Source organism: Arachis ipaensis, chromosome B4, assembly GCF_059453495.1.
Source record: "Arachis ipaensis isolate K30076 ecotype BB chromosome B4, ASM5945349v1, whole genome shotgun sequence".
Taxonomy (NCBI): domain Eukaryota; kingdom Viridiplantae; phylum Streptophyta; class Magnoliopsida; order Fabales; family Fabaceae; genus Arachis; species Arachis ipaensis.
The window spans coordinates 43,287,323-43,359,411 of NC_142439.1; the positions used below are offsets into that span (position 1 = coordinate 43,287,323).

A 72,089-nucleotide genomic window follows, 5' to 3' on the forward strand; every position below is an offset into this window, starting at 1 on the left:
TTAGCTTCTCGCTCTTTAATTCATGCAATTTTACATTCCGCAATTCTCATCTAAATCTTGATTCCGCTCAACTAGAACATACTTCTAATCCGAATTTCTCACTCAACCAATCCTTGTGGGATTCGACCTCACTCTATTGTGAGTTTTTACTTGACGATAACCGGTGCACTTGCCGGAAGGAATTTTGCCGATCGTGCAATTTCCTAAATCGTAGCATATCAAGTTTATGCACATCAAGTTTATGGCGCCGTTGCCGGGGATTGGTTTTCGATTGACAATTCTCAAATTGGAAGTTAACTAGATTGAGCATTTTTTTTTTTTTTTGATAATTTAGTTCAAGTTACTTGTTGAATTTTAACTTCTGCACTCTGTTACTTGTTTTCTTTCTTTATGCCTTTAAATTCAAGCAACTAACTCACTGACTCACTAACTATTTGAATTAATTCCTCAACTGCTCTAACCATACTCTTCCATTAACCAAGAGTATTTCACTTGTTTGGTACCTGTGCTGTGTTCTTGTATGACAGGTAGGAGAGGAGAGACATCAACTCCTCCATATACCGAACCAGAGAGAACCCTTCATAGACTTAGAAGGGAAGCAAGAGGGAAGAGAGTACTGAGAGAAGAGGTATCTGAAGGAGAATCTGAGGACAATTTTGAGGAAGCTTTAGATCTCAACATGGATAGAGAAGTTCACAACCATGAGAGGGCTGATGGAAACAATGCCATTCCTGAGAGGAGGGTTCTTGGTTCATACATAAACCCAACCTCTGGGAATTGTGGTAGCAGCATTCAGAAACCACCCATTCAGGCCAACAATTTTGAACTCAAACCACAGCTAATATCACTTGTGGAGGATCATTGTTCATTTGGTGGGAGTGCTAATGAAGATCCAAACCAACATCTCACAAAATTCCTGAGAATTTGCGACACTGTGAAGTCCAATGGAGTCCAGGAAGATACCTATAAACTGCTCTTGTTCCCATTTTCACTTAGGGACAAGGCAGCTAAGTGGCTGGAATCATTCCCAAGGGGGAGCCTAACAACCTGGGATGAGGTGGAAAGCAAGTTTCTGGCACGTTTCTACCCCCCACAAAAGGTCAATGGCTTCGATCTGAGGTTCAGACCTTTAGACAACAAGATGGTGAAACTCTCTACGAGGCATGGGAGAGATTCAAGGATTTGACAAGGAAATGCCCACCAGACATGTTCCATGACTGGGTGCAATTGCATATTTTCTATGATGGACTTTCTTATGAATCAAGGAAGGCTGTAGACCATTCATCAGGAGGTTCATTGAACAGGAAAAAGACTGTGGAAGAAGCCATTGAAGTGATTGAGACAGTGGCTGAGAATGAGTACTACTATGCTTCAGAGAGACACAACACTAAGGGAGTCATGGAGCTGAACCATGTTGATACAATTTTAGCCCAAAATAAGGTGTTTGCCAAGCAACTAGCAGAGCTCACCAGGAAATTAGAAACAAAGCAAGTGGCTGCAATACACACACAAGATCAAGAGGAAGTAAGCATTGAAGGAGGTGATTGGGAAGAGGCCAACTATGTGGGAAATCAACAAAGGCAACCATATGATCCACATTCCAACACTTACAACCCAGGATGGAAAAACCACCCAAACTTTGGGTGGGGGAACCAACAAACCCAACCACAAAACCACAAACCTTACAACCAGCAAAACCAACATAACAAGTCCACATACCAAAACTCCAACCAAAGATCATACCAAGCCACACAAAACACTTACTCCCAACCATCATATCATGGCCAAAATAATCAACCTACCCAACCTAATCCGAACCAACAATTTCAAGATCAATTAAACAGGATAGAAGGAATGCTGGCAAACATGGGTCAGGACATAAGTGAGTTGAAAAGCTTTAGGGATGATGTGAGATCTACCTTAAGGAACCATGGTGAAAAACTCAAGAGGATGGAGTCTCAAGTAGGAGAGCTATCTCAACAGGCCCCCAAGTCAACTGCAGTGTTCCCTAGTGACACAGAAAAGAATCCTAAAGGGGAACAAAAGGGAGTGAGATGGGAAGAATGCAAGGCCATCACCATATTGAAGGAAGTCTCAGAAGAAGAAGGAATCAGACCCTCAGAACAGGAGCCAGAAATCTTGAAGGAAGGTGTGGAAGAAGCTAAGCAGGAAAGTGAAACTGAGCAAGCCAAGGAACTGCAAAAAGGCATGCTGGAAACATACCAACCAAAAGCACCATTTCCTCAGAGGTTAGGAGGAGGTGAAAAAGGGAAAACCTATTCAAGGTTTTTAGAGACATTTAAGTCTCTCCATATCAATATTCCCTTCCTTGAGATTCTCCAGCAGATGCCTACACATATCAAGTATTTAAAGGAATTGCTGAGCAAGAAAAGAGTTTTGAAGGGAGGACAAACTGTAATAATGAACAAAGAATGCAGTGCCCTCATCAAGAAGGACATAGTCTCTAAGAAAACAGACCCAGGAAGTTTTCATATCCCCTGCATCATAGGGGAAACAAAAATTGACAGAGGATTCTGTGATCTAGGAGCTAGCATAAATGTGATGCCTCTGACTCTTATGAAGAGGCTACAACTGAATGAGGTGAGATCCACTGATGTAATCATACAACTGGCTGACAAAACTCAGAAGCAAGCTGAAGGGGTAGTTGAGAATGTGCTGATGAAAGTGGGAAATTATTTCTTCCCCACAGACTTTGTCATTTTGGACATGGAGGAAAGCTACCTACACCCTATCATTCTGGGAAGGCCATTTCTAGCCACTGCTAGAGCGCTCATAGATGTAGAACAAGGAGAGCTAATTTTGAGAATACATGATGAACAGCTCATTTTCAATGTTTTCAAACCTGCATCAGAGCCTGAACCATAACCTGAAAAGCCTAAGGATGATAGTAGCCATCTGTGTTTGGAGGAAAGCAATCCAGCAGCTGAAACTCTGAAACAGTCCTTGGAAGGCAAACAAGAATTGCAAGAGTTAAAGCCACAAGAATCAATAGAAACAGATCAGAAGGATCCTCCTGGCATAAGGGTCAATGAAGAAATCCTCAAGAGAAAGGGAAGAATTGTAAAGAAATTGCCAAGAGGGTGGAGAAACAAGAAAATTCCCACTGAAGGTTTCTCTCCGGGAGATAAAGTGATATCAAGTCATTATCTGCCAATCCCACCTGGCCTCAAAACCATTCCTTCCCAGCTCCCTCAAGTGTTCACAATCAGGAAAGTTCTTTCTATGGAACATTTGGAAATCATGAAGGAATCAAATGGGGACGTTTTCATAGTGAGAGGAGAGGACATCAAGCACTACAATCCACCCTAACAAGGGGCAACCGTCAAGCTAATGACGTTAAAGAAGCGCTTGTTGGGAGGCAACCCAACCTGAGGTAATACTCCCTTGCTGTTTCTTTTATTTGTTTTAATAAAAAGGTGAAGTAGTTTCTGTGCATTGCAAAGAATTAAGTTTGGTGTTTCACACCAAACAATGAATTCGTGGATCAATAATTCAAAGGGGAATGTGTGACTCTAAGTTTGGTGTTCCACTACACAGATCAACTGAACACAACAACCTTTGAATTATATGAAAGGAACAACCATTCTAAGCAATCACAGGAATGCTTAAAATCCTTAGCAGCAACTTCATTCCAAGGAGAATTCAAGGACTCAAAGAGCAGAGGAGTAAGTAGGAGACTAAGTTTGGTGTTCACACACCAACTTAAGACTCAGACACTTGCCCATACATAGTTGAGCTAACCACTCAAGTGCTTGAGAAGCAAGCAACTTCATCACTCTGTGCAAGAAAGGAAACAAGGATCTGAGAAAGAACATGAAGCAACAATTAGGAGAAGAAGGAGAAATCAAATTGTTTCCTGGCAACAAAGAGAAAACAAGAAATTTCACAAGGTGGTGGTGTTCCTTGACCATTCTTTAAAAGGCAAACAAAAGCATGCTTGTTCTGGTTTAAACTGTAATTGTTGAATCTTTCTGGAATGTGAAGTTTTTAGTATGAGTGTCTGTTTACTGCTTTGAATAAAGTGAATGCCTAGATGTTTGGATATAACTTCACCTTCTTAAACAAATGCTTGCCATGCTTGTTCTGTTTCCAAAAATAAAAGAAAAGTTTGAACAAAAGTAACTTGGCTCAATTAGTGACAAATCAAGTAGAATTAAGTGGTGGTATGCATGCTTGATTGTTTAGTCAGATCACTGGAAATAGAGTGTAGAATTATCATTTTTTGTGTAGAAATTGAAAACTGTCTATGGATCTTAATGAATAAATGTCTTTGGCCATGAAAAAGAAAGAAAAAGAAGAAGAAAAAGCCACTGAAAAAGGGCAACCAAAAAGCAAAAAAATTGAGAAAATAAGCTAGGCACCAATGGTTTGAACTTCTGAGACAAATGCCTGTGGTGTTTATGTATTAAGGATATGCTTGGATGAATAGGTTCTGAGGAGTGTTTCAACACTTGGTAACTTGGGTTAACTAACCTGGGATTATCAACCAAAAGTCCATTATCAAGAGCAACCTAAATACAAAACATTTAGTCACACAAAGAGGTGCTGGGCACCAATGTCTCAAGAAGAAATGTGAACTAAAATGCCTGTAGTGGATATGTGTAGTGCACTGATAAGAAAAAGAAAATGCCAAAGGCTTGTGCAACACATGACACTAAGCAAACAAGGAGCAAAGGAGCTCTAAGAAAAAGAAAAGAAAAACAAAGAAGAGAAAAGTGCCAAGGACATAAGAATAACAAGAGGCCATAGCAGTGTTTGATGGATGCAATGAAAAAGTGATAATCTTACCTGATAAGAATGAAAAAGTGATGCTGCAACTTTCTGCATAAAACCCTTTTGATGAACTTCAAATGCTTGCTAATATAGCCAATGTAATTGCTTTCTATTTCATACTTTCTTCTCAAATAACTCAGGACTTGCTTAGGGACAAGCAAGTATTAAGTTTGGTGTTGTGATGCCAAGGCATCTTAGGCTAGTTTCACTAGCATTTTTTTGTTAGTTTTAGTTGTTTTATGCATTTTCTTGAGCTTAAAGTAACCAAGAATGGTTAAATGAATTACAAAGCAATGAACCATCCAAACAGTATGATTTTGATGCAAATTCCATGAGTTTTTAGTTATATTACTTGAATGCTATGAATGGAAGATTTCTCATGAAATTTTGCAAGACTTTGATGCAATTATTTGGATGATTTCAGGGAAGAAGAGGCTAGGCAAGGAAGCAACAAAATCAATAAAGGAAGCTTGAATATCACATGTGGAGTTTAAGTTCCAGTTTAAGCCTAAACTGGAGCTTAAACGCCAGAATCATGAAGGCTAAGAAATGCTGGAACTGGCGTTTAACCTCCAGTTTAACCTTAAACTGGAAGTTAAACGCCAGAATGAGAATTTCACCAAGGGAGCATTTCCACGTTTAAGCTCCAGTTTAACCTTAAACTGGAGCTTAAACGTGTTCGACACAATTTCTCACCAGGAAGCATTTCCACGTTTAACCTCCAGTTTAACCTTAAACTGGAGGTTAAACGCCAGAAGTAAGAAAGGCACCAGGAGCATTTCCACGTTTAAGCTCCAGTTTAACCTTAAACTGGAGCTTAAACGTGCTCGACTATTTCTCTCCTCCAGGGTTGCTTTCTCATTTCCACGTTTAAGCTTCAGTTTAACCTTAAACTGAAGCTTAAACGTGTTCGACCCAATTGCTCCTCCAGGGTTGCTTTCTTCATTTCCACGTTTAAGCTTCAGTTTAACCTTAAACTGAAGCTTAAACGTGTTCGACATTTCACACTCCTGGGTTGCTTTCTTCCATTTCCACATTTAAGTTTCAGTTTAACCTTAAACTGAAACTTAAACTTCAACTTAAACGCCACTTTTTGAAAGGGGTTTCTGGGCCAAATATATTGAAGTTTAAGTTAGCATTTGAGCACAAACATTAACTTAAACGTATTATGGTATGAAACCCAATTGAATATCATGTTTATGGGATTGGGCCTGAAGGATTGATGAGTCTGGAGCTTCAATTTGTTGAGTCTTGTGTCATTACTTGTTTATCACTAAGTTTGCTCAATGAATGTTACAGAATTGGATCACAGCCTCATCAGGATTATGGACCATAAACCCAAAGCAAAAGGAAATCAGGGAAAGGCCTCAAAGCCCAAGAAACACAATAGAAGCTCAATTTAGAAAGTGTATAAATAGGATAGAATTTAAGTTAGTTGGAACTTTTTTTTCACACGGAGAACTTTGGATCATTTTCTGGGAGTTTTGTAATTGAATTCAGAGCTATGACTCACTAAACCCCTTTCATTGGGTTAGGGAGCTCTATTGTAATTCAATGAATCAATAATAGTTTTATCTTCTTCTTCAATCTTTTCTCTTGAATTTTGTTAGAAAGCTTCTCGATCTAATTCCATTGGGTAGTTGTCTTGGGAAAGAAACTACCCATAATTGGAATCCTTCGGAACCTTGGGAAAGGAATGGAGGATTCATGCTAGAGAAGCTTTCTCACAGTGAATTGGATTGGGGTTTGGATGGATATTGTGACATGTAATCCTACCAAATTGTGGTTCATGAAACTGTGTGGTATAATCAGTGATCGAGCATCATCTCTTCTTATGAACATTTAAACCAAGGGATTGGGAATTTGTTTGTTTTTAGAGAGAATTGGTGAGCCAAGGGATTGGGATCCAATCATATAAGATTGCCAAGCAAAATTCAATGAATGCATTGGTTGAGGAAGGGATAAAAGTTGTTTTGATTCGGAGATCTCAATATCTCCTAACACCCAATGAACTCCCCATTTCTGATTTACCACTTTCTCTTTACATTCTGCAATTAAATTCATGCAATCACCCCCATCCCTTTTAATTTCAGCAATTTAGCTTCTCGCTCTTTAATTCATGCAATTTTACATTCCGCAATTCTCATCTAAATCTTGATTCCGCTCAACTAGAACATACTTCTAATCCGAATTGCTCACTCAACCAATCCTTGTGGGATTCGACCTCACTCTATTGTGAGTTTTTACTTGACGATAACCGGTGCACTTGCCGGAAGGAATTTTTCCGATCGTGCAATTTCCTAAATCGTAGCATATCAAGTTTATGCACATCAAAAAACACGAACCACACATGAGTATGAAGATGGTTTAAACAAGTTTTTGGATTTTGCTTTTGAATATCAATCTCTCGGGAGTCGTCAAATTAAATGCCCTTATCCGGTGTGTGATTTTGGCAAGTAGCAAACAAGAGAGAAGGTCTTAGAACATTTAATAGTGAGATTGATGAAGACGAAGACATGTCAGAATAGTTAATATGTTAAATTAATTTATGGCATGAAATTTATATTTAAGTTTTTCATTTAATTATAATTCACATTTTATTCTATGCTTATTAATTATTGATTTGATCTATTATGAAGATATGTCAAAGCAGAAGAGGTACAAGAATTTACTTGAAGCAGTTGCAAATTCATCACAAGATAAGTCGGCAACTACAAATTCTTCATAAGACAAGTCAGTAGCTGCGGCAAATTTATCACGAGACAAGTCGGCAGCTGCAAATTCATCACAAGACAAGTCAGTAGCTGCTACAAATTTGTTACGAGACAAGTCGGCAGTTGCAAATGCATCACAAGTTAGCAGCTGCAAATCCATCTGTTATAAGGTCATTTACTAACATCAATACATCTAAAACTTCATCATAGACTTCACATTCTTCTGAGCCATCATCAGTTGCTCCAACTACATCTGAGCTTCCATCCGAACCTAGATATAAATGTGGACATGAATCTAAGCATTATTGGACTATTGAAGCCATAGGTATGTTTAGATGTTTCATTAGTATTTTTAGTGTGTAGTATTTAGTAGGTTTTATTAATATATTACTTATTAATTTAAGTTCATAAATTAACATAAGCAGTACATTCTTTGCCTTGTCTATTTAGACGAGTACGAAATTATCACGAGTCTACATTTGTTAGTCAAGGATATGCATAATTTACCAAAAGGTTTGTGCATTATTGTACATTTTGTAAAGAACATGTAGCAATAGGAGAAGCTGCTGGATTCCTTATAGGAGTAGGAGTTTGTGAGCAATTGGCGACTGATTGTGTTGCATTTTCAAGTAGTTTTGAGAAGTGGTATGCAATTCTAGAGACTTTTTTTGAAATCAATGGAATAGTTTTTTTTTTTTTCAGTAAGATTACTCATCTTTCCACTTTATACATGATTGGCCAAACTTAAGTATGCCACATATATAACCTAGTTACTGTCAAATGATATTTCTCTTTCAAAATATATTAGTTACTTTTATTTGGATACTAACTAGGATCGAGTCCATTTAATTAAAATCTTATTGTGTATTGAAGGTTCGATTTTGCTTCAAAGAGATTGATGTCTTGGCCAAACGATTTTTGCTCTAATCACTTGGTAAAAAATTGAGAGAATACAAAATAAGGCTATGGAATGAGTTCTATGATCCGAGGTTGAGTAAAAATCAGATAATAAATAATGCACCAAAAGATATTGCTCCTGATCAATGGGCTTTATTTGTAGAATATCGTCTTAAGCTCGAAACTCAAGTAATTATAATTTTATTTTCTTTTAAATAATTTCCGAATAATCTTCTTAGTTTACTTAATTAATCAATGGCTTGTTATTTTATGTACACTATCTAATAACAAACTAATAAGTTGGTTAATGGGTTTGCTTTGAGTATTTATGTTGGATGGTTGTCAGAATAAATAAATTTCTGTTGGAATTTATTGATCAGGTAAGTGTTGCATATATAATTCCCAAAACAAGATATCTTTGTTTGTTCGGGTAGGTATGTAACACCCTATCACGCTAAGTTTTACCCTATAGCCATGAAGCAAAGGCGATAAAACATCACGACAGTTCTAAAACTCCATATAGTAATAGTATATAGTCAAGAAACAGTATAACTAGAATCCCAATGAAGAAATAAAAGCTCAAAGTCGCATAAAGCAAAAGTACAAAGTGCGAAGCGTTCATAGACGATAACTGATATGGCGCAAGCTCCTATGCGAGAGTTAGAGTTTTGTGATTTTATTTTACTCTTTTTCAGGCTTCTCATTTAATAATTCCTTCAATTACATATATATACAAATTATAAATTCATCTGAGAGTCGTACCACCTTATTATCATTGACTTATGGCTCGAGTATAAAAATTTGAATATTAGGGTGTTACAAAGTATATAGTATAACTGAAGTGAAAGGTTGATTTTCAGGATCTGTTGTGCATTACTTCATTTTTCTTTAGCCTGTTATGACTTATTCCTAATCTTGATGTACTTAATTCCTCCAAACCAAGGTGGTATTACTCTTAAAATTTCAATTTCTCTATTTGCCTTTTTGGTTCAGATCTTATCTATACATATATGATAATGTGAATATTCATTTCAATAGTAGAAAATCATACCAATTACCATCTTTCCTTCTACTTTTTAATCATTTATATTTTTTGCAGAATCTTTGTAAGAGGAATCAAGAAATTTGATATAAACAAACAATTTCTCATACTTTAGGTGCTAAGTCATAGCAAGAAGAAAGACTGAATTGGTAATTTTTCTAACATAATCAGTTTTTATTTTTATTTTTGAACTTGTTTTTTATCTTCATGAATATATATTTCAAATTTTAGACGAAATAGATTGGAAAAGATGTAATTCGAGTTAAAATGTGGGACATTACCCACAAGAAGAAAGATAGAAGCTATGTGTACGAAAAGACTAAAGAGATAGCGGTAAAGCTAAAGCGCAATAAATTATTTGTTTAAATTTATTTTGTGCTGTCCAAGTTAATGGTTTAACTAGTTCAACGGTTTCTAACAAGTTAACTCCGTTTAATTTCTTTTTCTTTCTTTTTTATATATGTAGGGAAAAATTGAAGCACATAACACTCAGCAATCAGTGGATTTAAATGGTAATTCTTCTCTTGTTGCTCTTGGAGTAGTTCTTTGGAAAGAGCATCCTGGTCGTATTTGAGGTTTAGGCATGGGGGTTGTCCCAACAGTGGCTTTCAAGAACAGTACTACGAGGATTAGTCATATGAGCTTAGATTCTTTAAATGATGCTGGCACATCATCCAATGATGGTTCAAATGTGCAAGAAGAGTTAGATACTGTCAAGACGTAATTGCAAGCACTAGTCTCCTACATTACTTCTATAAGACCTCAGATTTTTGGAAATTAAATAATAAATTATTTATAATTTATTTTATTTATTCAAGAATATATTTTTAGAGATTTTTTTATTAATTAAGTATTTTTTTATTATTGATTTAAAGCTTTAGTGATGGAAAAATAATGAGGATTTTATATGCTTTAAATTTGAATAATTAGATTTTGAACTTCATTTCATAATTTAAAGAAAATAAATTAGATTCTCTAATTATTGAACGAGAGTATTTATTTACAAATAAATTTTAAGTTGATAATTAAATAGTATTTTTATAAATATTATTATTAGATTAAAAATTTGTTTTCAATTACTCTATTACCCCTAATTTTACTAAAATTATCAAACTATCCTTATACCTAATTTTTACCAAAATCCTAATTTTCACTACACTCAAAACACACACTTTTTCCCTTTACCCAAACCCTAGCTGCTGCCACCTCTAACCCAATGCTATACCCAACAGAAACAAAGAAAGAAAGAAAAGGGAGGGAGTTGAGCACAGAGAGGGAAGGAAGGAAGAAGAGAAAATGAGGGAGAGGGAGATGGTGATGGCGGGACTAGATGATGCCGTCGCCGTCATCGTCGTTGAGTTGGAGGAAGGGGAAAAGAGAGAAGAGAGGGCCACGACGTGAACGGAGGAGGAAGGAGGAACTGTCCAGCGCCTCGCCGCTGTGGTGCCCGCACGCGTGGAAGAGCTGTCACCGTGCGTTTCTGCCATCGTTCTCGCAGGCATGGAGGACTGTCTCCACTAAACATGAAAGAGAGAGAGCTGATGAGTGGATATTTTATACGCTTTTTGGCATCATTTTCATATAGTTTTTAGTATATTTTATTTAATTTTTATTAAGTTTTTATAGGTTTTAGTGTTAAATTCACATTTTTGGAATCTACTATGAGTTTTGGTGTTTTTGGACAATTTCAAGTATTTTCTGTCTGAAATTGAGGAGCTAGAGCAAAAGTTTGATTCAGAGACAGAGAAAACACTGTAGATGCTGTCCAAATCTGATTTGCCTGCACTCGAAAGAGCTTTTCTGGAGCTACAGAAGTCCAAATGGACCTCTCTCAATGGCTATGGAAAGCTGACTTCCAGAGCTTTCCAGCAATATGTAATAGACCATACTTTACTTTGGATTAGAAGGCCCAAAACTGGCATCCAACACCAGCTTCCTGCCCCCTTCCAACCGTCCAGCACCCAAAAGAGCAGAGACGATTATTCAAATGCCCAAAGAGGACCCCCTAGCTGGCGTTCCATGCCCCAGAGACCACATAGCACGTGGATCTCATCAAAGCTCAGCCCAAACACTCACTAAGTGGGCTCCAAAAGTGGATTTTAGCACTAAAAAGACTATTTTACCCTTACTAGTCATTTGTTTAGTATTTAAGAGATTATGTTTATGTAATTCATACCTGTTTATGCTATTTTTGAATTTTACCTTGTGTTTTTATATCGGTATGAGTTTCTAAACCTCCTAGGTTGAGGGGAGGAGCCCTGCTGAGTCCTATGAATTAATAAAAGTATTACTCTTTCTCTTCGATCCGTGTTTGATTAATTCTAAGATGTATATTCGTTTTTCATCAATATGAATGCGTTGAACTGGCATAAGGTTATCACATTCTACATGGGTTCAGAGTGCGTCTTTCATCGGACAATGATGAACCACCAGCTTGAATATACGTCTCTCAGACGGCTAATCCACGACTTTGTTGGGGACTTCTCGAGACATAAGTTCAGCCAATTTTCGGGGAGATTAGGGTCTCTATGGTGGAGGCTAGAAGCCAAGGTACAGCATTCTCTGATCCGGAAGATCTGACATTGTCTGTGGCATTTTGAGTAGGATCATTAAGGAGAATGAACTGTACGAGCTTCACCCTCAATCAGAATGGATCCGCATTAAACCTGGGGTTTAGATCTGGAGGAGTATTGGCAACTACTCAAACCAGTGTCAATCACATACAGCCTGCCATTGAAGACCTGCAGGGTATTAGCAACTCTAATCCTCAACTCTATCTTTAAAGTATTAGCACCCTATTATAATAATCTCACAAATATTTTTCTATCAACCTTCTGATCTGCCTGACTAAGACCTGTAGGGTAACCATAGCTTGCTTCAAACCACAATCCACGTGGGATCGACCCTGACTCGCTCAGGTATTACTTGGACGATCCAGTGCACTTGATGGTACTACTGTACGAAGGTGTGGAGATTTGTACGCACCAAGAGCCATACGCGAGGAACAGAACGTGATGGTGTGGAGGAGGGCCCATACTGCCGTCGTCGCACTCTACTGTCACATTCGCAGTGTGGGGACCGTCGTCGTTGCTAGTGGGGTCAGGCCCGTCGCCGAACTGAGTTGAAGGAGAGGAAAACGCAATGGAAAGGGAGCCGTCTACGACCGCCATTGCTATACCCGCGCCACCAGGCCTCTGTCCCTGGAAAACGGCTTTATGGACACTGAGAAACACTGCTAGAGTCAGCTGTTGGAGCTACAGTTAGTCTGTTCTTGGTTTCTTCTTTGTATAGTAAGTCATTTTGCTCTGAAAACGCTTTTAATCACTGTTCTGTTATATGTTGTTGAGGTTTTTGCGATGTGAATGTCTTAGGGTTGAGCTACGGTTCTTGTGTGCTGTGTTTAGAGGCTGTGGCTGCAGAAGAGAAGGTCGGTATTGATGCCGCTGTTGCGAGATAAGGATAGAAACGGAGCCTATCACGTAGTTAAGTCGCGAACGAGGTAGGGGCGCTTTCTGTAAACTCATTTTTATTTCAAAGAATTGTTATAAATTGATATTGATGCAAAAATATTTTTTTGGTGATTTTGTAAGTCTTATGGGCTGATTGAGTTATTTTGAAAGAATACGATTGTTTACTTGATTGAATTCTTGATTGATTGAGTTGGCGTTGTAATAGTTAATGAAAGCTTGATTTGAATATCCAATTTGTATATTTATATTGAGAAATAAGTTGAATTCTAGATTTTGTTGATTTTCTTACATTGAGTGCTGTTGTTGCGATAATGGTTTATTGGAAGTGATTTGAATGATTGAGAGATGTTTGGTTTGGTTTGGTTGTGACCCTTGAATGGTGGCAAAGTCCGATTTTTAGAGATGCTGTCAAAATTTTTATAAAAATTGGAGATTTGGTTTAGAGTGTTATTTAGAAAAGTTTGGAATCAAAGATTATATTATTCGATTTTGATTTATTAAGAAAAGAAGTTGTTCCGAGGGTTACCTGAAACGTTGATTTGGGCCTGAACGTAAGGTCTAGATGCTTTTGTATGGCTGCGTCCGACTTGTTAATGCCGACGTGCTGCCTGTCCGAATTCCTCGTGAGAAGGTGGGGGTGGTACCTGCAAGAGACTCCGATGCCTAATTTAGCAAGGGTTTTAGGAAAGTTTTTAGTAGATTAGAACGTGTCTTATACCTGAGGGGTGCCAGTGTATTTATAGTAGAGTTGATAAGCACCTTTGTTGGAGTAGTTCCACCTTTGTTGGTGGACAGCCGTTTCCTTTATCTTAGGAGTTATTGGGGCCTATCTTTTTGGAGGAGATAGAGATACTTGGAGAGATTTGTGGAGGCAGTTACTTGCCTTGGGCAAGTAGAGCTGGGCTCTCTTGTCAGTGTCTGACCTCTTTAAAGAGGTCGGATGCATTTGTGGAGGCATCCTTCAATGGTGGGTGATGAATCCACATTTCATGGTATTTATTTGCTCTATTTGGGTGGATTTCATCAACTTTTCCTACACTTTCTTAATGAAATAGCATAGTTTCAAGATTTCTTCCTAAATTATGATTGAAAGTGAAAACATGCTCTTTTGTGCCTAAATTAGTCAATTTTATTCACTTTAATCCCATTTGGTGCTTTAATGTATTTGTTAAGTGATTTCAGGTTTTCAAGGCAAGTATGGGTTGAAGAAGTGAGAAAAAGAGCATGCAAAAGGGAAGAAACCATGAAGAAATGAAGTTGGAAGATTCGGCAATCCGTGCGTGCGCACAAGCAACGCGTGTGCGCGCACAAGTGCGAGCTCGGCGACACATACGCGTGACCCACGCGTACGCGTGACCCGAGTCACGTGAGCTCATTAATGCGAATCGCTGGGGGCGAATTCTGGTCCTTTGATAAACTCCATTTTTAGGGTTTATCTTGTGCTAAATTGAGTGGATTTTATCCACTAAACTCACACTTATTCATTGAATTCACATGTTTTACATTTTCATTCCTAATTTTGTGCTATGATTGAAAACATGCTTCTTTCGCCCTAAATTTGCTAACTTTAATCATCTCTTATTACCATTCGATGCCTTGATATGTGTGTTAAGTGATTTCAAGGTTTATAGGACAGGAATGGCTTAGAGGATGGAAAGGAAGCATGCAAAAGTGGAAGGAATACAAGAAACTGAAGGAATTGCTAAGCTGTCAACCCTGGCCTCTTAATATTAAAACGACCATAACTTGAGCTACAAAGGTCCAAATGAGGCGGTTGCAGTTGCGTTGGAAAGCTAACATCCGGGGCTTCGAAATAATATATAATTCTCCATAGTTGCCATATTGTTAGGCGATGCGCACGCGTGAAGCACGCGTGCGCGTAACCGTGCAAAAATTCAGCGACGCGTACGCGTGGGCGACGCGTACGCGTGACAGACCCACGTGCTGGACGTATCAGAAATCACTGGGGGAGATTTCTGGGCTGTTTTTGGCCCTGTATCAAGCCCAAAAAACACAGATTAGAGGCTGCAGAGTGGGGGAATCAATCATTCATTCATTCACACAACATTCGTTCACATAATTTTAGGTTTAGATGTAGTTTTCTAGGGAGAGAGGCTCTTTCCTCTCTCTAGGTTTTAGGATTTTAGGTTTAGCTTTTCTTAATCTCAGATTTCTACTTTGTTTTAATTTAGTTTTCTTCTACTTTTATTTATTCTATTCCTTCAGTTTATCTATCTTCTCTTGTTGATTTATTTATTCTCCAATTTAGTTTAGAAATTCTTCATGTTTAGATTTGATTTCCATATTAATGCAATTTATGTTTTCATATTTATTATTGCTTCTTCCTTTGTTTGTTATCATTGATGCTTGCAATTGTTGGTTTTAGATTTTTCATTCTGTGTTACTTTTCTATGTTTTTATGTTATGCCTCCCAAGTGTTTGATAAAATGCTTGGTTGGATTTTAGTATAGATTTCTCTTCTTTTGGCTTTGGTTGAGTAATTGGAGACTCTTGAGTTATCAAACTCCTTTGTTGATTGATAATTGAAATTTGCTAGTTGATTTGGATCCCTCTAATGCTAGTCTTTCCTTAGGAGTTAACTAGGACTTGAGGAATCAAATTGATTCATCCACTTGACTTTCCTTCATAGTTAGAGGTTAACTAAGTGGGAGCAATGGACAATTGATGCCACAATTGATAAGGATAGCTAGGATAGGACTTCTAATTCTCATACCTTGCCAAGAGCTTTATTAGCTATTAGTTTAATTCTTGCAATTTACTTTTCTATTTCCTTATTCAAAACCCCAAAAAGATACAATCTCATAACCAATTATAAGTACACTTCCCTGCAATTCCTTGAGAGACGACCCGAGGTTTGAATACTTTGGTTATTATTTTTATAGGGGTTTGTTACTTATGACAACCAAAATTTTGTATGAAAGGATTCATTGTTGGTTTAGAAACTATACTTGCAACGAGGTTTCATTGAGGAATTATAAACCGTCAAAAATCCATTCATCAGCCTCCAAAACTCAATCCAGCTCATTTCTGAAGCTATCTCAACCCCAATTCAAGTGGAAACAGAGGGGGGGGGGGAATTAGGTTTAGCTTTTCTTATGTTTTTCTCTTAGTTTCTAGAGAGAGAAGCTCCCCCCTCTCTCTAGAATTAGGTTATGTTTAGTTTCATTTCCTTTAATTTCAGTCTTTAATTCTTGTCTTAAAGTAGTTTCCTTTATGTTTTCATGCTTTCTTGTCTTTATCTTCTTTATTTCTCTTGTTATTTCCTTTCTTTTGTCATTTTTATGTTTATGGATTCTTTTGTTAATTTCAATTTTAATTAATGCAATTTATGTTTTATGTTCATTTATTGCTTTCTTTATTTGTTGTTATGATTTTTTTGCATTTGGTAGTTAGATTTTATTTTTAATACAATTTAATATTATTTTATTTTCCTACACACCAAGTGTTTGATAAAATGCTTAGCTTGGTTTTTACATAGTTTTTCTTCACTCTTGGCTTGGTATTGATGACTTTGGTGACCCTTGAGTGATTGATGTCCATTCTTGTTGATACATTAGAGTAGTTAGTTGATTTGGTTTCCATTGACTCTAAGTGACCCCTTAGTGTTGACTTAGGACTTATGGATTGAAATCAACTATGCCTATTTGACTTATCTTCGATGTAAGGTTGACTAAGTAGGATTAACTCTTCATAATCATCATGTATTTGTGGTCAATGACTAGGATAGGTAACCTTAGCTCTAAAATACTTGCCAAGAGGTTTCTTGCATTTTAATTTTCCTTGCTTTGACTTTTATCGCTTTGACTTTTAATTCCTTGCATGATAATTTAATTGCTTTCATTTAATTTCTTGCATGTTAAGTTACTTTCTTGCTATTTACATTCCTTGTTCTTGGTTGGGAAATTGGGTGATTGGGTGAAATTGAGTTGTGGATGTCCATTCCGCATTGTGTGAGAATTGTTAATTGCTTTGGTTTCCCTTGACTCTAAGTGACCCAATAGTGGTGACTAGGACTTAGGGATTGGAATCAATTATGCCCTTTTGACTTATCCTCGATGTTAGGATAGACTAATTGGGATTAATTCACACACAATTACCATGTTTGTGGTCCACAACTAGGATAGGAATCCTTAATTACCCACTTCTTGCCAATAGTCCTTTTTATCATTTAATTTCCGTTTCCATTGCTTTTACTTGCTTTCCTCCTTTAATTTCTTGCATGCTTATTTAATTTCTTGCACTTTACATTTCTTGCATGTCTTGTCATCCAATCCCCATTTTCTCTCATAGCCAATAATAGGACACTTCATTGCAACTCCCAGGAAAGACGACCCAGGAGTCTAAATACTCTCGGTGTATATTTGGTTTTGATTATGACATCCTTTGAATTAACAGTGGGCCTTTTTGTTTATTGGGTCTGACTTTTCATATTGAGCCAGGGTATGAACAGTGTCCCTGCTTGAGTCCTGAGCTCTTTGGAAAGGTCGGGCTCAAGAAATGCTGTGACTCTGGTTTCGACGTCGGGTACGCCACCTTTATAGAGGTCGGGTTATCCGACGTGTTTTATTTTTTTTGAAAATTTAAATGTTGCCACTTTAATGAGGGACGAAGGTTGTGTGGCAGTTTTTGCTTGGAATTCGTGCACACTTTAAAGAGGAGTTAAGAGGCCGTTTGCACCTTGTCCCTATTAAGAAACCCTCTAACTTTCCTTTTTCCTTTTTTTCCATTTCCAAGAGTGCTTTGTTTTCTCTTTTTTCCTTCATAAAGATATTTCCCCTTCCTTTCTTGATTTTCATTTACTCTTGCTTTCCATGACTTCTCCATCTTGGATTTTCTGAAGGTCTCACCTCGAAGAGGAATGTTCGCGCTTTGTTGCAGTTTGATGTGCCTGATGGCTACGGAATACCGTCGGTAAGGAATTTCACAAGATTTTTGCGTTGCAAGTATAGCCCTCAACCGACAAATAATTCACGAATCAAAATTCGAAGGAATTGGTTGTCACAAGTTCAACCCCAATAAAAGTAACCGAAGTATTCAAACCTCGGGTTGTCTCACAAGGAATGGGCAAACATGTGCATCAACATTGGTTAGAATTTTGGGGTTGCAAGTCATGAGCAAGAAATTAAACTAGAATCCTAACAAGCAAGTAATCTTGAAGTGCAAGAAACTAATTAAAATAACTAAAGCAAGATGTGAGCAATTCCAAACTAATAAGGTAACATCCAATATAAGTCTACTCTAAAACTAAACAAATAACTATGACTAAGACAAAGCAATTAGGATTTTTTGGGTTTTCAAATATGAATGATAAAGCAACTCTTGGCTAGACATGGGAATTGGAGTCACTATCCTTGTCTAATAACCATATCTTGACAATTATGAGGAACCAAACTCATTAAGTCTACTTCTATACTTGAAGTATGTTAAATGGTTTAGTCAACATCAACCCATAAGGTCCAACCTAACTACTAATTGACTTAGTAGTAGGCTAGTGTCAATGGCTATCAAATTGACCACTAAGGGTTCCCAAATCATCAAATTCATTAGACTCAATGACTCAAGTTTACCCAATTCCCTTAGCCTAGGCCAAGAGTAAAGAAAACTACTCCATAATCAAAGGAAACATTTCATCAAACACATGGTAAGCATTACTAAAAGACATATTCAAAGTGCAATTAAATTGAAATTAACAAGTACTCACTAACAATTATCAACATACAATCACTCAAACAATACAATTAATCATAAAAATCATCAATGTAACATTAACAATTCAAAATTCACAGGATTCATGAAATGGGTATAAAATGACAATTGACAAGAAAACATAAAACTAACACAAGATCTAAACAAAATTATGCTAAGGAATTCAAATTAAACAATCAAAACTAGTAATTAACAAGATCCAATTCAGAATTCAACAAGGGAAGATCAAATCAAACTAGATCTAGAGTGGAATAAGGGTTTCTCTCTCTAGAAGAACAAAAACCAAAAACTAGCTAAAAATTGTGTCTAAGTGTGAATCAATGATCCCCCCCCTTTCCCCTAGCATCCTTGGGTCTTTTCCATGCAGAACCAGCTTGAATTTGGGCCTCTTGAGCCTCAGAAATCACCAGGCACGATTTTCTTTAATGAGGTCACGTGCAGCTTGTCGTGCGTACGCGCCATGCGTGCGTGCGCGCCGACTGATTTTGTGATCCACGCGTGCGCGCCATGTACGCGTGCGCGCCGCTGTGGATTTCTCCAATCTGCGTGGATGCGACGATCTCTGCGCGCCGCTTCCAGCTGTCCACACCTACGCGTGCGCGCAAGGTGCACGTGCGTGCCCCCGCTGAAGTTCCCAAAATCTAAATCTTCATGTTCCTTCCTCTTGTGCATGCTTTCTTTCTCTCTTCTAGGCCATTCTTGCCCTATAAATTCTAAAATCACTTAACAAACACATCACGGCATCAAATGGTAATAAAAGAGGATCAAAATATAGCAATTTTAAGGCAAAAGAAGCATGTTTTCTATCATGAAGCAATATTAGGAAGAGAACACAAAACCATGCAATTCTTGCAAATAAATGTGAAAAATATTGACAAAACCTCCCAAATTCTACACAATATAAACCACAAAATTGGGGTTTATCAAATCTCTCCACACTTAAACCAAGCATGTCCTCATGCTTAAAAATAAAAAGACCAAAGATCATGGTAAGAAAGGGTTTATGAAGTGCAAATTTCCTAAATGAATGCATGCAACTAATGTAAAATCATCTATCTACTTGGTCAAGGGTAAATCTATCCTCCAAGAACACAAATGAGCATATGGGGTGAAAATAACATGTAGTTCATAAATCCTACCAATTTGAACATTACTATGAAGTGCATATAACTTGCTAGATGAACACTTGTGAAAGCCGGGAACAAGGAGTTGAGCATCGAACCCTCACCGAAAGTGTCTCCGCTCTATTCGCTCAAGTGTATAGGGTTCGTCACTCAATCATCTCCTAATCATGCTTTCCAAGATTTGTCTTTCATCTAAAAATCAACAATTACTTAATGCATGCTTACAAGTATCATGAGGTCTTATTCATGGGTTGTAACGGGGCTAGGGTGAAGGTAAGGATGTATATGGTCAAGTGAGCTTAAAATTTGAATCCTTGATTAACCTAAGATCCCACTAGACACATAGAATAACCTATACAACTATAATACAATACCTAGCTACCCATGCGTTTCACTTTTTTGCATATTCATGCATTCTTTTCAATTCACATCCTATATGCATTGTTATTATTACTTTGTCTTGGAGCATTTTTTTTCTTTTTTATTATTTTCCTTTCCATACTTTTGTTTCTTCTATTTTTTTCTATTTCTTTTTCTTACATTCTTTTTCTTTTATCCTCATATTTACATATAAGATTTTTCTTTTTGGTCCCCTTTTTCTTGGGGTTTCATGTACAAAAATTTCAATGCATATGGTTCGATCATTCAATACATGAGTATGTTTCCAATTCCCAAAATCTCCGATTACAACTACAAATGCACACCTTTATATCTACCTAAGTTCCCAAGTATACCCTCCCATTTAAATGATACACACCTTCATTTACCTAAGCTAATCATGAATTCAAATCTAGGGACATTTATTGTTTTTTACTTAGGGTTGTTGATGTGCTCTATTAAGAACAAAAAGGGTTTATCATGGGCTCAAAATTGGTTAGCAATGGTAGATAAAAAGGTTAAGGCCGTTTGGGAAAAGTGGCTATTGAAATAATGGCCTCAATCATGTAAATACATTCATATACAAAGTAATGGACATATAGAATCAGACAAAGCAAGGATTACAATCATAGATAGAGAATAATGCACACAAGAATGGGAAATAGTGGTTAGAAGATATAACCACACAATAGGCTCAAACCTCACATGCTTGTGTTCTTAGCTCAATCACTATGTTCCAAAATACATTTTTGAAGCAAGTTTACAAATTTTTTTTTGGTAGGGTACCTCGAAATTACAGTTTCTTGGGGAAGAAGTCATTATTTTGACCAAATAACTCTATAGAGACTAACTATCATGCAAAGGGTATTTATAAGCAAGACTAACTACAAATGCAATGTACTAATTACTAAGCAAAAGATAAATACATGGGTGTTGAAGGGGAGAGATTGTTACCCATGGAGATCGGTCGAACGACCTCCCCACACTTAGAATTTACCACGGTCCTCCGTGCTACCAACAATGCGCAAAGAACAGTCGGGACCGGAACCTTCACGATCCCCTTCATCAAAGCTCCCATCACTCGGGTTTGAGGTGGATGTGAATATTTTGGGTTCCTCCATGCTAGGGGTAACACAATGCAGAAGCTTCTTGATGTAAGTGTATCGGCATTGGTTGCGCCGCTCATATCTATCAATCTTCCGGTGTAGATCTTCTATCCTTTGATGGGTGGATCTTTATCGTGGTGGTGATGATGAGGTAGAAGGAATAGTAGATGGGAGGGCTATAATAAGGCTTGGGTTGTTCATAGGAAGTTGTAAGTATTTCCTGCTTGGGACCACATCGTCCTTAGCTGGAATTATAGCCTTCGTGTCCATGGCTTCCCAAGGAACACCCGCAGCAGCAACTAACTCAGATACCAATGCTGGAAATGGCAAATTACCCCGAGCGTGGACTTGACCCATCGCTTGCTTGATAAGAAACGGAATGTTCACGAGTCTCTCCGTGAGAACACACCAAACAAGCAAGGCGAGATCTGCCGTGAAGGACGACTTATGGGTGCTAGGTAGCACATAGTAGGATAGGATCTGGGCCCAAGCTCTAGCTTCTATAATGAGGAAACATGCGTCAATGCACTTGGGCCACATCCGGAGTCCACCATGGGTCCAAAATGCCTCTGGTTCAGCAATGACTCGGAGGATCGAGTCCCAATCAAATCTATACTCTTCTCGCTGACGTAAGACCTCTTGGTAGCCATCCATGTCACTTGGTACTGGTAAGACATTAAGCACTTGCTGAATAGCCTCTTCTGAAACTGAGACTTGCTTCCGGCACACGTATACCGATTAAAGAGAGGGAATATGGTAGTTAGTGTAGAATTCTACCACCCAAGAGAGGTTGATCTCCTGTGGTTTTCTCAAAAGAAACTCCCATCCTTGCCGTTCAATGTGGGGCAAGATACAATGAGCAACCTTGTCCGGCAGAGCGAGTAGATGCTCGGTATGATAGTTCGTTTCAACCATGGCGGGGAACACAAGTTCACAGGAGCGGTTGGAAAACCTTGAAGAATCCTTTGCCGGTTTGCTCTTCTCTTTTTCATCAACAGGAGTTGGTGCCTTCGCCTTCTTAGATAGGGGTTAGGCTCCAAATGTAGAGTGCGCCTTGGAGTTTGACTTTTGGGGTGCCCTCTTTGTGGCTGGTTTCCTTGAAGCTTTCTCCTTGCCTTTCTTGGTGGCCATCCTGAAAAAGGAAGGGAAAGAAGGAAAGCATTAAATCCAAAGGATCATCTCAACAAAAGCATGCAAGTGAAAGATAGTGCCCCAAAGAAATAGTGCAACAAAGTAATCAAAGAGGCATGGGTCATAACACTTGGCATGGGATGCAAAAGGGAGTAAAGCATGCAATATAGCATGAGAAGAATAATCTCAAGCATCCATAACAAAGAGCAAGTCATGTTCAATGAGTATCCAATTAGCAAGTATAAAGCAAAATGGACTCAATGCACTTAGAAGAGAGCAAGTGAATGAGGAGGAAGCACCAAATTGAAGGTACATGATTAAAATAAATCAAAATGGCATTTGTGCATTTCCTCGAACACTTGGTGTGCAGTTATCAAGCAATGAGCAATTATGAGATGCTCAATCAATTAGAAGCCCAAAATGAAATATCAATCATCACATAACACCGCCTACTGACAAAGATAATGAAAAATAACAAGAAAATCTACTAAAGCAATTTAAAACTCAAATTCAACATCCATGAAAAAGCAAGAAAAGAGAAAAAGTAAACAAACAAAAAGTAAGTAGTATAATCATGCAACTAAAAGAGAAAATAAGTGAATTAACAAGAAACATCTAACTAGAAAAAGAGAATATGCAAAGAAGGTAATAGATGAGATATAGAAGAAGTAGAACCTTGAGAAGTGTAAAAGAATCAAGGTAGAATTTTCTCTTTGTGAAAATGAGAAAGAGATAGAACAGATGTAGTGCCACCGGAAGTGGTGGTGGTCGCCGGTGAGTAGCCGGAGATGGTGGTGGTGGGTTGTGAAAGAGGAAGAAGAGAAGAGAGGTGATGGAGAAAGAAGAAGAAAGAAATAAGAAAGAGGGTGAGAGGAGGACAGAACAGGGCGCGCTAGCTTTAAAACTAGTTCGCATGACTGACGCGCGCGCGCATGGTGCGCTGGCGCGTCGGTGAGGATTGAGCGAGGGACACGTACGCGTCATGGGCGCGTACGCGTGAAGATAGTTGGGCTCCTAGCACAGAGTTGGCACAAAGTAGGCCTAACTCTCGGGTTATTTGTACCAGAGTTGGCATGCAGCACAGGCGGCACGGGCGCGCACAGTGCGCAGACGCGTGCCTGGTGAAGGTGGCGACCGGCGTGGATGCACCAAGTACGCCTGCGTGTCAGTGCGGGCACAGAATAGGCATGATTATGGCACAAGTCTCTGGTTTTTGTACCAGGGAGTTCAAATTGCACAACCGACGCGCGCGCACACAGTTTGCTTGCGCGTCGATGGCCAAGTTGCAAGGGGCGTGCAGGCGGCATGCACGCTGGCGCGTAGGTGCTTGGCATGAAGTGGGCACAAGGTGGGCATAACTCTCGGGTTTTTGGACCAGAGTGTGAAATGCACCACCGGCGCGCGCGCGCACAGTGTGCTAGCGCGCGGATGCCCCTTTTTCCTTGTTTTTTTTTTAAACAACATAGAAAGGGCTATTCTAACATATTCTTGGCAGGTGTTTAAGCTAGTAGTCAAGAAAATTCTCACAAATTTATGCACTATTCAAAACATAGCATTCTCTCTACTTCAACAATTCATCCATACCAAGATGAGGAAATCTATATAAACATCTTAGTTATCCAACAAGATCAACAAAACTAGCATTTCTATGCAATCAACAACATCAAGAAGTCACAAAATGTACAAAAGTATAGAACTAAAAACAAGAAGGTATACACAAGGAAGATCTTACCACGGTGGGGTTCCTCCCACCAAACACTTTTCTTTAACGCCCTTAAGTTGGACGGTGATGAGCGGATAATTTATACGCTTTTTGGCATTGTTTTTAGTATGTTTTTAGTATATTTAAATTAGTTTTTATTATATTTTTATTAGTTTTTAAATAAAAATCACTCTTCTGGACTTTACTATGAGTTTGTGTATTTTTCTGTGATTTCAGGTATTTTCTGGCTGAAATTGAGGGACCTGAGCAAAAATCTGATTCAGAGGCTGAAAAAGGACTGCAGATGCTGTTGGATTCTGACCTCCCTACACTCAAAGTGGATTTTCTGGAACTACAGAAGCTCAATTGGCGCGCTCTTAATTGCGTTGGAAAGTAGACATCCTGGGCTTTCCAGCAATATATAATAGTTCATACTTTGCTCGAGATTTGATGGCCCAAACAGGCGTTCCAAATCAGCTCAAGAATTCTGGCGTTTAACTCCAAAACTGGCACAAAAACTGGAGTTAAACGCCCAAACTGGCACAAAAGCTGGCGTTTAACTCCAAGAAAAGTCTCTACACATGGGTCCAGAAGAAGATTTTTGCATTAATTACTGATTTTTGTAAACCCTAGGCTACTAGTTCTCTATAAATAGGACCTTATACTATTGTATTCTCATCTTTGGGCGTTTAGTCCCTAGACCTTGGAGGCTGGCCATTCGGCCATGCTTACACCACTATCACTTTTGTATTCTCAACGGTGGAGTTTCTACACACCATAGATTAAGGTGTGGAGCTCTGCTGTTCTTCATGAATTAATACAAAGTACTATTGTTTTTCTATTCAACTCAAGTCTATTTCTTCTCCAAGATATTCATTCGTTCTTCAACTTGATGAATGTGATGATCCGTGACACTCATCATCATTCTCACCTATGAACATGTGCCTGACAACCACCTCTGTTCTACTAACAATGGCTTGAATGCGTATCTCTTGGGTTTCTAATCCAAGATTGGAACCTTCATGGTATAGGCTAGAATTATTGGCGGCCATTCCTGAGATCCGGAACGTCTAAACCTTGTATGTGGTATTCTGAGTAGGATCTGGGAAGGTATGACTATGACGAGCTTCAAACTCGCGATTGTTGGGCATGTGACAGACGCAAAAGGATCAATGGATCCTATTCCAACATGATCGAGAACCGACAGATGATTAGCCGTGCGGTGACAGCGCATTTGGAACGTTTTCACTGAGAGGATGGGAGGTTGCCATTGACAACGGTAATGCCCAACATAAAGCTTGCCATGGAAAGGAGTATGAATGATTGGAAGAAGGCAATAGGAAAGCAGAGGTTCAGGGGGAACAAAGCATCTTCATATGCTTATCTGAAATTCCAACCAAAGAATTACATAAGTATCTCTATCTTTATTTTATGTTTTATTTATCTTTTAATTATCAATTCTCCATCACCATCTGAATTAGCCTGACTGAGATTTACAAGGTGACCATAGCTTGCTTCAAGCCGACAGTCTCCGTGGGATCGACCCTTACTCACGTAAGGTATTACTTGGACGACCCAGTGCACTTGCTGGTTAGTTGTGCGGAATTGTGACAAAGTGTAATTCACGTTTAAGAGCTCCAAGTCTTTGGCGCCATTGTTGATGATCACAATTTCGTGCACCAGACGGTTAGTCGCTCATGCTTCTCCTCTTCTAGGTGCATCCGTGAGTAGGAACACCTCTAGCTCTTTTGGGAGCTTGTAGCCATTATACTTCTTCACTCTATGTCCATTCATCTTGAAAGTTGCTTCACTTTTATGATCAAACAATTCCACCACCCCATAGGGCTTTATCTCATTCACCTTGAAGGGTCTTTCCCATCTAGAACGGAGATTGCCAGGCATGAATCTAAGCCTCGAGTTGTAGAGGAGAACCTCATCACCTTCTTGAAAATCCTTCTTCTGGATGTGGTGATCGTGAAAGGCTTTAGTCTTTTCCTTGTAAATTCGGGCATTCTCATATGCTTCGTTCCTCAAACACTCGAGCTCCTCTAGCTGTAATTTCCTGGCCACACCCACCTTGGTGAAATCCATGTTGCACTGCTTTACCGCCCAATAGGCTTTATGCTCAATCTCCACCGGGAGGTGGCATGCCTTACCATAGACGACCCGAAAGGGACTCATCCCCAACGGAGTCTTGTAGGCCGTCCTATACGCCCATAGTGCATCTCCTAACTGGAGGCTCCAATCCTTCCTTTGCAGATTGACCACTTTCTCCAAGATTCTCTTAATCTCCCAGTTGGACACTTCCGCTTGTCCGTTGGTCTGTGGGTGATAAGCAGTGGCAACTTTATGCAATACCGCATAGCGCTTGAGCAGTGCCTCTACTTTCCTGTTACAAAAATGGGATCCTTGGTCGCTCACGATTGCTCGTAGCGACCCATAACGGCATACAATGTGATTTCTAATAAAAGAAATGACGGTATTGGCGTCGTCAAGGCGGGTAGGTATTGCTTCTACCCACTTTGACACGTAGTCCACCACTAGCAGAATATACAAGTACCCACTTGAGTTGGGAAACGGTCCCATAAAGTCAATGCCCAATACATCAAATATCTCACAGAATAACATAGGTTGCTGAGGCATCTCATCCCTTTGGGACGTGTTTCCCGACTTCTGACACTGATGGCAAGACACATGGTGCACGAATTGTAAATCACACTATTCACAACTCGTACCACTAACCAGCAAGTGCACTAGGTGGTCCAAGTAATACCTTACGTGAGTAAGGGTCGATCCCACGGAGATTGTCGGCTTGAAGCAAGCTATGGATATTTTGTATTTCTTAGTCAGGAAATCAATGATAAGAGTGATTATATTTATGAAGAGTAAATAGCATAAAATAAATAATACTTGTAGCTCTAGAAACTCCACTTTGAGTGCAGGGAGGTCAGAATCCAGCAGCATCTGCAGTCCTTCTTCAACCTCTGAATCTGATTTTTGCTCAGGTCCCTCAATTTCAGCCAGAAAATACCTGAAATCACAGAAAAACACACAAACTCATAGTACAGTCCAGAAATATGATTTTTAATTAAAAACTAATAAAAATATACTAAAAACTAAATAAATTATACTGAAAACTATATAAAAATAATGCCAAAAAGCGTATAAATTATCCGCTCATCACAACACCAAACTTAAATTGTTGCTTGTCCCCAAGCAACTGAAAATCAAATAGGATAAAAAGAAGAAAATATACTATAAATTCCAAAATATCAATGAAACATAGCTCCAATCAGATGAGCGAGACTTGTAGCTTTTTGCCTCTTGAATAGTTTTGGCATCTCACTTTATCCATTGAAGTTCAGAATGATTGGCATCTATAGGAACTTAGAATTCAGATAGTGTTATTGATTCTCCTAGTTCAGTATGTTGATTCTTGAACACAGCTAATTTATGAGTCTTGGCCGTGGCCCTAAGCACTTTGTTTTCCAGTATTACCACCGGATACATAAATGCCACATACACATAACTGGGTGAACCTTTTCAGATTGTGACTCAGCTTTGCTAAAGTCCCCAATTAGAGGTGTCCAGGGTTCTTAAGCACACTCTTTTTTTGCTTTGGACCTTGACTTTAACCGCTCAGTCTCAAGTTTTCACTTGACACCTTCACGCCACAAGCACATGGTTAGGGACAGCTTGGTTTAGTCGCTTAGGCCAGGATTTTATTCCTTTAGGCCCTCCTATCCATTGATGCTCAAAGCCTTGGATCCTTTTTATTACCCTTGGCTTTTGGTTTTAAGGGTTTCTGGCTTTTTGCTCTTGCCTCTTGGTTTTAAGAGCTTTTGGCTTTTTCTGCTTGCTTTTTCTTTTTCTTTCTCTTTTTTTTCGCCATTTTGTTTTCTTTTCTCTTTTTTTTTCTGCAAGCTTTTTGTATTCACTGCTTTTTCTTGCTTCAAGAATCATTTTTATGATTTTTCAGATTATCAAATAACATTTCTCCTGTTCATCATTCTTTCAAGAGCCAACATATTTAATATTCTTAAACAACAACTTCAAAAGACATATGCACTGTTCAAGCATTCATTCAGAAAACAAGAAGTATTGTCACCACATTAAAATAATTAAACTAGTTTCAAGGATGAATTTGAAACCATGTACTTCTTGTTCTTTTGTAATTAAAACATTTTTCATTCAAGAGAGGTGATGGATTCATAGGACATTCATAACTTTAAGGCATAGACACTTAAATACTGGTGATCATGAAGACAAAAACATAAACAAACATAAAGCATAAAATCGAAAAACAGAAAACTAAATAAACAAGGAGATTAAGGAATGAGTCCACCTTAGTGAGGGTGGCATCTTCCTCTTCTTGAAGAACCAATGGTGCTTTTGAGCTCCTCTATGTCTCTTCCTTGTCTTTCTTGCTCCTCCCTCATAGCTCTTTGATCTTCTCTAATTTCATGGAGGATGATGGAGTGCTCTTGATGTTCCACGCTTAATTGTCCCATGTTGGAACTTAATTCACCTAGGGAAGTGTTGATTTGTTCCCAATAGTTTTGTGGAGGAAAGTGCATCCTTTGAGGCATCTCAGGGATTTCATGGTGAGGAATTTCCTCATGCTCATGTTGAGGTCCATGCTCTCTTGGTTGCTCCATCCTTTTCTTAGTGATGGCTTTGTCCTCTTCAATGAGGATGTCTCCCTCTATATCAATCCTAGCCGAATTGCAGAGGTGGCAATTGAGGTGAGGAAAGGCTAACCTTGCCAAGTTGGATGACTTGTCAGCCACCTTGTAGAGTTCTTGAGGTATAATCTCATGAACTTCCACTTCCTCCCCAATCATGATGCTATGGATCATGATGGCCCGGTCTATAGTAACTTCAGACCGGTTGCTAGTAGAAATGATTGAGCGTTGAATGAACTCCAACCATCCTCTAGCTACTGGTTTGAGGTCAAGCCTTCTTATTTGAACCGACTTACCTTTTGAGTCAATTTTCTATTAAGCTCCTTCCATACATATGTCCATGAAGACTTGGTCCAACCTTTGATCAAAGTTGACTCTTCTAGTGTAGGGGCGTGCGTTCTCTTCCATTATTGGTAGGTTGAACGCCAACCTTACATTTTCCGGACTGAAATCTAAGTATTTCCCCCGAACCATGGTGAGCTAATTCTTTGGGTTCGGGTTCACACTTTGATCATGGTTTCTAGTGACCCATGCATTTGCATAGAACTCTTGAACCATTAAAATCCCGACTTGTTGAATGGGGTTAGTGAGGACTTCCCAACCTTTTCTTTGGATCTCAAGTCGGAATTTCCGGATACTCATTCTTTTTTAGTTTGAAAGGAACCTTAGGGATCACTTTCTTCTTGGCCACAACTTCATAGAAGTGGTCTTGATGGACATTAGAGATGAATCTCTCCATCTCCCATGACTCAGAGGTGGAAGCAATTGCCTTCCCTTTCCTCTTTCTAGAGGTTTCTCTGGCCTTTGGTGCCATGAATGGTTATGGAAAAACAAAAAGCAATGATTTTTACCACACCAAACTTAAAATGTTTGCTCGTCCTCGAGCAAAAGAAGAGAGAAAGAAGTAGAAGAAGAAGAGGAATAGAGGAGAGGGAGAGAAAGTTGGTTTCGGCCAAGGGGTGAAAAGAGGGTTGTGTTGTGTGAAAATGAAGAGGGAATGAGGGGTTTATATAGGAGTGGGGAGGGGTTAGGGTTCGGCCATATAGGGTTGGGTTTGGGAGGGAAATTATTTTGAATTTAAAGGTAGGTGGGGTTTTTGGGGAAGAGGGGAGGGATGTGAGTGGTGAAGAGGTGATGGGAAAGAGTGATTGAGTTAATTGGTGAGGGGTATTTGGGGAAGAGAGTTATGAAAAGGTGTGAAGAGGAGAGAAGAAGTAGGTGGGGATCCTGTGGGGTCCACAGATCTAGTGGGGCGAAGGACTTTAATTATCCCTGCTCCAATTAGGCTTGTAAACGCCCTCTGTAGGCAATCCTGGCGTTTAACGCCAGATTACAGCATGTTTCTGGCGTTTAACGCCACTTCCATGCTTGTTTTGGGCGTTCAATGCCAGCCTGCAGCATGTTTCTGGCGTTGAACGCCAGTTTTCCTTTGGGGTGCATTCCTGGCGTTTAAATGCCAGAATGCTGCTTGTTTCTGGTGTTTAACGCCAGTTCCATGCTCTGTTCTGGCGTTAAACGCCAGCCAGATGCTCCTTACTGGCGTTTAAACGCCAGTAAGCCCTTCCTCCAGGGTGTTCTATTTTTAATGCTGTTTTTCATTCTGTTTTCGATTTTCAGTAGTTTTTGTGACTCCACATGATCATCAACCTAATAAAACATGAAATAACAAAGAGAAAATAAAATAAAAATGATTAAATAACATTGGGTTGCCTCCCAACAAGCGCTTCTTTAATTTCAATAGCTTGACAGTGAGCTCCCATGGAGCTTCACAGATAATCAGAGCAAGGTTGGAACCTCCCAACACCAAACTTAGAGTTTGATTGTGGGGGTTCAACACCAAACTTAGAGTTTGGTTGTGGCCTCCCAACACCAAACTTATAGTTTAACTGTGGGGGCTTTGATTGACTCTGCAGTGAGAGAAGCTTTTCATGCTTCCACTCCATGGTTACAAAAGGAGATCCTTGAGTTTGAAACACAAGGTTGTCCTCATTCAGTTGAAGGACTAACTCTCCTCTGTCCACATCAATCACAGCTCTTGCTGTGGCTAGGAAGGGTCTTCCAAGGATGATGGATTCATCCTCATCCTTCCCAGTGTCTAGGATTATGAAATCAGCAGGGATGTAAAGGCCTTCAACCTTTACTAACACGTCCTCTACTAGTCCATAAGCCTGTTTTCTTGAGTTGTCTGCCATCTCTAATGAGATTCTGGCAGCTTCCACCTCAAAGATTCCCAGTTTCTCCATTACAGAAAGTGGCATGAGGTTTATCCCTGACCCAAGGTCACATAGAGCCTTCTCAAAGGTCATGGTGCCTATGGTACAAGGTATTAAGAACTTTCCAGGATCCTGTTTCTTCTGAAGCAATCTCAGTTGATCCAGATCACTCAGTTTATTGGTGAGCAAGGGAGGTTCATCTTTCCAAGTCTCATTACCAAATAATTTGGCATTCAGCTTCATATTTGCACCAAGGTACTTGGCAACTTGCTCTTCAGTAACATCTTCATTCTCTTCAGAAGAAGAATATTCATCAGAGCTCATGAATGGTATAAGGAGGTTTAATGGAATCTCTATGGTCTCCAGATGAGCCTCAGATTCCTTTGGTTCCTCAGAGGGAAACTCCTTATTGATCTCTGGACGTCCCAGGAGGTCTTCCTCACTGGGGTTCACGTTCTCTCCCTCCCTTGTAGGTTCGGCCATGATGATCAATCCAATGGCCTTGCACTTTCCTTTTGGGTTTTCTTCTGTATTGCTTGGGAGAGTACTAGGAGGGATTTCAGTGATCCTTTTACTTAGCTGGCCCACTTATGCTTCCAAATTTCTAATGGAGGACCTTGTTTCATTCATGAAACTTAGAGTGGCCTTAGATAGATCAGAGACTATATTTGCCAAGCTAGATGGATTCTGCTCAGAACTCTCTATCTTTTGCTGAGTGGATGATGGAAAAGGCTTGCTATTGCTAAACCTATTTCTTCCACCATTATTAAAGCCTTGTTGAGGCTTTTGTTGATCCTTCCATGAGAGATTTGGGTGATTTCTCCATGAGGGATTATAGGTGTTTCCTTAGGGTTCACCCATGTAATTCACCTCTGCTATTGCAGGGTTCTCAGGATCATAAGCTTCTTCCTCAGAAGATGCCTCTTGAGTACTGTTGGATGCAGCTTGCATTCCATTTAGACTCTGAGAAATCATATTGACTTGCTGAGTCAATATTTTATTCTGAGCCAATATAGCATTCAGAGTGTCAATTTCAAGAACTCCCTTCTTCATAGGCGTCCCATTATTCACAGGATTCCTTTCAGAAGTGTACATGAACTGGCTATTAGCAACCATGTTAATGAGTTCTTGAGCTTCTGCAGGCATTTTCTTTAGGTGAATGGATCCACCTGCAGAATGGTCCAGTGACATCTTTGATAACTCAGACAGACCATCATAGAATATATCCAGAATGGTCCATTCTGAAAGCATGTCAGAAGGACACTTTTTGATCAGTTGCTTATATCTCTCCCAAGCTTCATAGAGGGTTTCACCTTCTTTCTGTCTGAAGGTTTGAACATCCACTCTAAGCTTACTAAGCTTTTGAGGAGGTGGTGTACCAAATTGTGATCATCAACAATGGCGCCAAAGGACTTGGAGCTCTCAAACGTGAATCACACTTAGTCACAATTCCGCACAACTAACCAGCAAGTGCACTGGGTCGTCCAAGTAATAAACCTTACGTGAGTAAGGGTCGATCCCACGGAGATTGTCGGCTTGAAGCAAGCTATGGTCATCTTGTAAATCTCAGTCAGGCGGATTCAAATGGTTATTGAGTTTAAGGTGATGAAAATAAACATAAAATAAAGATAAAATAAAGATAGAGATACTTATGTAATTCATTAGTGGATTTCAGATAAGCGTATGAAGATGCTTTGTTCCCCTTGAACCTCTGCTTTTCTATTGCCTTCTTCCAATCATTCATACTCCTTTCCATGGCAAGCTTTATGTTGGGCATCACCGTTGTCAATGGCTACATCCCGTCCTCTCAGTGAAAATGGTCCTGATGCTCTGTCACAACATTGGCTAATCAGTTGTCGGTTCTCGATCATGTCGGAATAGGATCCATTGATCCTTTTGCGTCTGTCACACGCCCCACAATCGCGAGTTTGAAGCTCGTCACAGTCATCCCTTCCCAGATCCTACTCGGAATACCACAGACAAGGTTTGTGATCATCAACAATGGCGCCAAAGGACTTGGAGCTCTCAAACGTGAATCACACTTAGTCACAATTCCGCACAACTAACCAGCAAGTGCACTGGGTCGTCCAAGTAATAAACCTTACGTGAGTAAGGGTCGATCCCATGGAGATTGTCGGCTTGAAGCAAGCTATGGTCATCTTGTAAATCTCAGTCAGGCGGATTCAAATGGTTATGGAGTTTAAGGTGATGAAAATAAACATAAAATAAAGATAAAATAAAGATAGAGATACTTATGTAATTCATTAGTGGATTTCAAATAAGCGTATGAAGATGCTTTGTTCCCCTTGAACCTCTGCTTTTCTATTGCCTTCTTCCAATCATTCATACTCCTTTCCATGGCAAGCTTTATGTTGGGCATCACCGTTGTCAATGGCTACATCCCGTCCTCTCAGTGAAAATGGTCCTGATGCTCTGTCACAACATTGGCTAATCAGCTGTCGGTTCTCGATCATGTCGGAATAGGATCCATTGATCCTTTTGCGTCTGTCACACGCCCCACAATCGCGAGTTTGAAGCTCGTCACAGTCATCCCTTCCCAGATCCTACTCGGAATACCACAGACAAGGTTTGTGATCATCAACAATGGCGCCAAAGGACTTGGAGCTCTCAAACGTGAATCACACTTAGTCACAATTCTGCACAACTAACCAGCAAGTGCACTGGGTCGTCCAAGTAATAAACCTTACGTGAGTAAGGGTCGATCCCACGGAGATTGTTGGCTTGAAGCAAGCTATGGTCATCTTGTAATTCTCAGTCAGGCGGATTCAAATGGTTATGGAGTTTAAGGTGATGAAAACAAACATAAAATAAAGATAAAATAAAGATAGTGATACTTATGTAATTCATTGTTGGATTTCAGATAAGCGTATGAAGATGCTTTGAATCCTATTAGCCGTGCTGTGACAGAGCATTTGGACCATTTTCACAAGAGGATGGGATGCAGCCATTGACAAGGGTGATGCCTCCAGATGATTAGCCATGCAGTGACAGCGCATCGGACCATTTTCCAGAGAGGATAAAAAGTAGCCATTGACAAAGGTGATGTCCTTACATAAAGCCAGCCATGGAAAGGAGTAGGATTGATTGGATGAAGATAGCAGGAAAGCAGAGGTTCAGAGGAACGAAAGCATCTCTATGCGCTTATTTGAAATTCTCACCAATGATTTACATAAGTATTTCTATCCTTATTTTATTATATATTTTTGAAAACTCCATAACTATTTTATATCCGCCTGACTGAGATCTACAAGGTGACCATAGCTTGCTTCATACCAACAATCTCCGTGGGATCGACCCTTACTCACGTAAGGTTTATTACTTGGACGACCCAGTGCACTTGCTGGTTAGTTGTATCGAAGTTGTGAATGAAAAATAATTTAGTAAGATGTGCGTACAGAGTTTTTGGCGCCGTTGCCTGAGATCACAATTTCGTGCACCACATTCATTTAGAAAGACAATAGTATTGCCACCACATCAAAATAATTAAACTGTTTTAAAATTTGAAATTCATGCACTTCTTTTTCTTTTTCAATTGAAAACATTTTTCATTTAAGAAAGGTGATGGATTCATTTTCATAGCTTTAAGGCATAGACACTAATGATCATGTAATAAAGACACAGACATAGATAAACATAAAGCATAATTTTCGAAAAACAGGAAAATAAAGAACAAGGAAGTTAAAGAGCGGGTCCACCTTAGTGATGGCGGCTTGTTCTTCCTCTTGAAGATCTTATGGAGTGCTTGAGCTCCTCAATGTCTCTTCCTTGCCTTTGTTGCTCCTCTCTCATGGTTCTTTGATCTTCTCTAATTTCATGGAGGAGGATGGAATGCTCTTGGTACTCCACCATTAGTTGTCCCATGTTGGAACTTAATTCTCCTAGGGAGGTATTGATTTGCTCCCAATAGTTTTATGGAGGAAGATGCATCCCTTGAGGCATCTCAGGGATTTCATGATGAGGAATTTCCTCATGCTCTTGATGAGGTTCTCTTGTTTTCTCCATCCTTTTCTTAATGATGGGTTTGTCCTCATCAATGAGAATGTCTCCCTCTATGTCAATTCCAACTGAATTGCAAAGGTGACAAATGAGATGAGGGAAGGCTAACCTTGCCATAGTGGAGGACTTGTCCGCCACCTTGTAGAGTTCTTGGGATATAACCTCATGAACTTCCACTTCCTCTCTAATCATGATGCTATGTATCATGATAGCGCGGTCTATAGTAGCTTCGGACCGGTTGCTAGTGGGAATGATTGAGCGTTGGATGAACTCCAACCATTCCCTAGCCACGGGCTTGAGGTCATGCCTTCTTAGTTGAACCGGCTTCCCTCTTGAATCTCTCTTCCATTGAGCGCCCTCTTCACATATGTCCATGAGGACTTGGTCCAACCTTTGATCAAAGTTGACCCTTCTAGTGTAGGGGTGTGCATCTCCTTGCATCATGGGCAAGTTGAATGCCAACCTTACATTTTTCGGACTAAAATCCAAGTATTTCCCTCGGACCATTGTAAGCCAATTCTTGGGGTCTGGGTTCACACTTTCATCATGGTTCTTGGTGATCCATGCATTGGCATAGAACTCTTAAACCATTAAGATTCCGACTTATTGAATGGGGTTGGTGAGAACTTCCCAACCTCTTCTTTGGATCTCATGTCGGATCTCCGAATATTCGCCCTTTTTGAGCTTAAAAGGGATCTCGGGGATCACCTTCTTCTTGGCCATAACTTCATAGAAGTGGTCTTGATGCACCCTTGAGAGGAATCTCTCCATCTCCCATGACTCGGAGGTGGAAGCTTTTGCCTTCCCTTTCCTCTTTCTAGAGGTTTCTCCGGCCTTTGGTGCCATAAATGGTTATGGAAAAACGAAAAGCTTTAGCTTATACCATACCAAACTTAGAAGGTTGCTCGTCCTCGAGCAAAGAAGAAAGAAGAGAGTAGAAGAAGAAGAAATGGAGGAGATGGAGTGGGCTTTGTGTTTCGGCCAAGGGGGAGAAGTGGTGTTTAGGTTGTGTGAAAATGAAGGAGTGAAGATGGATTTATATAGGGGTGAGAGGGGTGTGTATGGTTCGGCTATAGAGGGTGGGTTTGGGAGGAAAAGTGGTTTGAATTTGAATGGTGAGGTAGGTGGGGTTTTATGAAGGATGGATGTGAGTGGTGAAGAGAATGGTAGGATTTGATAGGTGAGGGGTTTTTGGGGAAGAGGTATTGAGGTGATTGGTGAATGGGTGAAGAAGAGAGAGAATGGTGGGGTAGGTGGGGATCCCGTGGGATCCACAGATCCTGAGGTGTCAAGGATATCTCATCCCTGCACCAAGCGGCGTGCAAAACGCCCCTTTCTGCCAATCCTGGAGTTAAACGCCAGGCTGCTGCCCATTTCTGGCGTTTAACGCCAGCTTCTTGCCCATTCCTGGCGTTAAACGCCAGTCTGGTGCCCTTTTCTGGCGTTAAACGCCCAGAATGGTGCCATACTGGGCGTTTAATGCCCATTCTGCTACCTTTACTGGCGTTTAAACGCCAGTAACTGTCTCCTCTAGGGTGTTCTATTTTTCATTCTGTTTTTCACTTTGTTTTTGCTTTTTCAATTATTTTTGTGACTTCATATGATCATCAACCTACAGAAAATATAAAATAACAATAGAAAATAGAAATTTAAAGTAAAAATTGGGTTGCCTCCTAACAAGTGCATTTTTAATGTCAATAGCTTGACAATGGCTCTCATGGAGCCTCACAGATGTTCAGAGCAATGTTGGAACCTTCCAACACCAAACTTAGAGTTTGAATGTGGGGGTTCAACACCAAACTTAGAGTGTGGTTGTGGCCTTCCAACACCAAACTTAGAGTTTGACTGTGGGGGCTCTGTTTGACTCTGTATTGAGAGAAGCTCTTCATGCTTCCTCTCCATGGTGACAGAGGGATATCCTTGAGCTTTAAACACAAGGGAGTCTCCATTCACTTGAATGATCAATTCTCCTCTGTCAACATCAATCACAGCTTTTGCTGTGGCTAGGAAGGGTCTGCCAAGGATGATGGATTCATCCATACACCTCCCAGTCTCTAGGATTATGAAATCAGCAGGGATGTAATGGCCTTCAACTTTTACCAAGACATCCTCTACAAGTCCATAAGCCTATTTTTTTGAATTGTCTGCCATCTCTAGTGAGATTCTTGCAGCTTGTATCTCAATGATCCCTAGCTTCTCCATTACAGAGAGAGGCATAAGGTTTATGCTTGACCCTAGGTCACACAGAGCCTTCTCAAAGGTCATGGTGCCTATGGTACAAGGGATTGAGAACTTTCCAGGGTCCTGTCTCTTTTGAGGTAATCTCTGCCTAGTCAAGTCATCCAGTTCTTTGATGAGCAATGGAGGTTCATTCTCCCAAGTCTCATTACCAAATAACTTGGCATTTAGCTTCATGATTGCTCCAAGATACTTAGCAACTTGCTCTTCAGTGACATCTTCATCCTCTTCAGAGGAAGAATACTCATCAGAGCTTATGAAAGGCAGAAGTAAATTCAATGGAATCTCTATGGTCTCAAAATGAGCCTCAGATTCCCATGGTTCCTCATTAGGGAACTCTATGGAGGTCAGTGGATGTCTATTAAGGTCTTCTTTAGTGGAGATCACTGCCTCTTCCTCCTCTCCAGGTTCAGCCATTTGAGACGTGTTTATGGCTTTGCACTCTCTCTTTGGATTTTCTTCTGTATTGCTTGGGAGAGTACTAGGAGGGAGTTTAGTAATTTTCTTACTCAGCTGACCCACTTGTGCCTCTAGTTTTCTAATGGAGGACCTTGTTTTATTCATGAAACTTTGAGTGGTTTTGATTAGATCAGAGACAATGGTTGTTAAGTCAGAGGGGCTCTGCTTAGAATTCTCTGTCTGTTGCTGAGAAGATGATGGAAAAGGCTTGCCATTGCTAAACCTGTTTCTTCCACCATTGTTGTTGTTGAAACCATGTTGAGGTCTCTGTTGATCCTTCCATGAGAGATTTGGATGATTTCTCCATGAAGGATTATAGGTGTTTCCATAAGATTCTCCCATGTAATTCACCTCTTCCATTGCTGGGTTCTCAGGATCATAAGCTTCTTCTTCAGAGGAAACTTCCTTAGTACTGCCTGTTGCTGCTTGCATTTCAGACAGACTCTGAGAAATCATATTGACTTGTTGGGTCAATATTTTATTCTGAGCCAATATGGCATTCAGAGTATCAATCTCAAGAACTCCTTTTTTCTGAGCTATCCCATTATTCAAAGGATTCCTTTCAGAGGTGTACATGAATTGGTTATTTGCAACCATTTCAATGAGTTCCTGAGCTTCTGCAGGCGTCTTCTTCAGATGAAGAGATCCTCCAGCAGAGCTATCCAATGACATCTTGGATAGTTCAGACAGACCATCATAGAAGATTCCTATGATGCTCTATTCTGAAAGCATGTCAGAAGGGCACCTTCTGATCAATTGCTTGTATCTCTCCCAAGCTTCATAGAGGGACTCACCATCCTTCTGTTTAAAGGTTTGGACTTCCACTCTAAGCTTGCTCAATTTTTGAGGTGGAAAGAACTTTGCCAAGAAGGCATTGACTAGCTTTTCCCAAGAGTTCAGGCTTTCCTTAGGTTGTGAATCCAACCATGTCCTAGCTCTGTCTTTTATAGCAAAAGGAAAGAGCATAAGTCTGTAGACTTCAGGGTCAACCCCATTGGTCTTGACAGTGTCACAGATTTGCAAGAACTCAGCTAAGAACTGATGAGGATCTTCTAATGGAAGTCCATGAAACTTGCAATTCTGTTGCATTAGAGAAACTAATTGAGGCTTAAGCTCAAAGTTGTTTGCTCCAATGGCAGGGATAGAGATGTTTCTCCCATAGAAATCAGGAGTAGGTGCAGTAAAGTCACCAAGCACCTTCCTTGCATTGTTGGCATTGTTATTTTCGGCTGCCATGATTTCTTCTTCTTTGAAGAGCTCTGTTAGGCCCTCTAAAGAGAATTGTTCGTTAGCTTCTCTTAGCTTTCTCTTCAGGGTCCTTTCAGGTTCAGGATCAGCTTGAACAAGTATGCCTTTATCTTTGTTCCTGCTCATATGAAAGAGAAGAGAACAAGAAAGTAGGGAATCCTCTATGTCACAATATAGAGATTCCTTGAAGTGTCAGAGGAAAAGAAGAATAGAAGGAAGAGGTGGAGAAGAGGGAATTCGAACTTATCAAGAGGGACAGAGTTCGAATTGCACCTTGATGAGGAGTCTTGGTCCTTTAAATAGAAGGATGTGAAAAGAGGGGAAGAATTTTTGAAAATAATTAAAAGATTTTGAAATAATTAAAAAGAAATTTGAAAATTTGATTGAGATTTTCGAAAACTAAGATTGGGAAAGAAATCAAGTGATTTTTGAAAAAGATTTTGAAATTAGAAAAAGATATGATTGAAAAAATTAATTTTGAAAAAGATGTGATTGAAAAGATATGTTTGAAAAGATATGATTGAAAATCAATTTAGAAAAAGAAAATTGTTAAAATTAAAGTTGATTACTTGACTATCAAGAAATTAAAAGATATGATTTTAAAATTTAAAGTTTGATCCTTTCTTAATAGGCAAGTAACAACTTGAAAATTTTTAAAGTAAATCTTGAATTGAAGCAAGGATAAATATAAAATGGAAAGAAATTGATTTTGAAAGAGATATGATTGATAAGATATGATTTGAAAAAGATTTGATTTTGAAAAATTTTGAAAACTTGAAAAAAATGTGAATTAAAAACAAAATCTTCCCTCTAGTGTCATCCTGGCGTTAAACGCCCAGAATGGTGCCCATTCTGGCGTTTAATGCCCAAATCTCTACCTTTTTGGGCGTTAAACGTCCAGCCAGGTACCCTGACTGGCGTTTAAACGCCAGTTTTCCTTCTTCACTGGGCGTTTTGAATGCCCAGCTTTTTCTGTTTGATTCCTCTGCTGAATGTTCTGAATCTTTAATTCTCTGTATTATTGACTTGAAAAGACATAGTTTTAAAAATATTTTTTGAATTTTTGATGATGGGAATCAATAAAAATGCAACTAAGATCAAATAAACAATGCATGCAGGACACCAAACTTAAAAATTTTCATACTAAGGACTATAACAATGTAAAAATGCATGTAAGAAACAACAAAACACACAAAACAAGGGAATTTAAAGATCAGAGCAATGAAATCATCAAGAACAACTTGAAGATTAATGAAGAACATAATGCATGTTTTCGAAAAATGCAAGAAGAATGCAATTGACACCAAACTTAAAAATTGACACTTGACTCAAACAAGAAACATAAAATATTTTTGATTTTTATGATTTTATAAATTTTTTTGTGATTTTCGAAACTTATATAGAAAAGAAAATAAAGGGATTCAAAACTTTTAATAAGAATTCTAGGAATAATGCAATGTTAGTCTAAAGCTTCAGTCTAAAAAGGATTAGACATGTTTGGCCAAGCTTCAGCAGGACATTACATTCAATAGCTAAATTGATGAGAATCAATCAGCTTTTGTGATGATAAGAACATCACCTTGAAACTCTAGAATTCATTCTTAAAAATTCTGAAAAAAAAATACCTAATCTAAGCAACAAGATGAACTGTCAGTTGTCCAAACTCGAACAATCCCCGGCAACGGCGCCAAAAACTTGGTGCACGAAATTGTGATCATCAACAATGGCGCCAAAGGACTTGGAGCTCTCAAACGTGAATCACACTTAGTCACAATTCCGCACAACTAACCAGCAAGTGCATTGGGTCGTCCAAGTAATAAACCTTACGTGAGTAAGGGTGGATCCCACGGAGATTGTCGGCTTGAAGCAAGCTATGGTCATCTTGTAAATCTCAGTCAGGCGGATTCAAATGGTTATGGAGTTTAAGGTGATGAAAATAAACATAAAATAAAGATAAAATAAAGATAGAGATACTTATGTAATTCATTGGTGGATTTCAGATAAGCGTATGAAGATGCTTTGTTCCCCTTGAACCTCTGCTTTCCTATTGCCTTCTTCCAATCATTCATACTCCTTTCTATGGCAAGCTTTATGTTGGGCATCACCGTTGTCAATGGCTACATCCCGTCCTCTCAGTGAAAATGGTCCTGATGCTCTGTCACAACATCGGCTAATCAGCTGTCGGTTCTCGATCATGTCGGAATAGGATCCATTGATCCTTTTGCGTCTGTCACACGCTCCACAATCGCGAGTTTGAAGCTCGTCACAGTCATCCCTTCCCAGATCCTACTTGGAATACCACAGACAAGGTTTAGACTTTCCGGATCTCAGGAATGGCTGCCATTAATTCTAGCCTATACCACGAAGGTTCCAATCTTAGATCAGAAACCCAAGAGATACGCATTCAAGCCATTGCTAGTAGAACAGAGGTGGTTGTCAGGCACGTGTTCATAGGTGAGAATGATGATGAGTGTCACAGATCTTCACATTCATCAAGTTGAAGAACGAATGAATATCTTGGAGAAGAAATAGACTTGAGTTGAATAGAAGAACAATAGTACTTTGTATTAATTCATGAAGAACAGCAGAGCTCCACATCTTAATCTATGGTGTGTAGAAACTCCACCGTTGAAAATACATAAGAACAAATAGTGTAAGCATGGCCAAATGGCCAGCCTCAAAGGTCTAGGGACTAAACGTCCCAAGATGTCTGTCAAATACAATAGCAAAAGGTCCTATTTATAGAGAACTAGTAGCATAGGGTTACAAAAATCAGTATTTAATGCAGAAATCTTCTTCCGGGCCCACTTGGTGTGTGCTTGGGCTGAGCATTGAAGCTTCCATGTGTAGAGACTTTTCTTGGAGTTAAACGCCAGCTTTTGTGCTAGTTTGGGCGTTTAACTCCAGCTTTTGTGCCAGTTTTGGAGTTAAACGCCATAATTCTTGAGCTGACTTGGAATGCCGGTTTAGGCCATCAAATATCAGGCAAAGTATGAACTATTATCCATTGCTAGAAAGCCCAGGATCTCTACTTTCCAACACAATTGAGAGCGCGCCAATTGGGCTTCTGTAGCTCCAGAAAATCCACTTTGAGTACAAGGAGGTCAGAATCCAACAGCATCTGCAGTCCTTTTTAAGCCTCTGAATCAGATTTTTGCTCAGGTCCCTCAATTTCAGCCAGAAAATACCTGAAATCATAGAAAAACACACAAAATCATAGTAAAGTCCAGAGGAGTGATTTTTATTTAAAAACTAATAAAAATATAATAAATACTAATTAAAATATACTAAAAACATACTAAAAACAATGCCAAAAAGCGTATAAGTTATCCGTTCATCAGGAGGAAAGAACTTGGCTAAGAAAGCCGTGACCAGCTTATCCCAAGAGTTCAGTCTATCTTTGGGTTGAGAGTCCAACCATACTCTAGCTCTGTCTCTTACAGCAAACGGGAAAAGCATAAGCCTGTAGACCTCGGGATCAACCCTATTGGTCTTAACAGTATCACAGATATGTAAGAATTCAGTTAAGAACTGAAAAGGATATTCAGATGGAAGTCCATAAAACTTACAGTTCAGCTGCATCAGAGAAACTAATTGAGGTTTCAGCTCAAAGTTGTTTGCTCCAATGGCAGGAATTGAGATGCTTCTTCCATGTAAATTGGAATTAGGTGCAGTGAAGTCACCAAGCATCCTCCTTGCATTATTATTATTTTCGGCTGCCATCTCCTCTTCCTGTTCGAAAATTCCTGTAAGGTTGTCTCTGGATTGTTGTATTTTAGCTTCTCTTAGTTTCCTTTTTAGAGTCCTTTCAGGTTCAGGATCTGCTTCAACAAGAATGTTCTTATCCTTGCTCCTGCTCATATGACAAAGAAGGGAATAACAAAGAAAATATGGAATCCTCTATGTCACAGTATAGAGATTCCTTTGTGTGAGTAGAAGAAGAAAAGAATGTAATGTAAAGAAGAGAAGAGGAAAAACTCGAACATAGAGAGGGAGGTTGTGTTTGAAATTTTCTTTTTGGATGGAAGAGAAGTGTTAGTAGATGAATAAATAAATAGAAGGAGATGAGAGAGAGAATTTCGAAATTTAATTAAAATAAAATTTAAAATTGAAAGTTAGATTCCGAAAATTAAAGTTGAAATTAAATTAAAATTGAAACAATTAGTTAATCAAAATGAAATTTTGAAAAAGAGGGAGGTATTTTCGAAAATTTTAAGAGAGATTGAATTAGTTAGGTGGTTTTGAAAAAGATATGATTGAAACAAAAAGATAAGATTGATTGAAAAAGAATTGAAAATAAATTTCGAAAAGATAAGAAGTTAGAAGAGATTTTGAAATTAATTTTGAAAAAGATGTGATTGAAAATTAAAAAGATGTGATTGAAACAAAAAGATAAGATTGATTGAAAAAGATTTGAAAAAGAAATTTAAAAAGATTTGATTTTGAAAATTAAAGTTGATTACTTGACTAACAAGAAACAAAAAGATTTGATTTTAAAATTTAAAGATTGAACCTTTCTTATTAGGCAAGTAACAAACTTAAAAAGATTTTGAATCAAAACATTAAATGCTAATAAAATTTTTGAAAATTAAGAAATAAAATAAGAAAAAGATTTTGAAAGTTAATTTGAATATTTTCGAAAAAATGAAAAAGATTTTGAAAAATTTTAAAAAGAATTCAAAAATATGAAAAGAAAATTGAAAAACATTTGATTTTGAAAAAGATTTTGAAAAAGATAAGATTTTTAAATTGAAAATTTGATTTGACTCATAAAAACAACTAGATTTTTTTTTTTAAAAAAATTTTGAAAAAGTCAACTCAAATTTTCGAATTTGATGAGTGAAAAAGGGAAAGATATTTTTTTATTTTTGAATTTTTAATAATAGAAGAGAAAAACACAAAATTGACACAAAACATAGAAATTATGAATCAAAACAACTAATGCATACAAGAATACTTTGAATGTCAAGATGAACACCAAGAACACTTTGAATGTCAAGATGAACACCAAGAACTTATTTTTAAAAAATTTTCAAGAAAAGAAAACATGCCAGACACCAAACTTAAAAATTTTTATTCTTTAGACATTAACAAATTGAAATTGCATATGAAAAATAAGAAAAGACACAAAATAAGAAAACATCAAGATCAAACAAGAAGACTTACCAAGAACAACTTGAAGATCATGAAGAACACTATAAATGCATGAATTTTCAAAAAATGCATAAATTTTTAGAAAAAATGCAATTGACACCAAACTTAAAAATTGACTCAAGATTCAAACGAACAACATAAAATATTTTTGATTTTTATCATTTTATTAATTTTTTTGGATTTTTGTATATTTTTATTTTTTTGAAATCATATAGGGAAAAGGAAGCAATGAATTCAAAGTCCTCAATCAAGATTCCAGGAATCATACCAGGTTAGTCTAAAGCTTAATGGACAGCCAAACTTCAGCATACCATTTTGAAACATTAGAATTCATTCTTAAAAATTTTAAAATAATTTTCGAAAACAAAGGAAAATTTTTTTTTGTATTTTTCAAAAATTAATTTTTTGGAAAAACGAAAAAGAAGAAAATTTTTTTTTTGTGTTTTTCGAAAATAAGAACTAAAAGGCTTAAAAATAAAATAAAATTACCTAATCTGAGCAACAAGATAAACTGTCAGTTGTCCAAACTCGAACAATCCCCGACAACGGCGCCAAAAACTTGGTGTGCGAAATCATGATCATTCCATTCCTTGGTAACGGCGCTAAAAACTCAATACGCACGTTCATGATCTTATATCTGTTTCACAACTTCGTACAACTAACCAGCAAGTACACTGGGTCGTCTAAGTAATAAACCTTACGTGAGTATGGGTCGATCCCATGGAGATTATCGGCTTGAAGCAAGCTATGGTCACCTTGTAAATCTCAGTCAGGCGGATTAAATTGTATTAAGAAATTATAGTGGATGAAAATAAATAAGATATAAAATAGGATAGTGGTAATTATGTAATTCATTGGTGAGAATTTCAGATAAGCGTATAGAGATGCTTTCGTTCCTCTGATCTCTGCTTTCCTACTCTCTTCATCCAATCAATCTTACTCCTTTCCATGGCAAGCTTTATGTAGGGCATCACCGTTGTCAATGGCTACATCCCATCCTCCTGTGAAAATGGTCCAATGCGCTGTCACTGCATGGCTAATCATCTGTCGGTTCTCGATCATGCTGGAATAGGATTTACTATCCTTTTGCGTCTGTCACTACGCCCAGCACTCGCGAGTTTGAAGCTCGTCACAGCCATCCCTTCCCAGATCCTACTCGGAATGCCATAGACAAGGTTTAGACTTTCCGGATCTCAGGAATGGCCATCCATGGGTTCTAACTTATACCACGAAGACACTAATAACTCGGACTCGGTCCCCTGTATTAGATATCTAAGAGATATCCATTCAATCTAAGGTAGAATGGAAGTGGTTGTCAGGCACGCGTTCATAAGTTGAGAATGATGATGACTGTCACGATCATCACATCCATCATATTGAAGTGCGAATGAATATCTTAGAAGTGGAATAAGTTGAATTGAATAGAAAAACAGTAGTACTTTGCATTAATCTTTGAGGAACAGCAGAGCTCCACACCTTAATCTATGGTGTGTAGAAACTCTACCGTTGAAAATATATAAGTGATAAGGTCCAGGCATGGCCGAATGGCCAGCCCCCCAAAACATGATCAAAGGACCAAAAGATAATCCAAAGATGTAAATACAATAGTAAAAAGTCCTATTTATACTAGACTAGCTACTAGAGTTTACAGAAGTAAGTAATTGATGTAGAAATCCACTTTCGGGGCCCACTTGGTGTGTGCTTGGGCTGAGCATGAAGCTTTCACATGGAGAGGTCATTCTTGGAGTTGAACGCCAGTTTGTAACGTGTTTCTGGCATTGAACTCCACATTGCAACTTGTTTCTGGTGCTGAACGCCAGACTACAACATGGAACTGGCGTTCAACGCCAGTTTGCGTCATCTAAACTCGGGCAAAGTATGGACTATTATATAGTGCTGGAAATCCCTGGATGTCTACTTTCCAACGCAATTGGAAGCGCGCCATTTGGAGTTCTGTAACTCCAGAAAATCCACTTTGAGTGCAGGGAGGTCAGAATCCAACAGCATCAGTAGTCCTTCTTCAACCTCTGAATCTGATTTTTGCTCAGGTCCCTCAATTTCAGCCAGAAAATACCTGAAATCACAGAAAAACACACAAACTCATAGTAAAGTCCAGAAATGTGATTTTTAATTAAAAACTAATAAAAATATACTAAAAACGAACTAAATCATACTGATAACTATGTAAAAACAATGCCAAAAAGCGTATAAATTATCCGCTCATCAATCCTCTTGTTTAAAGCCTTGGATGTCCAGCCTTAGCTGTGTCATCCTTTTTGGAGAAAAATATTGATTCAGGAATTTGTTTGATAACTGTTTCCATGTTCTTATGCTTGCTGTGGGTTGGTTATTTAACCACCTCTTAGCTTGATCTTTTACAACAAATGAAAACAGTAACAGCCTGTATACATCCTGATCTACCTCCTTGTCACGCACTGTGTTAGCAATTTGCAAGAACTGCGCCAGAAACTCAGTAGGTTCTTCCTGTGGAAGACCGGAATACTGGCAATTTTGCTGCACCATGACAATGAGCTGAGGATTTAGCTCAAAATTACTTGCTCTGATGGGAGGTATACAGATACTACTCCCGTATGCAGTAGTAATGGGGTTAGCATATGACCCCAGAGTCTTTCTGGACTGTTCATTTCCACTTAAGTCCATGATGGAGAAAGGGAGATGATGTGGATTGCAATTAAAATATATATATAGATTTTTTTTATTTAATTAAGGATAAACCGAATTAAAAGAAAGAAATAAAATAAAATATAAGTTTCAAAAATTAAGAGAAAAAGTAAAATAAAAAAAATAATTCGAATGCTAAAATGGCTAATTAATTAAAAAGATTTGAAAAATTTTGGATATGATTTTCGAAAATTGGAAGGAGAGAAAGTGGTTAGGGAGTCTTGAAAAAGATATGTCTTAAAATTAAAGATACTTGTAAGAAAGTAAACAAAGGAAAAGATTTGAAAGAGATATGATTTTAAAATTTTAAAGATTGGAATTTTCTTAACAAGGAAACACCAAACTTAAAATTTTTCAATCAAAATAGTAAAATAGGACAAGAATTTCGAAAATTATGTCTAAAAGGAAAAGATTCTGAAAAATTTTATAAAAGATTTTCAAATTTTGAAAATTGAAAATTGAAATTTGAAATAAAATGATTTTGAAAAAGATATGAATTTTTTTTTTGAAAAATATTTGAATTTTGAAATTTAAAACTAAGATAAGATAAAAATTTTAAAATAAAAATCTGAATTTTTTAAAGGGAAATTTCGAAAATTTAATTAAAATAAAGGGAAAAGATATTTTTGGAATTAATGAGGAGAGAGAAAAACAATAAAATGACACCAAACTTAGAATTTTTAGATCAAAACAAAGAAAACAAACAAGCAAGCTTTGAATGTCAAGATGAACACCAAGAACACTTTGAAGATCAAGATGAACACCAAGAACAAATTTTTAAAAATTTTTAGAAAATAGAAACACAAAGGACACCAAACTTAAAAAATTTTATATTTTGGATACTAATAATTCGAAAAAGTGAAAGAAAAATAAAATCATGCAAATGACTCCAAACTTAAAATATGAAACTAAACTCAAACAAAAGACTAAATCATGAAGTTATTGGTTTTGAAAATTTTCAAAAATAATTTAGAAAAATAAAATAAGGATTTTAAAATTTTAACCAAAAACAATAATAGAAGACTCTAAACCAAAAAGAAAAATTTTTCCTAATCTAAGCAACAAAATAAACCGTCAGTTGTCCAAACTCGAACAATCCCCAGCAACGGCGCAAAAAACTTGGTGCACGAATTGTAAATCACACTTTTCACAACTCGTACCACTAACCAGCAAGTGCATTGGGTCGTCCAAGTAATACCTTACGTGAGTAAGGGTCGATCCCACGGAGATTGTCGGCTTGAAGCAAGCTATGGCTATTTTGGAATTCTTAGTCAGGAAATCAATGATAAGAGTGATTATATTTATGAAGAGTAAATAGCATAAAATAAATAATACTTATTATGCAGTAATGGAGCACAGATTGAGGATTTGGAGATGCTCTGTCTTTCGAATCTCTGCTTTCCTACTGTCTTCTTCTTCACGCACGCAAGGCTCCATCCATGGCAAGCTATATGTTGGTGGATCACCGTTGACAATGGCTACCATCCGTCCTCTCAGTGAAAATGGTCCAAATGCGCTGTCACCGCATGGCTAATCATCTGTCGGTTCTCACTCATGTTGGAATAGGATCCATTGATCCTTTTGCGTCTGTCACTACGCCCAGCATTCGTGAGTTTGAAGCTCGTCACAGTCATCCCATCCCAGATCCTACTCGGAATACCACAGACAAGGTTTAGACTTTTTGGATCTCAGGAATGGCCGCCAATAATCCTAGCATATACCACGAAGACTCTGATCATGAACCAAGAGACTAAGAGATACACACTCAATCTAAGGTAGAACGGAAGTGGTTGTCAGGCACGTGTTCATAGGTTGAGAATGGTAATGAGTGTCATGGATCATCACATTCATCACGGTTAAGTACAAGCGAGTATCTTAGAACAGAAACAAGCGTGATTGAATAGAAAAAAGAAGTAATTGCATTAATTCATCGAGACACAGCAGAGCTCCTCACCCCGACCATGGGGTTTAGAGACTCATGCCATCAGAAATACAATATGAAACGTGTAAAAATGTCATGAGATGCAAAATAAATCTCTAAAAGTTGTTTTTATACTAAACTAGTAGCTAGGGTTACAGAAAATAAGTAACTAAGTGCAGATAGTGCAGAAATCCACTTCCGGGGCCTACTTGGTGTGTGCTTGGGCTGAGCATTGAGCTTTACACGTGTAGAGGCTTTTTTAGAGTTAAACGCCAGGTTGTAGCCTGTTTCTGGTGTTTAACTCTGGTTTGTAACCTGTTTCTGGCGTTTAACGCCAGAATAGGGTAAAGACTTGGCGTTAAACGCCAATTTGCGTCGTCATAACTTGGGCAAAGTATGGACTATTATATATTGCTGGAAAGCCCTGGAGGTTTACTTTCCAACACAATTGAGAGCGTGCCGCTTGGGTTTCTGTAACTCCAGAAAATCCACTTCGAGTGCAGGGAGGTCAGAATCCAATAGCATCTGCAGTCCTTTTTCAGCCTCTAAATCAGATTTTTGCTAAGGTCCCTCAATTTCAGCCAGAAAATACCTGAAATCACAGAGAAACACACAAACTCATAGTAAAGTCTAGAAATGTGATTTTTATTTAAAAACTAATAAAAATATAATAAAAACTAATTAAAACATACTAAAAACTATGTAAAAATAATGCCAAAAAGCGTATAAATTATCCGCTCATCAACACACAGAACCGGTTAGCATCCTTGAATAAGGTTGGCCATCAGAATCCACAATCCAACACCTTTTTAGCTGTCCTCTGTGGGCCAAAGTGGCCACCACATTCGGACGAATGGCAAGCTTCAAGAATGGGTTGAATTTCAAATTCCGGGACATATCTTCGAATTACTTGGTCCACTCCCCTCTTCCACAAGTGAGGGTCATCCCAAATGTAATATTTGGAATCACTCCTCAACTCTTCTCTTTGGTGTTTAGAAAAGTTAGGAGGGAAGATTTTTGCAACCAAGTAGTTCGTCATTGGCGCAAACCAAGGGAAGCTATCCGACACAGTATGCAAACTATCCAATGGGAATGAGTCATCGATCGGAAATGGGTCAAATTTTAAATTCTCAAGGTGGCTTAAATGATCCGCAACTAAGTTTTGAGACCCACTCCAGTCCCTAATCTCAATGTCGAATTCTTGCAAAAGTAAGATCCAATGTATGAGTCTAGGTTTTGACTCACTCTTTGTCAATAAGTACTCTAAAGCTGCATGATTCGTGTATACCACTATCTTGGACCCTAGCAAATAAGATCTGAATTTATCTAAAGCATGAACAATAGCTAGGAGTTCCTTTTCTGTAGTGGTATAGTTGGATTGTGTTGCATCCAATGTTTTAGAAGAGTAAGCAATGACATAAGGGAGTTTACCATCGCGCTGTGCAAGCGCGGCACCTACAGCATGGTTTGACGCATCGCACATTATCTCAAATGGTAGCATCCATTTGGGGCCTCGCACAATCGGTGCTGTGGTAAGAACTCTCCTTAGCCCTTCAAATGCACTCACACATGCACTGTCAAACTCAAATTCCACATCTTTTTGGAGTAGGGGCGACAGTGGCAAAGCAATCTTGTTGAAATCTTTAATAAAGCGCCTGTAGAATCCTGCATGTCCCAAAAACGAGCAGACCTCCCTCACAGATGAGGGGTGAGGTAAAGTGGTGATAATATCGACCTTGGCCGGGTCTACAGAAATGCCTTCATGAGATACTACATGTCCTAACACTATGCCTTGTCTTACCATAAAGTGACATTTTTCAAAATTCAAGACAAGATTAGTATCAACACATCTAGCTAAGACCTTGGCCAAGTTCTCTAAGAAACAATCAAATGAAGTTCCATAAACACTAAAGTCATCCATAAAGACTTCCAGACAATTCTCCATCAGATCGGAAAAGACACTTGTCATACACCACTGAAAAGTAGCAGGTGCATTACATAGTCCAAATGGCATCCTTTTGTAGAAAAAGGTGCCAAAAAGGCAAGTGAATGTGGTCTTTTCCTGATCCTCAGGGGCAATGTGAATCTGGAAGTAACCAGTGAATCCATCAAGAAAACAATAATGGGATTTACCGGTTAAACGGTCCAACATCTGATCGATAAAGGGCAAAGGGTAGTGGTCCTTTCTTGTAGCGGTATTCAATCTTCTATAATCGATGCACACTCACCATGCATTTTGTACTCTCTTGGTGACCACTTCACCATCATCCTTTTTAACCGCAGTGATGCCCGATTTCTTGGGAACAACCTGGACCGGGCTCACCCACTCACTGTCAGAAATTGGGTATATGATACCCGCATCAAGTAGCCTAGTGACCTCCTTCTTTACCACATCAAGGATGGTCGGGTTGAGCCTCCTTTGCGGTTGCCTAACCAGCCTAGCTCCCTCTTGGAGAAATATACGATGCATGCATTTGCGAGGGTCAATCCCCACAATATCGGCTAGGCTCCAACCAATTACCTTCTTGTACTTTCTTAGAACATCTAGGAGCTTCCCTTCTTCTTCACTAGAAAGCTCACTAGCAATAATGACCGGAAACTTTTGGTTGTCGTCTAAGAAAGCATACTTCAAATGAGATGGAAGAGGCTTCAGTTCACTCTTTGCCTCAAGCTGAGGTTCCTTTTCATCAAGCTCAAGGGGTTCATTCTCAACAACTTTCTCTTGTTTATCCTCTTGGTCATCCGTTCCTTCAACAATAGGGTAGCATAAATTGTTGTAGTCTGCTTTTCGCACTTCCACTACCACTTCATCAATTACATCACATCGAAAAACGGAATGCTCTTCGGGAGGATGCTTCATGGCTTCTTCCAAATTGAACTTGATAGTCTTGTCTCCAACCTCAAAGGAATATGTGCCGGTGAAGGCATCTAACTTGAATTTAGAGGTCTTAAGGAAGGGTCTACCAAGTAGAACGGAGGATAAGCTTCTATTTTCTGTTGGAGGCATTTCAAGGATGTAAAAGTCAACCGGAAAGACCAAGTCTTTGATTGCAATAAGTACACCTTCTGCTATTCCCATCACAGTGATCACACTTTTATCAGCTAAGGCAAACTTCGCCGCCGACTTCTTTAATGGAGCTAAATTCAACCGCACAAAGATAGAAAGCGGCATGATGCTTACGTAAGCTCCTAAATCACACATACAGTCATGAAAAGTACGTCCACCGATACAACAAGATACCAAACAAGGTCCAGGGTCACCATATTTCTTTGGAATAGGCTCCATTAAGGAAGAAATTGAACTACCCAAGGATAATGTCTCCAACTCTCCTATCCTATCCTTGTGTGTGCACAAGTCTTTCAGAAATTTTGCATACTTCGGAATTATAGCATCAAGAAGTGGTATGGTTACCTCAACCTTCTTGAACACTTGAAGCATGTTCAAATCAAATTCTGGAGTCTTCTTTGCCTTCTTCACCATGGAAGGGAATGGGATAGGAATGGACTCATCCACTATAGCTTTCCTTTTGGGTTCCTTAAGGCTTACTCCTTCTTCCTCATGCCTTGTATCTACCTCCTCTTCTTCATGCGGAGCTTCAACAACCACTTCTTCCTCATGAATGTCTTCCATGACCCTAGGAGGTATCTCCTCCAATGTAGTCCCTGACCGTAAAGTGATGGCGTTGAGACCGCCTTTGGGGTTTGGAAGGGTTGGGATGGAAGGTTAGAAGAGCTTGAGGGTTGGTTGGTGTTGTTGTTGGAGGAGGACATGGACATCTTTGAAAGCATGTCGGCAAGGTTGGCCAATTGAGAACCCAAGGCATCAAATTGAGCCTTGTTGCTCTCGTCCCGTTTCGCCATAGCGGCTCTAAGCTCATAAACTTGATTGGAGGAAGATGAAGAGGATTGGTTGGATTGTTGTCTATGGTGTGGTGCTTGGTATTTGGTGTAGTTGCTTTGGTTTTGGTTGTGGTAATTTTGGTTGGCTTGGGGGCTGTTGTTGTTATGGTGGTATTGGGATGAAGATTGGTTATTGTTGTGATGATAAGAAGAGTTGTTCCATCTTTGGTTTTGATTACTTCCTTGTGTATTATCCCTCCACCCTTGATTTTGATTACTACCATGAGAGTAGTTGTTTTGGCCTTGAGAAGGATAGGACGGACGGTTGTTGTAATTCACATTGGCCACGACAAGGGCATGCTCCTCTTGAATTTGATGGCATTGATCGGTGTAATGTGTGGTGCTAGAGCACAAACCACAAATTCTAGGAGGGCCTTCAAGTTGAGCAACTGGGGGTGGGGCTTGGATGGCTTGGATGGAGTAGTATTCCTTTTGATCCTTTTGTATTTGCGTGAGGATAGTGGTCATATCCCCAAGCGCTTTAGTCAAGCTTGCTTCGGAAGGGGATGGTTCTACCACACCCTTGAAAGGATTACTTCTCACCCTTACATGTTGTGTAGCCTCGGCAACATCATTTATCAATTTCCAAGCTTCTCCCTCCGTCTTGTTTTTTGAAAGGGAACCACAACTAGAAGCGGTGAGCAATCTTCTATCTTCCACACAAAGACCTCCGGTGAAGTAACTAATGAGCAAGTGAGTGTTCAATCCATGGTGTGGACAAGATTTTAATAGCCTCTTGAACCTAGTCCAATACTCATATAAACTCTCTTGGTCCTTTTGCATTATACCCGAGATCTCCTTCTGGACGTAATCGGTCTTCTCCGGTGGGAAGAACTTATCTAGAAACTCTCTTCTCAAGAAATCCTAATTGGTCACAATCTCATCCGGTAGCGAATAAACCATGTATTTGCTTGCCCTTCAAGAGAGAAGGGAAAGGCAAAAACCATAATAGCCAACTCATCGGCTCCATGCCTTCGAGCCGTAGAACAAGCAACTTGAAAGTCTCTTAGATGTCGAATGGGGTCTTGACCCGGCAACCCATCATACTTAGGAAGTAGATGTATCAAGCTACTCTTTAACTCAAAGTTCGGATCAAGGTTGGGATATAGTATGCGAATTGTTTGTTCTCTGGCTACGGCTCTAAAAATTTTGTGCGCATAACGTAATCTCAACACTTCTTCACAATTCTGCATAACTAACCAGCAAGTGCACTGGGTCATCCAAGTAATAAACCTTACGTGAGTAAAGGTCGATCCCACGGAGATTGTCGGCTTGAAGCAAGCTATGGTCATCTTGTAAATCTCAGTCAGGTGGATTCAAATGGTTATGAGGTTTTGATAATTAAAATATAAATAAAATCTAAAATAAGATAAAGTTACTTATGTAATTCATTGGTGGGAATTTCAGATAAGCGCCTGGAGATGCTTTATTGCTTCTGAACTTCTGCTTTCCTATTGCCTTCTTCCAACCATGCGTTACCTCCTTCTATGGCAAGCTGTATGATCCTCTCGGATGAAAATGAATCAATATGTGCTGTCACCGCATGGCTAATCATCTGTCGGTTCCCGCTAGCGTCGGAATAAGACCATTTTTCTTTTGCACACTATCACTTGCGCCCCACATTCGCAGGTTTGAAACTCTTTACAGTCATCCCTTCCCAGATCCTACTCGGAATACCACAGACAAGGTTTAGACTTTCTGGATCTCAGGAATGCTGCCAATTGTTCTAGCCTATACCACGATGATACTAATCTCACGACCTCAGTCCATGTATTAGATATCCAAGAGAGTATACTCCAGCTGTCGTCCAATGACTACGTTGAACATCATGTAGATCGCTTTGTGGTTGTCAGGCACGCGATCTTGGCTAAGCGAGTAACGAAGATTGGGTGATTATCACGGGTCACCTCTTCATTCTGACTTAACTGAATTAAGTACGAGAGTATATCTTGGAGAAGAAGTAGGCATGAATTGAATAGAAAAACGATAGTACTTGCATTAATTCATGAAGAACAGCAGAGCTCCACACCTTAATCTATAGGGTGTAGAAACTCCACCGTAGAAAATACATAGGTGAAAAAGGTCTAGGCATGGCTGTGAGGCCAGCCTCCAAACGTAACATAAGATGGTCAAAAAGATGATAAAAAAAGATTCAAGCTTAATCTCTAAAAGTAGTTTTTATACTAAACTAGTAACTTAGGGTTAGAGAAAATGAGTAACTAAGTGCAGATAGTGCATAAATCTATTTCCGGGGCCCACTTGGTGTGTGCTTGGGCTAAGCATTGAAGCTTTTTCGTGATTAGGCTGTTCCTGGAGTTAAACGCCAGCTTTGGTGCCAATTTGGGCGTTTAACTCCAATTCTGGTGCCAGTTTGGGCGTTTTACGCCAATATATTTTAGGCTGACTTTGAACGCCAGCTTGGGCTATTAAATCTTGGGCAAAGTATGGACTATTATATATTGCTGGAAAGCCCAGAATTTCTACTTTCTAATTCAATTGAGGGCACACCAATTGAGCTTCTGTAGCTCCAGAAAACTTACTTTGAGTGCAGGGAGGTCAAAATCTAACAGTATCTGCAGTCATTTTTCAGCCTCTGAATCAGATTTTTGCTCAGGTCCCTCAATCTCAGCCAGAAAATACCTAAAATCACAGAAAAACACAAAAACTCATAGTAAAGTCTAGAAATGTGATTTTGAATAAAAACTAACAAAAATATAATAAAAATTAATTAAAACATACAAAAAACTATGTAAAAACAATGCCAAAAGGGTATAAATTATCCGCTCATCACAACACCAAACTTAAATTGTTGCTTGTCCCCAAGCAACTAAAAATAAAATAGGATAAAAAAGGAGAATATATAATGAATTCCAAACTTATCAATGAACTTAGTTCTAATTGGATGAGCGTGGCTTGTAGCCTTTTTGCCTCTGAACAGTTTTGGCATCTCACTTTATCATTTGAAATTCAGAATGATTGGCATCTATAGGAACTCAGAATTCAGATAGTATTATTGATTCTCCAAGTTCAGTATGTTGATTCTTGAACACAGCTACTTTATGAGTCTTGGCTGTGACCCTAAGCATTTTGTTTTCCAGTATTACCATCGGATACATAAATGCCACAGACACATAACTGGGTGAACCTTTTTAGATTATAACTCAGCTTTACTAGAGTCCCCAGTTAGAGGTGTCCAGAGCTCTTAAGCACACTCTTTTTGCTTTGGACCACGACTTTAACCGCTCAGTCTCAAGCTTTTCACTTGACACCTTCATGCCACAAGCACATGGTTAGGGACAGCTTGGTTTAGCTGCGTAGGCCAAGATTTTATTCCTTTGGGCCCTCCTATCTATTAATGCTCAAAGCCTTGGATCCTTTTTTATTACCCTTGTCTTTTGGTTTAAAGAGCTATTGGCTTTTTCTGCTTGCTTTTTCTTTTTCTTTCTTTTTCTTCTCTTTTTTTGCAAGCTTTTCACTGCTTTTTCTTGCTTCAAGAATCAATTTTATGATTTTTCAGATTATCAATAACATTTCTCCTTTTTCATTATTCTTTCAAGAGCCAACAATTTTAACATTCATAAACAACAAATTCAAAAATATGCACTGTTCAAGCATTCATTCAGAAAACAAAAGGTGTTGCCACCAGATCAAAATAATTAAACTAATTTCAAGATATAATTCGAAATCATGTACTACTAGTTCTTTTGCAATCAAAAACATTTTTAATTTAAGAAAGGTGATGGATTCATAGGACAGTCATAGCTTTAGGACATAGACACTAGACACTAATGATCATGTAATAAAGACATAAACATAAATAAAACATAAAGCATAGGAAACGAAAAACAGAAAATAAAGAAGAAGGAAATCAAAGAATGGGTCCACCTTAGTGATAGCGGCTAGTTCTTCCTCTTGAAGATCTTATGGAGTGCTTGAGCTCCTCAATGTCTCTTCCTTGCCTTTATTGCTCCTTCCTCATGGCTCTTTGGTCTTCTCTAATTTCATGGAGGAGGATGGAATGCTCTTGGTGCTCCATCCTTAGTTGTCCCATGTTGGAACTTAATTCTCCTAAGGAGGTGTTGATTTGTTCCCAATAGTTTTGTGGAGGAAAATACATCCCTTGAGGCATCTCAGGGATTTCATGATGAGGAACTTCCTCATGCTCTTGTTGAGGTCCATGAGTGGGCTCTCTTGTTTACTCCATCCTTTTCTTAGTGATGGGCTTGTCCTCTTCAATGAGGATTTCTCCTTTTATGACAATTCCAGCTGAATTGCATAGGTGACAAATGAGATGAGGGAAGGCTAACCTTGCCAAAGTGGAAGACTTGTCTGCCACCTTGTAGAGTTCTAGAGATATCATCTCATGAACTTCTAATTCCTCTCCATTCATGATACTATGGATCATGATAGCCCGGTCTACAGTAACTTCAGACTGGTTGCTAGTAGGAATGATAGAGCGTTGGATGAACTCCAACCATCTCCTAGCCACGGATTTGAGGTCAAGCCTTCTTAGTTGAACCGGCTTGCCTCTTGAGTCTCTCTTCCATTGAGCTCCTTCCACACAAATATCCCTAAAGACTTGGTCCAACTTTTGATCAAAGTTGACCCTTCTAGTGAAAGGGTGAGGAAATCCTTGCATCATTGGCAAGTTAAATGCCAACCTCACATTTTCCGGACTAAAATCCAAGTAGTTCCCCCGAACCATTGTGAGCCAATTCTTTGGGTTCGGGTTCACACTTTGGTCATGGTTCTTAGTGATCCATGCATTAGCATAAAACTCTTGAACCATTAAGATCTCGACTTGTTGAATGGGGTTGGTGAGGATTTTCCAACCTCTTCTTCGAACTTCATGTCGGATCTCCGGATATTCACTCTTTTTGAGCTTGAAGGGGACCTCGGGGATCACCTTTTTCTTGGCCACAAATTCATAGAAGTGGTCTTGATGCACTTTTGAGAAGAATCTCTCCATCTTCCATGACTCGGAGGTGGAAGCAATTGCCTTCCCTTTCCTCTTTCTAGAGGTTTCTCTGGCCTTAGGTGCCATTAGTGGTTATGGAAAAACAAAAAGCTTTAGCTTTTTCCACACCAAACTTAGAAGATTTGCTCGTCCTCGAGCAAAAGAAGAAAGAAAGGAGTAAAAGAAGAAGAAATGGAGGAGATGGAGGAAGGTGAGTGGTTCGGCCAAGGGGAAAGAAGTGTTTGTGATGTGTGAAAGTTGAGGTAGTGAGGAGGGGTATTTATAGTGTACGGGAGAGAGGGTAGCCGTGTATGAGGGGTTGGGTTTGGGAGGGGAATGGTTTGAATTTGAATGGTGAGGTAGGTGGGGTTTAATAATGGATGGATGTGAATGATGAAGAGGTTGTGGTGGAGAGGGTAAAATTTGATAGGTGAAGTGTATTTGGGGAAGAGTTATTGATGGGATTGGTCAAGGGTATTTGGGGAAGAGTGTTATGGAAAGGTGTGAAGAGGAAAGAAGAAGAGGTAGGGTAGGTGGGGATCCTGTGGGGTCCACAGATCCTGAGGTGTCAAGGAATTCGAGTCCCTGCACCATTCTGGCATTTAAACGCCCATTTTGTACTAATTCTGGCATTTAACACTAGCTCTGCTACCTTTCCTAGCGTTAAACGCCACTCTGCTGCCCATTTCTGGCGTTAAACACCAGCCAGATGCCCATTTCTGGCGTTTAACGCTAGCCAGATGCCAGATAGCCCTTTCTGGCGTTAAATGCCCAGATTGCTGCCCATTCTGGTGTTTAACGCCCAAAATGCTGACAGGCTGGGCGTTAAACGCCCATTCTGCTATCCTTACTGGCGTTTAAACGCCAGTAAGCCTGTCCTCCAGGGTGTGCTATTTTTAATGCTATTTTCACTCTGTTTTTGATTTTTCAGTTGTTTTTTTGACTTCACATGATCATCAACCTAAAGAAAACATAAAATAACAATGGAAAATAAATAAATATAATTAAATAACATTGGGTTGCCTCCTAACAAGCGCTTCTTTAATGTCAATAGCTTGATAGTGAGCTCTTAGAGAGTTTCAGAGAGACTCAGAGCTTGATCTTGGCCTCCCAACACCTAACTTAGAAGTTGAGTGTGGGGGCTCTGTTTGACTCTGTATTGAGAGAAGCTTTTCATGCTTCCTCTCCATGGTTAGAGAAGAAGATCCTTGAGCCTTGAACACAAGGTAGTCCTCATTCAATTGAAGGACTAACTCTCCTCTGTCCACATCAATCACAGCTCTTGCTGTGGCTAGGAAGGGTCTTCCAAGGATGATGGATTCATTTTCATCCTTCCCAGTGTCTAGGATTATGAAATCAACAGGGATGTACAGGGCTTCAACCTTCACTAAGACATCCTCTACAAGTCCATAAGCATGTTTCCTTGAATTGTCTGCCATCTCTAGTGAGATTCTTGCAGCTTGCACCTCAAAGATCCCTAGTTTCTCCATTATAGAGAGGGGGGCATGAGGTTTATACATGACCCAAGGTCAGATAGAGCCTTCTTAAAGGTCATAGTGCCTATGGTATAAGGTATTAAGAACTTTCCAGGATCCTGCTTCTTCTGAGGTAATTTCAGTTGAAGTAGATCATTTAGTTCATTGATGAGCAATGGGGGTTCATCCTCCCAAGTCTCATTACCAAATAACTTGGCATTCAGCTTCATGATTGCTCCCAGATATTGAGCAACTTGCTCTTCAACAATATCTTCATCCTCTTCAGAGGAAGAATACTAATCAGAGCTCATGAATGGCAACAGTAAGTTCAGTGGAATCTCTATGGTCTCTATATGAGCTTCAGATTCCTTTGGTTCCTCATTAGGGAACTCCTTGGAGGCCAGTGGACGTTCATTGAGGTCTTCCTCACTGGAAATCACTGCCTTTCATTCCTCCCTAGGTTCGGCCATGTTGGTTATAGTTATGGCCTTGCACTCTCTTTTTGGATTCTCTTCTGTATTGTTTGGGAGAGTACTAGGAGGGATTTTAGTAACTCTTTTACTCAGCTGACCCACTTGTGCCTCCAAATTTCTAATGGAGGACCTTGCTTCAGTCATGAAGCTGAGAGTGGTCTTAGATAGATCAGAGACTACAGTTGCTAAGTCAGAGTGGCTCTGCTTAAAATTTTCTATCTGTTACTGAGAAGATGATGGAAAAGGTTTGTTATTGCCAAACCGTGCTCTCCCACCATTATTATTATTGAAGCTTTGATTAGGCTTCGGTTGATCTTTCCATGAGAGATTAGATTGATTCCTCCATGAAGGATTGTAAGTGTTTCCATAGGAATCTCCCATGTAATTCACTTCTTCCATTCTAGGGTTCTCAGGGTCATAGGCTTCTTCTTTAGAGGAAGCCTCCATAGTACTGCCTGATGCAGCTTGCATTCCAGACAAACTCTGAGAAATCATATTGATTTGCTGAATCAATATTTTGTTCTGAGCCAATATGGCATTCAGAGTATCAATCTCAAGAACTCCTTTTTTTAAGTTGTCCCATTATTCACAGGATTTCTTTCAGAAGTGTACATGAACTGGTTATTTGCAACCATTTCAATGAGTTCCTAGGCTTCTGCAGGCGTCTTCTTTAGATGAAGAGATCCTCCAGCAGAGTGATCCAATGACATCTTGGATAATTCAGACAGACCATCATAGAATATACATATGATGCTCCATTCTGAAAACATGTCAGAAGGACACCTTCTGATCAATTGCTTGTATCTTTCCCAACCTTCATAGAGGGATTCACCTTCCTTCTATCTGAAGGTTTGGACTTCCACTCTAAGCTTGCTCAATTTTTGAGGTGGAAAGAATTTGGCCAAGAAAGCATTGACCAACTTTTCCCAAGAGTTCAGGCTATCTTTAGGTTGTGAATCCAACCATGTCCTAGCTCTGTTTCTTACAGCAAAGGGGAAAAGCTTAAGTCTGTAGACCTCAGGATTAACTCTATTGGTCTTAACAGTGTCACAGATTTGCAAGAATTCAGCTAAGAACCGATGAGGATCTTCCAATGGAAGTCCATGAAACTTGTAATTCTACTGCATCAGAGAAACTAATTGAGGCTTAAGCTCAAAGTTGTTTGCTCCAATTACAGGAATTGATATGCTCCTTCCACAGAAGTTAGAAGATGGTGCAATAAAGTCACCAAGCATCTTACTTGCATCTCCACCATTGTTATTGGGTTCGGCCATCTCTTCTTCTTTTTTGAAAAATTCTGTCAGGTCCTTTCCAGAGTATTCTGCCTTAGCTTCTCTTAGCTTCCTCTTTAGAGTCCTTTCAGGTTCCGGATCAGCTTCAACAAGAATGTTCTTATCCTTGCTCCTGCTCATATGAAAAAGAAGAGAACAGAAAAGAATAGGAATCCTCTATGTCACAGTATAGAGATTCCTTTATGTGAGTAGAAGAATAGAAGAGTAGAATGAAGAAGAGAGAAGATGAAGAATTCGAACACAGAGAGGGAGAAAGGGTTCGAATTATAAGAAGAAGAGAAGTGTTAGTAAAAAAATAAAATAAATAGAAAGAGATGAGAGAGAGAGAGAATTCAAATTTTAAATTGAAATAAAAGGAAAATATTTTTGTTTTTATTTTAATTATTGGTTAGTATTCGAAATTTAAGAGAAGAGATAAAATAAAATTTGAAAACTAAATAAATTAATTAATTAAAAAAAGATTTTTGAAAAAGTGGTTAGTGATTTTCGAAAATTGGAGAGAGAAAAGTAGTTAGGTGGTTTTGAAAAAGATATGATTGAAATAGAAAACTTTTAAAGTCAAACAAAAAAGTCAAGTAGTTAATTGAAAAAGATTTGAAAATCAATTTTGAAAAGATAAGAAGTTAGAAAAAGATTTTGAAATTAAATTTTGAAAAAGATATGATTGAAATTTATTTTGAAAAAGATTTTAAAAGGATTTGAAAAGATAAAGTTTTTAAATTGAAATTTTGACTTGACTAACAAGAAACAACTAAATTTTAAAACATTTTGACAAAATTTCGAAAATTATGAGTGAAATATAGGAAAGATATTTTTTTTATTTTTGAATTTTTAATGAGGAGAGGGAAAAATAACTGAATGATGCAAAACATAAAAATTCAAGATCAAAACAAAAATGCATGCAAGAACACTTTGAATGTCAAGATGAACACCAAGAACACTTTGAAGATCATGATGAACATCAAGAACATAATTTTGAAAATTTTTAAGAAAAGAAAAACATGCAAGATACCAAACTTAGAACTTTTTAATGTTTAGACACTAATAATTCTAAAATGCATATGAAAAACAAGGAAAGACACAAGACAAGAAAATTCAAAGATTAAACAAGAAAAATCATCAAGAACAATTTGAAGATCAATAAAGAACATATGATGAATTTTTGAAAATTTTAAGAAAATTTAAAAGCATGCAATTGACATCAAACTTAAAATTTGACAAGAAACACAAAATATTTTTGGTTTTATGATTTTATTAAATTTTTTTGTATTTTTCGAAAATTATTTTGGAAAAAGAGAATAAAGAAATTCAAAATTTTTAATAAGAATTCCAGGAATCATGCAATGTTAGTCTAAAGCTTTGGTCCAAAAATTTAGACATGGCTTAATAGCCAGTCAAGCTTTATGTGAAAGCTTCGGTCCAAAAAATTTAGACATGGCTTAATAGCCAGTCAAGCTTTATGTGAAAGCTTCGGTCCAAAAAATTTAGACATGGCCAAATGGCCAGCCAAGCTTCAGTAGAGCATTACATACAACAGCTAAATTGATGAGAAATCCAAAGAAGCTCTTCTAAAGATAAGTGAAAACCTTGGTCCAAAAGATTAGACATGGCTTAACAGCCAGCCAGGATTCAATATATCTCATGAAACCCTAGAATTCATTCTTAGAAATTCTGAAGAACAAAATAAAATTTTTGTATATAATTTTTTTTCCTTTTTTGAATTTTTCGAAAATAAAAAAATAAAAAGCTTAAAAAAATTACCTAATCTGAGCAAGAAGATGAACCGTCAGTTGTCCAAACTCGAACAATCCCCGGAAACGGTGCCAAAAACTTGGTATGCGAATTGTTTGTTCTCTGGCTACGGCTCCAAAAATTTGGTGCGCATAACGTAATCTCAACACTTCTTCACAACTCTGCGTAACTAACCAGCAAGTGCACTAGGTCATCCAAGTAATAAACCTTACGTGAGTAAGGGTCGATCCCACGGAGATTGTCAGCTTGAAACAAGCTATGGTCATCTTGTAAATCTCAGTCAGGCAGATTCAAATGGTTATGAGGTTTTGATAATTAAAATATAAATAAAATCTAAAATAAGATAAAGTTACTTATGTAATTCATTGGTGGGAATTTCAGATAAGCGTCTGGAGATGCTTTATTGCTTCTAAACTTCTACTTTCCTATTGCCTTCTTCCAACCATGCATTACCTCCTTCCATGGTAAGCTGTATAATCCTCTCGGATGAAAATGAATCTATATGCACTGTCACCGCACGGCTAATCATCTGTCGGTTCCTACTAGCGTTGGAATAGGACCATTGTCCTTTTGCACACTGTCACTTGTGCCCCACATTCGCAGGTTTGATGCTCTTTACAGTCATCCCTTCCCAGATCCTACTCAAAATACCACAGACAAGGTTTAGACTTTTCGGATCTTAGGAATGCTGCCAATTGTTCTAGCCTATACCACAATGATACTAATCTCACAAACTCGGTCCATGTGTTGGATATCCAAGAGAGTATACTCCAGCTGTCGTCCAATGACTACGTTGAACATCATGTAGATCGCTTTGTGGTTGTCAGGCACCCGATCTTGGCTAAGCGAGTAACGAAGATTGGGTGACTGTCACGGGTCACCCCTTCATTCTGACTTAACTGAATTAAGTACGAGAGTATATCTTGGAGAAGAAGTAGGCGTGAATTGAATAGAAAAACGATAGTACTTACATTAATTCATGAAGAACAGCAGAGCTCCACACCTTAATCTATGGGGTGTAGAAACTCCACCGTAGAAAATACATAAGTGAAAAAGGTATAGGCATGGCCGTGAGGCCAGCCTCCAAACGTATCATAAGATGGTCAAAAAGATGATAAAAAAAGATTCAATCTTAATCTCTAAAAGTAGTTTTTATACTAAACTAGTAATTAGGGTTACAGAAAATGAGTAACTAAGTGCAGATAGTGCAGAAATTCATTTCTGGGGTCCACTTGGTGTGTTCTTGGGCTGAGCATTGAAGCTTTTTCGTGCTTAGGCTGTTCCTAGAGTTAAACGCCAGATTTGGTGCCAGTTTGGGCATTTTACACCAAGATGTTTTAGGCTGACTTTGAATGCCAGTTTGGGCCATCAAATCTCGGGCAAAATATAGACTATTATATATTGCTGGAAAGCCCAGGATGTCTACTTTTCAGCACAATTGAGCGAGCCAATTGGGCTTCTGTAGCTCCAAAAAATATACTTCGAGTGCAGGGAGGTCAGAATCCAACAACATCTGCAGTCCTTTTTCAGCCTCTGAATCAGAATTTTGCTCAGGTCCCTCAATTTCAGCCAGAAAATACATGAAATCATAGAAAAACACACAAACTCATAGTAAAGTCCAGAAATGTGATTTTTGAATAAAAACTAATAAAAATATCATAAAAAGTAATTAAAACATACTAAAAACTATGTAAAAACAATGCCAAAAAGGGTATAAATTATCCGCTCATCAGGATACCTTGCTTGCAAAGGTTGAAGTATGAGATCCGGAAATCCTTGATCATGCAAAGTGATCTGTCGTGGCTCTGCAATGTATGGTTCACCTGTAGGATGCAAAGATGTATTAGTAGTGCCAACAGAAGAATAGGAAGTAGCGGATTCCAAGTCACTCTCGGTACCGTCTAGTGATTCGGTATGTTCCTCAAGAGAGGCCGAAGTACTAGGCATATAGTCCAACCGCCGTCTAGCTTGCCGAGTATGTAAAAAAGTTCTTTCAATCTCAGGGTCAAACTCAGCTAAGCTAGAATTCGGTTGAGACCTAGTCATCAAACTTGGGAGTCATAGCACACATACAAAAGAAATCTAAACTATAGCTAAGTATTGAAAGAAAGTAAACTATCTACAATATTCACATATTCATATAACCAATATCAAGGCATATGTTGAAACCATTCTCCGGCAACGGCGCCAAAAATTTGATGGCTACGGAATACCGTCAGTAAGGAATTTCATAAGATTTTCGCGTCGCAAGTATAGCCCTCAACCGACAAATAATCCGCGAATCAAATTTCGAAGGAATTGGTTGTCACAAGTTCAACCCCAATAAAAGTAACCGAAATATTCAAACCTCGGGTCGTCTCACAAGGAATGGGAAAACATGTGCATCAACATTGGTTAGAATTCCGGAGTTACAAGTCATAAGCAAGAAATTAAACTAGAATCCTAACAAGCAAGTAATCTTGAAGTGCAAGAAACTAATTCAAATAACTAAAGCAAGAGTGAGCAATTCCAAACTAATAAGGTAACATCCAATATAAGTCTACTCTAAAACTAAACAAATAACTATGACTAAGACAAAGCAATTAGGATTTTTGGGTTTTCAAATATGAATGATAAAGCAACTCTTGGCTAGACATGGGAATTGGAGTCACTATCCTTGTCTAATAACCATATCTTGACAATTATGAGGAACCAAACTCATTAAGTCTACTTCTATACTTGAAGTATGTTAAATGGTTTAGTCAACATCAACCCATAAGGTCCAACCTAACTACTAATTGACTTAGTAGTAGGCTAGTGTCAATGGCTATCAAATTGACCACTAAGGGTTCCCAAATCATCAAATCTATTAGACCCAATGACTCAAGTTTACCCAACTCCCTTAGCCTAGGCCAAGAGTAAAGAAAACTACTCCATAATCAAAGGAAACATTTCATCAAACACATGATAAGCATTACTAAAAGACATATTCAAAGTGCAATTAAATTGAAATTAACACATACCCACTAATAATTATCAACATACAATCACTCAAATAACACAATTAATCATGAAAATCATCAATGTAACATTAACAATCCAAGATTCACAAGATTCATGAAATGGGTATAAAATGACAATTGACAAGAAAACATAAAACTAACACAAGATCTAAACAAAATTAAGCTAAGGAATTCAAATTAAAGAATCAAAACTATTAATTAACAAGATCCAATTCAGAATTTAACAAGGGAAGATCAAATCAAACTAGATCTAGAGAGGAACAAGGGTTTCTCTCTCTAGAAGAACAAAAACTAAAAACTAGCTAAAAATTGTGTCTAAGTGTGAATCAATGATCCCCCTTTCCCCCTAGCATCCTTGGGTATTTTCCATGCAAAACCAGCTTGAATTTGGGCCTCTTGAGCCTCAAAAATCGCCAGGCACAATTTCCTTTAATGAGGTCACGTGCAGCTTGTCGCGCGTACGCGCCATGCGTGTGTGAGCGCCGATTGATTTTGTGATCCACGCGTGCGCGCCATGTACGCGTGTGCGCCGCTGTAGATTTCTCCAATCTGCGCGGATGTGCTGATCTCTGTGCGCCGCTTCCAGCTGTCCACAACTGCGCGTGCGCGCAAGGTGCGTGTGCGTGCCCTTGTTGAAGTTCCCAAAATCCAAATCTTCATGTTCCTTCCTCTTGTGCATGCTTTCTTTCTCTCTTCTAGGCCATTCTTGCACGATAAATTCTGAAATCACTCAACAAAAACGTCACGGCATCGAATGGTAATGAAAGAGGATCAAAATATGCAATTTTAAGGCAAAAGAAGCATGTTTTCCATCATGAAGCAATATTAGGAAGAGAACACAAAACCATGCAATTCTTGTGAATAAGTGTGAAAAATATTGACAAAACCCCTTAAATTCTACAGAATATAAACCACAAAATTGGGGTTTATCAGTGCCCCAAGCTGAAATCTTCGTCCAGGTGTGTTCCTTTTATCTTCTTCCTAATAATCTTGCATTTCTGTTTATCTAAGACTGCTCTGAGTAATGGTGTTGGTGTTAATGCACTCTGTTTGTCAATTCTTGGGGTTACATTGACTGTTATTGCATTACTATTAATTTGAGAAGTCTTTTGGTTTTATTTACTGATTAGAGGGCTGGTGTTGGAATGTTTGGTTGTGTATCTGGTATTTTGTATTTGTTGTTTCAAGATCATCTAAGGACTTCTGAAAAAATGTAGAAAAAAACTATAGCCATTTTGTTGTTTGTTTGGTTGTATTGCCTCCAATAGCGTCGCTTCTGTCTAATGATGCTGTTTCTCTCACATGGGAGAGGCACCATTTTGCTATGCCTTGAAAAGATTTTCGAAAAAATGGCTTTCTTTAGTTTGGCTTGTTTTGATTGACTTTTTCTGGACGATGACCGAGCTCTTTTTAGTAATGACTTCTTTACTTTGCATTTGTAGGGATAGACTTTATGTCTCCTTCTACTGTTCTCAGCATGTCGACTAAGGTTCCCTCTAGTCTCCTAACCTGGGTAGATACCACCGTTCTGTCTTGTGTTCCCGTAGTAGATAGGGAGTATTGCAATGCCTTCCATAGACATTATAAGATTTATGAGAGTAGAGAGGATGAGAAAAACTATGAGTTGATAGTGCCAGATCCTGAGGAGAGGGTTTGTTCCCCTCTTTTGGATAAATCGGAGCGTCATTTCTTTTATGCCTACGACTGTTTTTTCACTAGACTAGGCATATCTCTTCCTTTTACTGATTACAAAACGAACATTCTTTGGGCTTGCAATGTAGCCCTTTCCCAGCTTCATCCGAACCCTTGGGCATTTCTAAAAATTTTTCAGCTTCTATGTCGTGAACTTGATGTTCGACCTTCTACCAAGCTTTTCCTCTACCTATTTGTTTTAACAAAACCCGAGACGCTGAAAGGGAAAGATTTTTGGTTTTTCCTTCCACTCTGTCCAAGGTAAAAAAGTGTTCTCCATTTTTGACGAATCCTTCAACGACTTTAAAAATTATTTTTTAAAAATATGGGCTGTGGGAGATGCCCGACCTTTCTTTTTGGACGAGAATGACGAACCGACCTTTCCTCTTTACCGGGAATAACAACCTGGAGTGACCAAATATACCATAGATAGTCTAGATGAGGTTGAAAAAGCCTTCGTGGATGTGTTGCAAGAGTGCTGGGGTTGAGCTCCTCACTTGGACACAAAGAGATACTTAGGAGACCCCAGTCAGTTCTGGTTCGAGTTAGGTAATTTTTTCGACTTGTATCTTTTTATGTTACCTTGGGTTATATTATTGCTATTGTAAGAATCACGAGTTAATTAACCGATTTATTTATGTAAAATAATAATAATTTAATTGCCCAGAATGGGTTCAAAATTTTAGAATATTAATTAAAAAATATAAATATAATTTTTGGACTCAGTAGATTTTTCTGAGTCAGAAAATGTATTTTCTGCAAAAAACCGAGAAAAATCGTGAACCAATAGCCGAACCGGTTGAACTGGTTTAAGTCTTCCCGGTACTGTGCGAGAAAAATCTAAAAACAGCCGAAATCCTTACGAAAATAATTATAGTCGAAAACCGGCCGTTAATTTTAAAGATTTGGCACAAAGTTGGACCAAATGGGCTAAAAACGCTAACGGGTTGGACCGGGTCCAAGTTGGGCCCAAGCCCAACAATATATAAGTACATTAAGTGGCAAGCTCAGCCATTTCTACCACACACCATCAGCAGTAACGTGAAATTAAAGAAGAGGAGAGGTGAGGGTTTCAAACACTATTCACCATCTTCTTCCTTCAACCATAACTTGAGCTACGGTGATCCGATTCACGTACCGTCAATTGCGACGCGAAGCTCTTCTCGAGCTCTTCGATTTCATTTGAACAAAGCGGTAAGGAATTTTCAGTTTTTTTCCCAGTTCTCTCTTCCATTACAGATTCGGTTTTTGGCTTTGGTGAATGAATGGTTCTTGTGATTTTGATTATTTAGGTACACTCTAGCATTTGATTATTATTGGGTTTTGTCCCAATCATCATTGGGTAAGGTGAGCCTACTTGATCTCTTATGGTTTTGTGTATATATGAAACCCTAGGTTGATTAGTTATAATTTGTGTGTACATAGCTTGATTATTGTGAGTTTGGAAGCCTTTGGAGTTGAGTTGATGCTTGTTGGAGTTGATTGCTGACTCGAATTGTGTTGGAGAGCTTAATTTGTGCTCAATTGGGGTTTTGGTTCATATTGGTAATCGGCCAAGGTATGGTTTCGGTTTCCTCTATGTAGTATATAATATTCATGGACACTTAGACTAGTGACCTATAGGATAGGTTAGATTTATATGGTTGTTGATAATAGTCGGTTGAATTTGTATGCTAAACTGATGTTGTTTTGTTGGGAAATGACGATGCTGAGTTTTGATGTTTGATGATTTGAATGATTGTATGTGGTGGGATATTGATATAAGTATGAATGAAATTGATGATGAGAATTGATAGGAATAAATTGATGGTTGGTAAATGTGTTGGTGGAACAATTGAGTTTAGTGTCACATATTTAGTGTTTGATGATTGAGAATGGTGCAATGTGATTTAAAAGAGTGGATTATGCTGGAAATGGAAGTTTGGTATTGATCTAGTTGGATGTGGCTTGTGAATTTGGTAAATTTGGGTATATGTGAAAATTGGGTAAAAAGGGAATTTCGGTAAACTTTGTCCGATCATAACTTTTGCCTCGAGTTTTGAAATTGATTGAAATTTTATTAGAATTAAAGATCTTTGAAAACCCTTTAAATCAATATAAAGTTTGTGAAAATTGGAATTTTGTAGAGGAAGTTATGATCATTCAAAGTTGGTGTTAAAAATCTGAAATTCTGCAAGGTTGTAGAATTTCATGATTTCTGATATGTGCGAGCGCACACCCTTGTGCGGACGCACACCCTGCGAAAAGTTTGACCCGTACGGACGCACACACCTGTGCGCACGCACAGGGAGGGAAATGCGTTCTGTTTTCAGCGCTAGCACAGCTTGTGCGTGCACATATCTAAGGAAGAATTTCAACATGTGCGGACGCACAGGCCTATGCGGACGCACACGTTGGGAAGGCCAGTCTGTTAGGGGCGCTGGCACAGGTTGTGCGAGGGAACAGATTCTGTAAGTTTTGTCACCTGTGCGTACGCACACCCCTGTGTGTACGCACACATTTTAAAATCTCCTGGGCGTGCGCACGCACACCCCCCTGTGCGGCCGCACACGCCCTGTTTCTCAAATTTTACTTTGTTTTCAACTATTCCACCTTCCCAACAAGGTTGTAAGCCTCTCTAATAGCATTTTAGGATTCTTGGGCCTAGTTTTAGACCTTTAAAACTTTGGGAAAGAATGTAGGGATTTTAGATGATATTATTTGAAAAACTTAGAAAATGGAGGCCTAGGTTTATGGCGTGTTGAGGATAGTTTGACGTTATGTGATGAATGGTTGAGGTATGAGATCAGAATTAAGGAACCATTGAGTTCGGAATTGAGATGTGAATTTACTGTGGTTGAGATGAGTCGAAGACTTTGAATGAGATGATGGATCCATTTATACTGGGAATGTTTTTCTGAAAACTACTGAAGTATTGATTTGTACTGAGATTTGTGGTACGCTATGCGCCTAGCAGGGACGGGGTTGGATCCCACCTGTTGAGGTAGCGGCGGCGGCGGTTCGTCTCGCTTGCGTTGAGATGTGAGGTCTATGGCAAGAGTATCCCGCTCGCATCGCTTCGGATCAATAGAGCGCGCAGGCGCCGGTACCTCGACAGTGATCCGAGCACTATATCTCGGGGGTTCCCATATGAGAAAATCCGAAGGGCAAGGTCTCCATGGAGATGTGTCGGGTTGGCAGTTGAACCGACAATGTGATATCACAGCCAGTAGGACAGGCATTCATCATATGCATTTTCTATCTGTTTGTATGCTTTGTTTACTTGTAATGGCTTGCCTATTTGTATAACATGCCTAATTGCTATTTGAATTAATTGCCTTATATGTCAATACTTGAGTTTTGCTTGCATTGTCCATTACCTGTATTTTCTACTGGGATTGAGGAGGTTTGGAAGGTGGTGGCGATGGGATCACATGGAGGATCGGTTGGTGAAGGCTGTGGGACAGCGGTGTTTAACTAGAGTAGAAATCCCCTAAGATAGATTGCCCGTTTATTTAAGTTAATATTGTTATACTCATGCTTATTTGTTTTAGAATGCTTTAAGCTTGAATCTTATGATGGATATGGAGCTTAGGATTGCCTTTGGCGTCCCAAGGTCTTATATCCTACATCACTGGGCACTGTTACCATACTGAGAACCTCTAGTTTTTATACCATATTTCTGTCATGTTTTTCAGATGCAGGTTGCAACCCACCTCGGTGAGTTGTCTAGTTGGTGACAGGAGTGGAGGATCCGGATATCTCTCGAGTCTTTTTGGCTTATTCTTGTATATGTCTCTCACTTTTGTATTTTGCTTTGCCTAGAGGCTTGTGTATTGAGAGAACAAAACTTGTATAAGCTATTTTTACTGTCTGATTCTGTATATCCGTGTATGGCTAGCTGGCTTAAACTCCGTGAGTCGTGGCTAGTTTCTTATGATATTATATACTTATCTTTTGTTATACTATATCTATTTCTTGTGTCTTAATTTAGAAGCTTCCTTAGTACATTTTATGCTTTTCAAATCCTAATTTTGAGCTATATCCTTCATCGGGCTTCTAGATTATACTATTCTTTCTATATATATTATATGTATGAGCTTAGAACTGTCGTAATCTCTAATTAACCTTTGCTTTACGACGCAAGGTAAAGCTTAGGCTAATTAGGGTGTTACATTTAGTGGTATCAGAGCAGTTTGTCCTCGTGAGCTTGAGGGATGGACCGATTGTGCTTCATTGCATACTCTGTGTGTGTCTTTTCTTTGATGCTATTAGGTTATCTGTTTGATATTGCTTAGCATGCTTTTTGGTGAGTGCCTGTTTGGGATAATCGAAGCACTAGACTTTTGATATTAAGACTGATCACCTTGATATCGACTGTTTGGTGTAGACAGGAACCCTAATGGCTACTCGCGGACAAGGTCGGTCACCTATACGGAGAGATTATGAGGGTAACCCGTCGATGGATAATCACGCTGAACTTATGTAGCGGTGACTAACTTAGCTAACACGATTCAAGTGGGCACTGCTATGGCTACTCATGCTTTGCGGCAAACAAGGCAATTCACTGGAAGCGAAAATGAAGAAAGTGCTGAGGGCAACTTAGTTCTGGCTGCTTTTCTGAAAGCTGACCCGCTGGTTTTCAATAGATCGATCAATCTTGCTGAAACAGACAACTGGTTCAAAGCTGCGGAGGGTGCATTACAGACTCAACAAGTCCGGAATAATCAGTTCATAGAATATACGGCGTATCAACTAATGGGGGAAGCTTAGCAATGGTGGCAAGGAGAGCGCCGACTCCTACACCTACAGAAGGTGGACATTACATGGGCATTATTCCAGGAAGCTTTCTACAAAAAAGTACT

General features: G+C 38.8%; 3 non-coding genes across 3 annotated transcripts; 2 read left to right on the forward strand and 1 right to left on the reverse strand.

Annotated features, from left to right (window-relative positions):
* Nucleotides 1-1,105: 1,105 nt before the first annotated feature.
* LOC148567340 (small nucleolar RNA R71) lies at nucleotides 1,106-1,208 on the reverse strand. Its single transcript, XR_015881588.1, has one exon. It is a non-coding gene; the product is annotated as a small nucleolar RNA R71 (small nucleolar RNA).
* Nucleotides 1,209-32,228: 31,020 nt separating this feature from the next.
* Nucleotides 32,229-32,336, forward strand: LOC148567341 (small nucleolar RNA R71). Its single transcript, XR_015881693.1, has one exon. It is a non-coding gene; the product is annotated as a small nucleolar RNA R71 (small nucleolar RNA).
* A 6,087-nt stretch (nucleotides 32,337-38,423) lies between these two features.
* On the forward strand, nucleotides 38,424-38,531 carry LOC148567342 (small nucleolar RNA R71). The gene has a single exon (XR_015882810.1). It is a non-coding gene; the product is annotated as a small nucleolar RNA R71 (small nucleolar RNA).
* The last annotated feature ends 33,558 nt before the right edge of the window (nucleotides 38,532-72,089 follow it).